This window comes from Musca domestica, unplaced genomic scaffold (genome assembly GCF_030504385.1).
Source record: "Musca domestica strain aabys unplaced genomic scaffold, Musca_domestica.polishedcontigs.V.1.1 47, whole genome shotgun sequence".
Classification (NCBI taxonomy): Eukaryota; Metazoa; Arthropoda; class Insecta; order Diptera; family Muscidae; genus Musca; species Musca domestica.
The window spans coordinates 383,164-439,810 of NW_026712338.1; the positions used below are offsets into that span (position 1 = coordinate 383,164).

Consider the following 56,647-nt stretch of genomic DNA (forward strand, 5'->3'; position numbering starts at 1 on the left):
ATTTATTGCCCTATCCAAATGAAATTTTGCATAAACCATTTGTTTGTCCCAAGGGCGAACCCTATTAAAATTGGAGATAATCGGTCCAAATTTAGATATAGCTACCATATATATATATATATATATATATATATATATATATATATATATATATATATATATATATATATATATATATATATATATTCGTCTGATTTGCCTTTTATTGTGCACCAAACGTGTAATATCAGTCCGGTTAGTATGGAATTGTGCACGTACGATCAGATTGGACCTGAAAATATGTATGCCAAATTTGATCGAAATCGGTTCAGATATAGCTATAGCTCTCATCCGATTTGTTATTTTTGTCCTCCGCAGCCGTAACATGCACTCTGTAACAACAATATTTAGGGAAATATATCAAATACAGCTCAGAAATACATTTGCTAAATTTTATCGAGATCGGTTCAATTTGGATATAGCTCCCATATATAACTTCGTCCGATTTACCTTTGATTATGCACCAAACGTCTAATCTTTGCCCAAATGGGATGGAATTTGGCACATACGACTGAATTGAGTCTAGAAGCTAGTATGCCAAATTTGGTGAAGATCAGTTCAGGTATAGCTATAGCTCCCATATATACAGTTCATCTGATTTGTCATATTTGTTACTACAGCCGTAATATGCACTCCGTAATAACGATATTCAGGGAAATATATCAAATACAGCACAGAAATATCTTTGCCAAATTTTATCGAGATCGGTTCAGATTTGGATATAGCTCCCATATATATCTTTATCTGATTTCAAATTAATTTTGCACCAAATAGGCAATACAATTCCGAATTTAAGAGATACAATTGCTTCGGCATATTTAGTCCTTTGAGTTTTAAATTATAATTATAATCATAGGGTGTATGATTGCATTCTCACATAAAAACTTTTAATTGTTATGTGGAGCTCAACTAAATTAGCAAAGTGGTGTAGGGTATCATAAAATCGGCCCCGCCCGACTTTAGGACTTTCTTTACTGGTTTTACTTGTTAAATTTCTTTTATACGTAAACAAACTTCTACAGAGTGTCATTTATATCCAGCTAAGGTTACGTGTAAACACCCAAGGTTAACTGAGTAGATCTATTGAGCCCAGTGGTTTAACCTTCAATGCTGTTCAAAGCTTTGAAATATTCCAAAATCCTACCCCATATAATTTTAAGTTGCATATACTGATGAAAACATTTTTTTTTTTTATTTTTATTTCAACTTTTCATTCAACAAATTTATGCCTCAGTGGTTTACGATTTTTCTCTCATTTATTTGTGACCTTGCCATAAAATCCAACACCCACAACCATCCGGCAAAACAATACGGATGAATTCCAACTGAAACATAAATATCTTTATGATGACAAGAAATACTTTACTTGGGCGATGAAGTGAGCCGTAAACGAAAGTGTGAGCGTTCTCCTTGCCATTCGGAAGGGGAATGAAGTATATTCAATATATTTAAACTAGATATCCGGAAAGTTGTAATTTTAAACGACAACTGGTGATGTTCAGTTAAAAGCAGGATTAGTTTTTATGCCGTAGGAAATTGAATTTTGTTAGTTACTTGGTTTTGTGGATTTAATATTTAAGCTGTTAGATATTCAAGAAATTAAAATTACTTTTTAAAACAAAAAAATAACTAATTCATGTTTTTCAACTTCTTAACATGAAGTAAATATATTATGTTAACTGGAAACCATAGGGTATAAGAATACAAGGTAACAAAAAGTGCCGTTGTGCAACAGTCTGAAACAACCATGTGGACATTTTTTAACTAAGTAAGACCAACGTAGCCCGAAAATCAAATATGAATGTAAACTATTTTTGACCCTCCACCATACTATTGCAACACCTCGAAATATTTGTCGGAGATCCCAAAGAGTAAATAAGTTCCTGAAGAGAATAAAATAATACGGTGATTTAACCATGTCCGTCAGTCTGTCTGTTGAAATCACGATAGAGTCCACATTATTTAATCTAGAGCTTTGAAATTTGGCACAAAATGGTTTATTTGATTGGTATTGATAATGGGATATATTGGCGCACTTTTAAGTATAGCCCTCATATAACGGTGTCTCCAGATTTTCGGTATTTTCAAAGTTTCTGCCACAATTTCCATTTGAGGTTCTTGATAGGTGACCTGAAAAATTATTCGCTGACGATTTTCCGATCTCGGTATTTTTAAGGTTAATGCCACAATTTCTAAAAAGATTATATATTTTTATACCCTACACCACAAGGTGGTCAGGGTATTATGTCTTTGTGCATTTGTTTGTAACAGGCAAAAGGAAACGAGATAGACCCATAGTTCCTTTTGATGATCTGCATTGAATCACATTCTGAGTCGATTTATGCATGTTCGTCCGTCCATCTGTCCGTCCGTCCGTCTGTCCATGTATTTTTGTAAACAAAGTACAGCTCGCATTTATTGTCCTATCCAGATGAAATTTTGCACAAATCATTTGTTTGGCCCAAGGACGAACCCTATTGAAATTGGAGATAATCGTTCAAAATTTAGATATAGCTCCCATACATATCTTCGTCCGATTTGCCTTTTATTGTGCACCAAACGTGTAATATCAGTCCGAATAGTATGGAATTTTGCAAGTACGATCAGATTGGACCTGAAAATAAGTATGCCAAATTTGATTGAAATCGGTTCAGATATGGTTATAGCTCCCATATATATTGTTCATCCGATTTGTTATTTTTGTCCTCCGCAGCCGTAATATGCGCTCTGTAACAACAATATTTAGGGAAATATATCAAATACAGCTCAGAAATACATTTGCTAAATTTTATCGAGATCGTTTCAGATTTGGATATAGCTCCCATATATAACTTCGTCCGATTTACCTTTTATTGTGCCCAAATGGGATGGAATTTGGCACTTACCACCGAATTGAGTCTAGAAGCTAGTATGTCAAATTTGGTGAAGATCGGTTCAGATCTAGCTATAGCTCCCATATATACTGTTCATCCGATTTGTCATATTTGTTACCCACAGCCGTAATATGCACTCCGTAACAACGATATTCAGGGAAATATATCAAATACAGCTCAGAAATATCTTTGTCAAATTTAATCGAGATCGGTTCCAATTTGGATATAGCACCCATATATTTTTTTATCCGATTTCAAATCAATTGTGCACCAAATGGGTAATATAAGTCCGAATTTAAAAGATACAAATGCTTCGGCATATTTAGTCCTTTGAAATTTAAATTATAATCATAGCGTGTATGAACTTTTAATTGTTATGCGGAGCTCTACTAAATTAGCAAAGTGGTGTAGGGTATCATAAAGTCGGCCCCGCCCGACTTTAAGACTTTCTTTACTGGTTTTTATTTTGATTAGAACGGATTGATATTCTAAGTTAACATTATTATTTCATTATTTAACCTTTAACTAACGAGGTGGTGGTAAATTTTATCCTCTCTTCACATTCTGTCGAAATTTTCTCTTCTATTGTCCTTTTTATCAGCCTTGCTCCCAATAACTGCGTCCATTAAAAACATGTTCTTTAATTTTGAGAATTTTTTTTTCCGAGGAATAAAATTAGTTATTTTTTGTCGTTTTATTTTTATACCCTCCACCATATTATATTAACTTTGTCATTTCATTTGCAACTCCTCGAAATATTTATAATAGAGGGTCTGTCTGTCTCTCTCTCTGTTGTAATCACGCTATCTTTCGAACGAATTGAGATATAAGGCTAAAAATTTGCATACATGCATACTTTACCAGTAGGCAGGTTAAGTTCGTAAATGGGTCCTGTCGGTCCACGTTTTCGTAAACCTCCCATATTCGGTATTTTGATGATTTCAGTGACATTATTTACCGGAATTATTTCAAATTTCGAATTGGAAAAAAATTTGTATGCAGATCCACGTCTTCATATAGACCCCCCCCCCCCCCTCCACTATGACGGTACCTCCCAATACTCGGTATTTCTACGATTTGTGCGACATTATTCACCGGAATTGTAACAAATTTCGTATTTAAAGCTCGTAATAGGTACTACAGCTTATCACAAAAAAAAAACGTATGTAGGTTCACGTTTTCGTATATCCCCGGAATTATTTCAAATTTCGTATTTGAAGTTCGTAAAGGGCACTACAGCATATCACAACAAATTTCGTATGCAGGTCCACGTCTTCGTATAGTCCCAATATAACAATTTTTATTTAAGTGGTAGTTTTCGGATTTTTTTTTTTTTTTTTTTTTTTGTTTTGTGGAGGGTATTAAAATTTCGGATTGGCCGAATTTACCTGCTTTTTTACTTGTTTTCTTTTTTAATTTTGTTGTCAATTCATATTTGTTGGAAATAAAATTGACACTACTATTACTTTTAACAAAACGACCGCCTCCATGGTTATCGATATCAATAAATGAGTAAAGTGACTAACTTCATTATTCGTCAACCCACAGACGAAATTTCTAAAGATATATTCTTGAAATTTTGGGAGAGGTTCACTCACGGCCCGTAGGTGTCAGATAAGGCTATGTTTTGAAAATTCCTATTAGATCGGGGCGAAAATTACCACAAGCTACTAAATATAGTATATTTTGTATTTAATGAACCAGTAAATTTGGAATGAGGCTCACTGATGAAGTGTATGATGGATGTACCAAAGGGTTTTTGGAAATTTGGAATGAGAATCAAGATTGAGGAGTAGAGTCGATGTAAGGAGGTAGTTGTGGAAGTATGTACTCATGTGTACGAAAAGTACCCAGGGTCGACATAAGGACCCAGTAAACCTTACGGAATAAAACAATTTATTTATTCTTGGGTCCAAAAATGAGCGTTTATTTATATAAGTATAAGTAAATGCTACTTCAAATGGAATGCGACGGGTTGATAGATCGGCGGATGTTTGCGATAATACAGGTGTTGGTTGCTAATGGCAGCAGTCCATAATAACGAGGTGTGTTGAGGATCGATGGTCGGAACGACGATAATGATGTGATTCGGAAATTCGGTTGATGATCAAGAAACGGATGATACGAGGACATTCAGGAATACGGATGATGATAGGAAACGACGATGCAATGATGTTTGGGAATTCGGTTGATGATCGGGAACTACAAAACGTGGTTATTAGTACTATTTTTGCGGGATACGATTACAAACTACTTCGTAATTGTACGAACAGGGAATGAAAGCCCCTGTGGGGTACAGTAAGCCGATGTCTCTGTGGGGAACGGAAACATCCGTGGGGTACAGGAAAACCGACGTCTCAGAGTGGGACGGAAAGCCTAAGCATCCGTGTAGTACTGGAAACCGAAAACACTGAGTGGGACGAAAAGTCGAAGTCCCCATGGGGTACAGGAATCCAAAGTGTCTATATCGAACGGAAACTCCGCCTCTGTTTGTATCTTGTGTTGAGAGATCTGATGGTGGATTTGCCTTTACGTACTATTATTGTTCGAAAAGTACAAAATGGTACTATTTCCGATCACTGTTTTAGATTTGGATGGAGAGATGAGGATTATTTTGGATTTGCGTAAGGTGAAGGAATAGAGCTGAAATTCTGAAATTAGATATGGAGGTCACTTTTGATGTCTAGGGCTTACATATGGCGACGTTTAAATAGTTTTGGACGGAAAATTTAGTGTGGGTCCACCGGTACATGTCAAAATGAAAGATTTAAAAAATGGTATAAAAACTAAACACATTCCTATAATTCCTTCAGAAAAAGGAAAAACTGGAATCTATATATATAAATGTAAGTTGTGTTAGTTACTACGCTTATAACTTAAGAACCGCTGGACTGATTTTAACGATTCGCACAAATTTGGAATTGTCTCCTCTCCGAAAAGGATAATATCCAAAAAAATTGCGTAAAAATGTGATATATTAACATTTTCATTTTGACTTTTTAAATGTACAATAGTAATGTTTTATTTTGCATGATTTTTTTCCATTTTGACTTCCTTTTTTCTAAGGTACATTTGTAGTGTTTTTTATATTTTATTTTTGAATTCGAATATTAATACCAATTTATTTAATTGACTTGATTTCTTGAGAACTGAAATTGATGGGGGTTACATGGAAGTGTAGTACCGAATTAGGTGGCGAAACGGAATAGATGATATCGAAATAATTTAACGCCGTCACACCAAAGTTAAAAGATAATTACTTTTTCAAAATCGCTAAAAAATCACGAAAAAAAAGATTTAATTGCAAAAATTGTCAAATCGGGAAAAAATCGAAAACAAATTTCAATGGAAGCGAATTTTAAAATAATAGCACATTCTATTGATAAACTTTGTAAGGATCTTTAAACATTTGCTGTAAAAAATCAGCGAACAAGTTGAAGATTTTTTCAATTTGTTATTATTCTTTTGTCAATTTTTTTCAATTTGTATTATCATATTGAATTCAGTGGATTTTTTGTGAACAAAATAAAGAACAATTTTTCACTACATACAATTTTTCACCAAAAAATGAAATAAGTGCGAAATACGATGTTAACTGACATCTACCTTTCAACTCCAGGGCCGACATCGTAGTTCAGCTGGAAGATGCGAACACATTTAAACAAATAAAAATTACCGAAAAATCCTAATGGGGGTCATTTCAAAGCGTGGTCCTACTTCTTTCATGTGACAATAATCCGTCCAATGAGAGCTCAAAATGCAAAATTCTTTGGGAGTACAATCAGTAAAATACCAAATTAAAAGGGTGCAAAATAGTAGAGCGAATGGGACTTTTAGTAAGAAAAGGATTTCTATCCTTCCCAAAATTCTTCCCAAACATTCAAGATACCTTAAATCACTTTTGCAGGTCACGATATCGCTCATAACTCACGGATAAGGGTGCAACCCGATTTCCTATTTATATAACCATCGTATGATTTAAGCTATTTTGGGGTCTTGGCCACTTTTTTCATTTGTTGACCCTTAATTGGCATTTTTGTTTCTAAGGGGGTAGAGAACCTCTTCGCATAAAATTTGAAATTTTCAGAGTAGGGCTTATATTGGTCTTGACCACATTCATCAATGGATTTGGCTAAAACATTTTATGCCACCCTGGGGTAGGGAACCATCTTACAGATAATTGCCACATAGGAATTTATTTAAGTAAAGTCCCCACATTGGAGTATCCCCAAGTCCACTTTCACATCTAATGTGTGGTCAGAAAAGAAAATTTTGTATATTATTGAATTTATATTCCATAGGTATTTATTTCTATTTAGTCGGATCAATATTTATATTAAAATTTGTTCACCTTTATGAGCTAGATTTGTGAAAGATTATGCTATATAAAATTTGCATTACAGACTAAAACTACGGGCCGGCAACGCGGACCGGGCCAGCTAGTAATATATATATGAATAACCTTGAAAGTCGGAAAAGACCGCATTTTGAGTACTAAAAAAGCTTAACACGAAATGTTGAAACTTTTCGCTGGCAATGATATAAATTAAGTTTTTTATTAACAAAAATTGTGGATATTTTTTATCGTACATATTGAGAGTATAAATATCCTTTGCTCAGGGACTCACAATGAAATTTGATCTAGAATAATTCTTACTTTGACACTTTTCCCAAAAAATTAAATATGAAGGGAGATTTTACCGAATATCGGGAGGTGCCGTTATGTGCGGGCTATACGAAGACGTGGATCTGCATAGACAATTTTCTGTCATAGGCTGTAGTATCCATTACGAACTTTAACTACCAAATTTGAAACAATTCCGGTGAATAATGCCGCTAAAATTATCAAATATCGAATATCGGTAGGTACCGTTATATGGGGGCTATATGAAGACCTGAACCTACATAGACAATTTTCTGTCATAGGCTGTAGCATCCATTACGAACATCAAATACAAAATTTGGAACAATTCCGGCGTCGCTAAATGTCGCTAAAATGATCAAAATACAGAATATAGAGAGGTACCGTTATATGGGGGCTATACGAAGACGTGGACCTGCACAGACAATTTTCTGTCTTTGGCTGTAACATTTATTACGAACTTTAAATATCAAATTCGAAACAATTCCAGTGAATAATGTTGCTTAAATCACCAAAATACCGAATATCGGGAGGTATCGTTACATGGAGGCTATATGAAGACGTGGACCTGCACAGACAATCTCCTGTCATAGGTAGCATCCATTACGAACATCAAATACCAAATTTGAAACAATTTTTCGGAAGCTAGAGTGATTTCCACAGACGGACGGACGGAGAATCGACATAGAATATTATGCTGATCAAGAATATATTTACTTTGTGGGGTCTAAAATGTGTATTTCGAGGTGTTACAAACGGAATGACAAACTTAATATACCCTCCATACTATGGTGGAGGGTATAAAAAAGCATACATACAGTACATACATTTTGAATGTATTTTTCATAAAAATTATTGTACCTAGACAAATGGTTTATTCTGAAATTAATGTTATGTAGAATATTATTTGTTTCGACAATTCCCATTTAAAACTAAATTTTATATTAATTTCAGCCGTCGACTCGTGAAAAGCCCGAGAAAAAATTTGTCAAAAAATTAAGAAATATTTCCGAGTGTTGGGGGAACATTTTACGAGTACGCAAATATTTTGCAACGAGATTTTTTCTTTGGTGACTTATAATGAAATTGATGAAAGCTATTTTTGTCTCTCTTCTTAGAGGCTTTGTTGGAGATTTTTGGATAAACTCACTTAATGTACGGCTTTAACTTTAAATTGAGTGGTAGAAGTATACAATTTCCTGGTTTAGACTCTTGATGTCTACATCTGTCTATTATGACAAATGATTTTCCAGAATATTTTGACTTGCTAGATCTCGTTTAAAAGGAGTATTTAACCACATTTAAAAAACGGTTCATATATTCCTTTTATTTTTATCTGCAATATTGCCGAAGACGCTATATATATTAAATGTAGTTAAACGTGCTCTTATATTTGAGTTACTTTACAATGTAAACATTCAAAACGGCGTTACACATGTCTTCTTCTTTAGCTCTACTTTCATAATCTGCTAGATTACCCCGTAATTAGTTTTTGTGTTGCACAGTGTCATTTAAACCAGTAATGTAACATATAAGGGAGACTGGGTTATGGAATGTTTGAATTTTTTTTCAAAATGTCATTTTGTTGCAGCTAGGACAAGTATGAAGATCTACAATATCGCACCTTTTTTTGCTATAATACTAGAGAAAACTATCGTCTAGCATTTTCCGACGAATTAGCATTAAATTCTTTTCGATGTGCCTATCCCTATCATTTTGTCTTGTATACACATTTTTTTGTTTGGAAACTCACAAAAAGGAACATGTCAAATCTCTTACAGCCTAAGGCATCGAACAAAGCATAATCAGGCTGTGGCATTGATCCAGCACAGAACAATCAAATATTTGTCTGGTTAACTTCTTCATTCAAAGGATGATATAATTATCCGAAATTTTTCAACTTATATCGATCAAAATGAAATGATGCGATTAGATGCAAATTTGCCATTTTTTTTTGAGAGTTTTCCAAGTTTTCCACTAAACATTTTCAATTTTTCCATTTGAAAAGCCATTTTAGATCAACCCTACGCTAAAATACATATCCGAAAGCAATTTTCGATTTTTCTAACTTTGCGACCTTTTTGGTGGCTTTTCTTAAAATTTTCTTCTCTAAAAACCATCTTACTGCATTTATAAACAACCGAAAGAAAATTTGAGTCAAATCGTCCCAGACCTTCTCAATTTATGGGTTTTGTACACAACTTTTTATACATGGGTAGAAGATATATTACAAAGACCTAAAATGGTAAAGACTAGACAAAATGCATTTTGAGCAAATGGTTTGTGGCTATACTTAATTGAATAACAGCTCATGACAGAGATATGTTAATTTGTATAAAAACCACAATTACAGAAATGAATGACATATAAAAGTTAAAAAAATTCAAAATGTGGATTCAAAATTCTATTTGATAGACCTTTCCAAAAATTTGAATATTTCCTTAGCGCTTTAAATCAGTTAACATTGGTAACTATGTTGTTATGATATCATAACAACAGAGGCATATTTGCAGGGTTGCCATATTTTGACTCTCTCTTGTCCTATCTTTTATTTTAATTTTAGTCTGTAAGGATTTTATAAATCTATGGACTTAAGAAAAACTAAAAAACGACAACCACAAACATTCGTGAATTCCGCTTTTGTTTTTAAACGGTTTTATTTAGCAAACCGCGTTTGTTTTATTCTTGGGTCAAATTTAGTATTTCAAATTTCACCCTCTTCCTGTCAACCGATTAATCTGAAATTTTGTATACACTTTGGATTATAAATCCAAGATGGCGGCCGCTACAAAATGGCGAATAATGTATGTTTTATTAATCCCATCAAATAAAAGGATTCAACAAGTAGAATTCAATTTACTATGCAATCTAAGATGGCCGCCGCTACCAAATGGCAGATAACAATTTTTTATCAATCCCACCAATATGGGTATCAAAAAAAGGGCTTGACAAGAAGAATACAATACAACCTCAATATTTGAGATGGGCGCGGCCACTAAATGACGTATAATAATATGATTTAAAATTGCATCTGTAGTTTAGGAGTCCGATTCATCGAGCCTGAATCCACAGCCCAAGTCAAGATTTTGTACCGTGAAAGGTTAAAACGCGCCGAGAACTGCATGGCATTAGGGTGGATAAAAGACTGAGACTCAGGCGCATCTTGTTGTACATAGCCTTGCCCCTTTATGGGCCTCTGGGGGGTCGAACGTTGCTCGTGGGAAAAATTGGTAAAAAAATATAAAAAAAAATACAAACACAAATAAAACAAAAACTGCAAAACGAAAACAAAAGCTTCAAAAAGCGAAGGAAAAGTATAGCAAGTATGTCACCACTATTCGGAAACTATTTGCAAATAATGAGGCAACAATGGTATCAGACAGAATTTTTGATTGTCGACGAGATTTGCATGGTGTCTTATCAAATATTATGCATGATTATCGATTGATCGCTTAAGACAAATTAAGAAATATGAATTTGTTGGAGAAGTTAACGTATTACTTTTCGTTGATCTTTTTCAACTGCCTCCTATAAAACGATCAGGAACACCTGTTTTCAAACAGCCAGAACATCTCCAACCAGCTACACATCTCTGGCGTTTATTCACGCTGTGTGACCAGACAATTTAATGGGAAGACTTCTTCAAAACACGACCGACGAGTTTGCAATAGACAAAACGTTAAGGGTATACCCCACAAATCAACAGGTTAAGACCACAACTCAGCTGTATTGAATTTGTACAGAAATAATGGTGCTCGCATTTAAAAAAAAACTCAGGATCAGCTAGTACACGACACACGAAAAGCAGACAATGTGGATATAGCTACTATAATACCAGCTGATATCAACAAAACTGGGAGTTTACCAGCAGGACTGGAAATATTTGTGGGGGGCAAAGGTCATGCTATGGTCCAACATTGACGTTTCAAAGGGATTAGTTAATCGTTTGGCCTCAATTTCGTCGAACTCAGATGTATGCAACAGATGTTCCTTCCGTCCGAATTGATTTCGCAAAATATGTAGTACATCTTTTACACCCGAAAGTCATACAGTTTCCAGCTAAGTACAATTACAGGACGGCTGAAAGAAGAATGTTGCTTTTATTACTATCATGTACTTCTATATTACATAAAATGCAGGGCAGCACTGTGGATCACGCAGTCATATACTTAGGTGCGAAACTGTTTAAAGAAGGTCAAGCCTACGTGGCTCTTAGTAGAGTAAGATCTGTTAAAATTATTCCAGTGACAGCTCATTATATTTTTTACAGGCGTACAAAAGCATTTTGGTGAGAATTTTCCAGAAAAAAAAATTATTCGTGATGGAATTCAAGCGTGATAGTGTGATTTCTTTATATTGGGCTGGAAACCACAAGTGGCTATCGCTAGAGCACTCCATCATTTGAATGTGAATAAATCTTTTGTGTCTCGTACCATCGCTCGTTACCGTGATACTGGAAGCGTAACCCGACGTCAAGGAAGTGGACGGAAGAAAATAGCAACACCAGCAGAAATGGTTCGAAAAGTAAAAAAGCGACTTGATCGAAACCCCCGAAAACTAGCTCGTGAGCTGAACATATCGCCATTCGGCAAATATTAAAGCAGTAAAGAAAGTCTTAAAGTCGTTAAACTCTTTGCTGATTTAGTAGAGCTTCGCTTAACAATTAAAAGTTTTTATGGGATAATTCAATCACACATGCTATAATTATAATTATAATTTAAAGTTCAAAGGACTAAATATGCCGAAGCATTTGTATCTTTTAAATTCGGACTTGTATTGCCCATTTGGTGCACAATTAATTTGAAATCGGATAAAGAAATATATATATATATATATATATATATATATATATATATATATAAAATTTGCCCAAATGGGATGGAATTTGGCACACATGACGGAATTGAGTCTAGAAGGTAGTATGGCAAATTTGGTGAAGATCGGTTCAGATATAGCTATAGCTCCCATATTTACATTCGATATATATATATATATATGTATATATATATATATATATATATATATATATATATATATATATATATCGAATGTAAATATGGGAGCTATAGCTATATCTGAACCGATCTGAACCGATATATATATATATATATATATATATATATATATATATATATATAATATATATATATATATATATATATATATATATATATATATATATATATATATATATATATATATATATATATCGAATATATATATATATCGAATGTAAATATGGGAGCTATAGCTATATCTGAACCGATCTTCACCAAATTTGCCATACTACCTTCTACACACAATTCCGTCATGTGTGCCAAATTCCATCCCATTTGGGCAAATATTTAACGTTTGGTGCACAATCAAAGGTAGATCGGACGAAGTTATATATGGGAGCTATATCCAAATCTGAACCGATCTCGATAAAATTTAGCAAAGGCATTACTGAATTGCAGTTAATATATTTCCCTGAATATTGTTGTTACAGAGTGCATATTACGGCTGCGGAGGACAAAAATAACAAATCGGATGAACAATATATATGGGAGCTATAGCTATATCTAAACCGATTTCGATCAAATTTTGCATACTTATTTTCAGGTCCAATCTGATCTTAAGTGCAAAATTCCATACTATTCGGGCTAATATTACACGTTTGGTGCAAAATAAAAGGCAAATTGGACGAAGATATATATGGGAGCTATAAGTAAATTTTGCCCGATTATCTCCAATTTCAATAGGGTTCGACCTTGGGCCAAAGAAATGATTTGTGCAAAATTTCATCTGGATAGGACAATAAATGCGAACTGTACTTTGTTTACAAAAATACATGGACAGATGGACGGACGGAAATGCATAAATCGACTCAGAATGTGATTCTATGCAGATCATCAAAAGGAACTATCATCTCATTTCTATCTATCTCATTTCCTTTTGCCTGTTACAAACAAATGCACAAAGACATAATACCCTGACCACCTTGTGGTGTAGGGTATAAAAATGAGCTCGGGGTAAAGCCATTGAAATTCCAAAAAGTGCGAGAACTTACACCGCAACAGAAAGAAAATAGACTCAAAAGAGCTTAAGAGTTGCTTCGCTTGGTCGAAAGTGGCGAACTGCCCGATTTCTCCAATGAGAAAACATTCGTTGTCCAGCAGTTTGTAAACAAACAAAATGACCGTGTTTCATGGCCAAAGAGGTCAGCTGAAAATGTGCACTTTTGGTTGGTCACCAGAACAAAAGCGCCGGCCATAACTGCCGATGGTCGCTCTCCGCTCGTAATAATCGACCGTGGCATCAGAATATGTATGCCGTATATTATCGCAAAAATATTCTGGAGAGTGTATTAAAGCCTTGGGCACGCAAACATTTTGGCCGCAGACCTTGGACATTCCATCGCACTCAGCACGTACCACCCAAGAATGGTTACAAAATGAGGTTCCTCGCTTCATTTTTATCGCACAATGGCCACGAAAATCTCCGGATATCAATATCAACAATAAATTCGAACAAATCTAAACTTATTCTAAAATTTGATGCTATATCTGACATATTTTGCTTTTATTCAATAAAATTTAAAAAAATATGAAAATTATGGCGTTTGATTTTGTTACAGTTTTTTATCTCCTGCAGTCCAACTGCAAATAAACTCACGGGCAAAAAAAACTTACAATAATGAAGCACTAAATGAATTAAACATAAAAATTAGAAAATAACAAGTTAAAAAGCAGTAAGTTCCGAACTTTTAATACCCTCCACCATTTGCAACGAATTTGGAAATTTTCAAAAAATAAAATCCTTAAAAAATTTTGTTAAAATTTTTAAAATACCGAATATAGCCGTTATATTGGGGTCTATACGACGTGGACATACATAGGCATTGTTTGTCATAAGCCATTATCATATTCAAATTCGAAACTTGAAATAAATGGTGAATAATGTAGCTAAAATCATCAAAATATCGTATATAAGGAGGTGCCGTTAAATTGGAGCTGTGCGAAGACCAGGACCAGCATAGACAATTTTCTGTCACAGGCTGTAGCATCCATTACGAACTTCAAATACCACATCTCCAACAATTTCGGTGGGTATTGTACCTAAAATCGTCAAAATACCGAATATAGGGAGGTACTGATATATGGGGCCTATACGAAGACCTCGACCCGCACAGACAATTTTCTGTCACAGACTGTAGTTCCCATAACGAACTTCAAATACCAATTTTGAAACAATTCCGGTGAATAATGTCTCTAAAATCATCAAATTACCGAATATAGGGAGGTACCGTTATATGGGGGCTATACGAAGACATGGACTTACACAGACAAATTTCTATCTTAGGGTGTAGTATCCATTTGGAACTTCAAATACCAAATTTTAAATTATTTCCGGGAAAAATGTCGCTAAAATCATCAAAATACCGAATATAGGGAGGTACCGTTATATGGGGGCTATATGAAAACGTGTACCTGCATGGCCCATTTACAAACTTAACCCATTAGTGGGCAGTGTCCCATATTTGCATATTTGCTTGATGCGTCAGTAGTGAATGCATGGCTGTTAATGAAGAAGTTACATCCCAATGATCCGGCATGTTCAACTCTTCTAAATTTTCACCGTTATATTGCAACATCATGTCTGGAATCGTATGGTACCCCAGCATCAAGAGGTTTGCGCAATAGCAATGTCACTGCAGATACAAGATATGATGGCAGAAACCACATTATTGAATATTCAAAAACAGATAAACGGTGTGGATTATGCGGCAAAAAGTCTAATTTTATTTGTCAGAAGTGTGACAAAGGTCTCCACCCTAAAAATTGCTTTAAGGAATATTATAAGCCAAGTGTACCCAATGCGCAGCGTCCCTTATAAGGGACGGCCCATAACTCCAAAACCATAAGCTCTTTTGAATAAATTGTTTTTAAAACAAATTAACTAGACCATTTTTATTTGTAATTGGTGTAAATCGCTTAAAGGTAGTGCCCAGGGAACTTCGTCCACTAATGGGTTAACCTGCCTACAGGAAAAATAAACATGTGTGTGTTTTAGTACATTTATCTTAAACATGGCAATGTATGTTTGACATATAACCGTTTAACTTAAAAAGTTTTTTACCTATTTTTATTTACGAGTATGGTTAGATTTTTCTGACGATTTTAGGTACTGATTATATTCGCGAAGTTGACAACATTTAACACCCACGGAAAAAACAAACAATCTGGCAACTCATAGCTCAACTGACAAAACATTCATAATTTAAAATGTTACCGCTCTTTCGACTATCGCATTGCATGTCACGGTTCCGATGCATATGTTTTCATTTTGTCACAAAGATTTTCGTGGCCATAGTTTGCTCAACTATGCTTTGCTGGCTTTCTTTTCCCTTCAGCATTGTTTTCGTCTATTTGGCCAAATGCAAAATCAAAAGAAACTCTAAAAACAATTCAAATGCTCGCATAATGCGCGCGCAGCATTTATAATTAAATGATTTTGTGAAAGAGTTTTTCGTGCACACACACACGTGCATGTACCCACACCGAGAAAAACCAGCAGAGAGGCAACGAAAACCTACTCTCAGTGGCGCTCATCAAAAATGTGGCGGTGTCAGACCCTTTCGAATGACAACAAAAGCACACAAATCAGACCAAACAAAACAACATTACAGGCACTCAGACAGCACCGTACCATACGCAAAGGGGGGTTTAAGGGGGCTCTTACAGACTTGCATAGAAAATGGAGAAGGAAAATTGTACAAAATTTCGCCAGAAACGTGCGATGATGACCCAATCAGCAACAATCGGCTGTACAACCAGAAACAAAGCCTAACGGCCACTGATAACATTACGATAAGACTTGGGCAAAAAGAAAAATGCAGCCATTTTTGTTACAAATATAAAGAGGCTACTAAAAATGAATAAGGAAAAGAATTAGATGAGAAATCTAGGTTTTAGAATTTTTGGTGGTAATTACATCAGATGTGTGATAACGGGATACAACTAATTTAAACCTTCTGATTCCAATATAAAATTTGTGTTCCTGTAGGTCAATTTTTATAGAAATGGAATAATAGTCCATTTCAAACATTGTTTAATTTTTGATAAATTATGAATTTCGTATAATGTAACTAGATCTCCAATTCAGACTTTCAAACTTTTCCGCGTTGTAACATGTGAAGTGAACTTTTATTCAAGGACCTTCGATATCGAATCGATATTTTCTAAAGAATTCCAGGACAAGAGGTTTATTTTTTAAAACTATATTGAAGGATTTCCTATCCAAGAATCAGGGATCTATTTTAATATTTTTATACCCTCCACCATAGTATGGAGGGTATATCAAGTTTGTTATTCCGTTTGTAACACCTCAAAATACATATTTTAGACCCCACAAAGTATATATCTTCTTGATCAGCATAAAGCGATGGTATTTGAAGTTCGTAATGGATACTACAGCATAAGACAGAAAATTGTTTGTGCAGGTCCACGCCTTCGTAGAGCCCCTATATAACGATACCTCTCGATATTCGGTATTTCAATGATTTCAGCGACATTTTTCACCTGCATTGTTTCAAATTTGGTATTTGAAGTTCGTAATGGATACTACAGCCTAAGACAGAAAACTGTCTGTGCAGGTCCACGTCTTTGTAGAACCCCCATATAACGGTACCTCCAGATATTCCGTATTTTGATGATTATAGCGAATTTATTCACCGGAATTGTTTCAAATTTGGTTTTTGAAGTTCGTAATGGATAGTACAGCCTAAGGCAGGAAATTGGCTATGCAGGTACACGAGCCTCCATTTAAATATTATAATGGCTTATGACAATTGTTACCTATGCAGGCCCATATTGTCGATAGACCCTAATATGACAGCTACATTTGGTATTTTTAAGATTTTAACAGAATTTTTTTACGAATTTAATTGTTTTTGAGAATTAAGTTTGCCATTCCGTTAGTAACTCATCGAAATAATAAATTTGGACCCAACAAAGTATATATATTCTTGATCAGCATAAAATTATATGTCGATTTAGCGATGTCTGTTCGTCTATCCGTCTGTGGAAATCACTCTAGCTACCGAACGAACTGAAGTATATTGATAAAATTTTACTCAAATGTATGTTATGTCTGCAGGACTTTTGAAAATGGGCCATTTAGGTCCACGTTTTGGTATAGCCCCCATATAACGGTACCTCCCTATATTCGGTATTTTGATGATTTTAGCGACATTTTTCACCGGCATTGTTTCAAATTTGGTATTTGAAGTTCGTAATGGATACTACAACACTATCTGTGCAGGTCCACGTCTTCGTATAGCCCAAACATAATGGTACCTCACGATATTCGATATTTTGATGATTTTAGCGACATTTTTCACCGGAATTGTTTCAAATTTGGTATTTGAAGTTCGTAATGGATACTACAGCCTAAGACAGAAAATTGTCTATGCAGGTCCGCGTCTTCGTGTAGTCCCCTTATAACGGTACCTCCCGATATTTGGTATTTTAATGACTTTAGCGACATTTTTCACCGGAATTGTTTCAAATTTGCTATTTGAAGTTCGTAATGGATAGTACAGCTTAAGGCAGGAAATTGTCTATAGGTACACGTCTTCGTAGAGCCCCCATACAACGGTATCTCCCGATATTCGATTCTTTTAAGTTTCGCATTTGAATATTGTAATGGCTTATGACAATTGTTACCTATGCAGGTCCATATTGTCGATAGACCCTAATATGACAGCTACATTCGGTATTTTTAAGATTTTAACAGAATTTTTTACGAATTTAATTGTTTTTGAGAAATAAGTTTTCATTCCGTTAGTAACTCATCGAAATAATAATTTTGGACCCAACAAAGTATATACATATATTCTTGATCAGCGTCCGTCGGTCCGTATCTCCATCTGTTGTAATCACACTAGAGTCAAAACGAATAAAGATAGAAAATTTTACACAGATCTGTCTTTTGTCTGCAGGCAGTTCAGGTTCGAAGATGGGCTATATCGGTCCACGATATCGTATAGCCCTGATATTCGGTATTTTGATGATTTTAGTCAAATTTTTCAATGGATTTGTCTGAAATTCTACACAAGGAGTTCCTTGTGGGTACTTTACCACCTGAAAAAGAATTGTCTATATAGGTCCACGATATCGTATAGCCCCCATATAACGGTCCATTTTAGCCACATTTTTCAATGGAATTGTCTGAAATACAACACAAAGAGTTCTTTATAAGTATTTTACCCCCTGAAAAATAATTTTCTTTATATGTCAAAAATATCATACATCCGCCATATAACGGTACGCCCGATATTCGGTATTTTGATGATTTTAGCCACGTTTTTCAATGGAATTGCCTGAAAATCCACACAAGAAGTTCCTTGTGAGTACTTTATTCCCTAGAATAGAATTCTGTATATAGGTCCACGATATCGTTTAGAAGTTCGGAACCGTTACTACAGCCTATGACAAAAATTACTTATACCGGATCGCAACTTTGTATGGTCCCCATATAACGGTTTTCATTAAACCGGTGTTTCTCGACGGAGTTTCTTCCAAATGGTGGAGGGTATAAAAATTCGGCCCGGCCGAACATAGCTGCTTTTTTACTTGTTTTCCCTTCAGGAGCGTAAACAAACAAATCGCTCGATCTACCAACGCATGAACATGCCAGGTTCATCTGTCCATGAGAAAAGCAGGAATATGTCAAATTTAGTCCACATATACACGAATAATTTTTCCTTGGGGTTTATAAATTGTCATAGCAAATGCCAAGATGGAGTTAAAGTTGAACGGCGTTCCGGGTTCTATAACAGGAAGGGAAAAATAGTTAGTTTTCAGATGGGGTGTGTATGTGTGTAACAGTAAACGGGGTTTGATATTGCAGTGTACTGTAGAAGAAGGGAGTAGGTGCGATCGTGTTCCGGAAAAATACACATACATGATATTGTGGACCTATATAGACATTTCACTTTCAGGGGGTAAAGTACTCACAAGAAACTCCTTGTGTGGATTTTCAGTCAATTCCATTGAAAAATTTGGCTAAAATCATCAAAATTCCGAATATCGAGGGGTCATATGTGGGTTCTACGATATCGTGGAGCGATATAGCCCATCTTCGAACTTGACCTGCCTGCAGACAAAAGACAGATCTGTGCAAAATTTTAGTTCGCTATCTTAGTTCGTTTTTACTGTAGCGTGATTACAACAGACGGACGGACGGACAGTGCTATATCGTCTTAGAATTTTACGCTGATCAAGAATATATATATACTTCCGAACGAATTAAGATGGAAGGCTAAAATTTTGCACATATGTTTATTTTGCCAGTTAGCAGGTTAAGTTCTTAAATGGGCTATGTAGGTCCAACTTTTCACGTAGCCACCATATAACGGTACCTCCCGATATTCGGTATTTTGATTATTTAAGCAACATTATTTACCGTTATTGTTTCAAATTTGGCATTTGAAGTTCGAAATGAATACTACAGCCTAAGACATAAAATTGTGTGTGCAGGTCCACGTTTTCGTATAGCCCCCACATAACGGTACCTCTCTATATTCGGTATTTTGATGATTTTAGCGACATTATTCACCGGAATTATTTCAAACTTGGTGTTTGAAGTTCGAAATGGATACTACAACATAAGACAGAAAACTATCTGTGAAGGTCCACGTTTTCGTATAGCCCCCATATAACGGAACCTCTCGATATTCGGTATTTTGATCATTTTAGCGACATTTAGCAACACCGGAATCGTTTCAAATTTGGCATTTGAAGTTCGAAATGAATACTACAGCCTAGGACATAAAATTGTGTGTGCAGGTCCACGTCTTCGTATAGCCCCCACATAACAGTACCTCTCTATATTCGGTATGTTGATGATTTTAGCGACATTATTCACCGGAATTGTTTCAAACTTTGTGTTTGAAGTTCGTAATGAATACTATAGCCTAAGGCAGAAAATTGTCTATGCAGTCCACGTCTTCGTAAGCCCCCATATAACGGTACCTCCCAATATTCGGTATTTTGATGATTTAAGCGTCATTATTCACCGTAGTTTCAAATTACGCATTTAGAGTTCGTAATGGGAACTACAGTCTGTGACAGAAAATTATCTATGCAGGTCCTGGTCTTCGTATAGCTCCGATATAACGGTACCTCCCTATGTACAGCAATTTGATGATTCTAGCTACATTATTCACGGTTTATTTCAAGTTTCCAATTTTGAATATTTGAATATGGTAATGGCTTTCGACAAACAATGTGGTATTTTTAAGATGTTATCAGAATTTTTGTCGAATGTTATCTTTTTCGAAAATTTCCAATAAAGTTCAGCCCGGCCGAACCTACTGCTTTTTTACTTGTTTAAATATTTATTGAATTTTATCAAAATTTTATGTCTCCTCTAAAAACTTATAAGTTCATCCTTTACTCTGATGTATGAACTTGCTTTGAAGAGCTAATTATTTTTTCCAACTCATTTCTTTTCAATTTCCCTACAACATTTCCCCCACGTCATTAGGTGGCAACGCTTACCACACTGAACAGTAGGACAGAAAATGCAAAGCCATTTGCCGATTTTCCCCCAACCAAATGAATGAACGACACAGAACTTTTTTCCCGAAGAGAGAACAGCCAAGTCAATGATGGCTGGCTGAGTGCCTGCCTGCCTGCAGAACACAACAACCAACCATTTTAGCCATAACGCATTAAATGGTGAGTGAGGAAAAACGTTTCGTCTTGTCTTGTCTGGCTCTGGTCTGGTATCGCACGTCTCGTCTGCTCAGACTAAAATAAAAAAAAATTAATTTAAGAAAAAATAAAAGAATATTCAATTTCTGTGTAAATAGCATTCGATTTTCGTTTGATTTTTCCCAGTGAAAAAGGTGGAAATTAGTGGTCATATAACAAATTTTCCCCCAAATAAGTTGATAAGAAATTGAATAAAATCAATGGAAATACAAAAGTGAAAAAATAATGAAAACCAATAAAAAACTCAAAATAATAAAAAATCCCAATGAAGTGAAAGTGCGATTAAAAAAAATATTGTAAAAAAACGCAACAAAATCTATAATAAATATTATGAAAATGTTTAAAGAGTCCCACACCAAAAAATTGTCTCGTTTCAATACTTATGTATTTGTGTACATATATGTTGTATATGTATGTAAATATGTATGTTAATCCATAGCTGTCTGTGCCTGTCCGTCCACCTCCTCCATAGCCGTGCACAGTAGTATAGACCACGAAAAAAAGTTATTTATATAATGTAGAGGAAACGAAAACATTGCCGAGCGAATTGCTGCCACTCGTCGTGCTCACGCTGCTCACACTCACTCACTCGCACGTCAAAAGCGCACCGAACTAACGGACGCAAACGGGAAAAATCACACAAAACGAAAACAAAAATAAATCGCACAGACGAAGAAGAACGAATTTTCTTTTTTCCTTCTTTCTGCCTGCCTGCCTGCCTGTCGTCTGTTTGTCTGTCTGTCTGCCTTGTCTTGTCTCTTATTGCTGCTGCTCGTCTCGTTCCGAATCAGAAAACAAAAAATTGTGTAACAAAAATTCTAAATAATTTTCAACAAATCGAAAAATATCCCTTTCAGACAAAAAAATATATAAAAAATCAATTCTACAAAAAAACGAAGTTTTCCAAAATCACAAACAAAATGCCGTTTTTTCCTGTCGGCCAAGTGAAGTGAACAAGTGTGGCAAAAGAAAAATGAAGTTGACAGTGATTTACAGTGTCTGTGAAAGAAAAATCAATAAATGCTGAAATACATGCATACATATATATAGATAATAAAGAAAATTTCTACATTAAAATTAAAACAAAAAAAATTGTGAAAAAATTAATAATTATTCAAATTTAATTATCCATATACAATGCTAATTTCATGCTGACTTTTTTACTTAGTTTTGAGATTTATGACATCTGCAAAATGCTTACTTCCTACTACTCCCAATATGTGATGCACCTTGTGGCATAGACCAAAAGATGGATGCACCGCCCATCACAACACTATAACGGTTTAAAAATATATATGTCTCAAGTCTGTAAAAATTTGTCAAATTTGTCAAATGTCTGTAAAAATTTGTATTTGGATTTCAAAGGATAATGCAGTTAAATACTTTTTTCATTTCTGAAGCAGAAGAACTTTAGATTAAATTACACAGCAAAAGAACACATTCGAAGAAGATTGAATGCAAACAAGTAAAAAAGCAGTAAGTTCGGTCGGGCCGAACTTTAAATACCCTCCATCATTTGGAACGAAGTAGAACATTTTCAAAAAAATAAAATCCATTAAATTTTTTTTAAATCTTTACAATGTCTTATATAGGAAGGTATGATATTGTGGACCTATTAAGACAAATCTATGTCTGGGTGTAAAGTACTCACAAGGAACTCGTTGTGTGGATTTTCAGATAATTCCATTGGAAAACGTGGCTAAAATCATCAAACTACTGAATATCGGGGGTACAGTTATATGGGGGATATACGATATTGCGGACCTATATAGACAATTCCCTTTCAGGGGGTTAAGTGCTCACAAAAAACTACTTGTGTGGATTTTCAGACAATACGATTTGAAAATGTGGCTAAAATCATCAAAATACCGAATATCGGGGGTACTGTTATATGGGTGCTATACGATATCATTAACCTATATAAAGAATTCTCAAGGAACTCCTTGTGTGGAGTTTCAGACAATTCCGTTGAAAAATTTGAGTAAAATCGTCAAAATACCGAATATCGGGGGTACAGTTATATGGGGGGATATACGATATCGTGGACCTATACAGATAATTCTGTGCTGAGGTATAAAGTACCCACATGGAACTCCTTGTGTTGATTTTCAGACAATTCCGATGAAAAATGTGGGTAAAATCATCAAAATACCGAATATCGGGGGGTACCATTATATGGGGGCTATACGATATGGACCTATATAGACAATTCTCTCTCAGACAATTCCATTGAAAAATGTGGCTAACATCTTCAAAATACCGAATATCGGAGGTTACCGTTATATGGGGGATATACGATATCGTGGACCGATATAGCCCATCTTCGAACTTGACCTGCCTGCAGACAAAAGAGAGATCTGTGCAAAATTTTAGCTTCCTATCTTAATTCGTTTAGACTGTAGCGTGATTACAACAGACGGACAGCGCTAAATCGTCTTAGAATTTTACGCTGATCAAGAATATATATACTTTGTTCGGTCTAAAATGATTATTTCGATGAGTGTATGGTGGAGGGTATAAAAAGGGCCGAACTTTGAATATCCTCCAACAATTGGATTAATTTGTCAACTTAAAAAAATAATAAAATCCCTTAAAAATTCTTAAAATCTTAAAAAATCTGTTAAAATCTTAAAAATATAGAATGTAGCCCTTATATTAGGGTCCATACGACAACGTGGACCAGCATAGGCAACTTTTGCCATAAGCTATTTCAATATTCAAATGCGAAACTGCAAAAAAATTCTGTTTATAATGTAGCTAAAATCATCAAAATACCGAATATCGGGAGGTACCGTTATATGAGGACTACACGAAGACGTGGACCTGCCCAGACAATTTTCTGTCATAGGCAGTAGTATCCACTACAAACTTCAAATACCAAACTTGAAACAATTCCGGTGAATAATGTCGCTAAAGTCACCAAGATACCGAAAATAGATAGGTACAGGGTTGCCCATATTCGACATACCCATGTGTTTTTTTTTTAAATCTAAGAAAAAATAAAAATTTGGCGGTTGGCAATGTTAATCATTTAATTTGTTCCTAGTAGATTTGTTTACACCAATTTTTGAATATGATATCTTTCAAATGGCCGCCTCTGGCGTTGATGACGTATTGTGCCCTTTTTGCTGTATTTTCCATCGTTTTTGCCAACATTTCGGCCGGAATAGCGGCTATTTCTTCACGAATGTTGTCCTTGAGCTCTTCTACGGTCCTTGGCTTGTTAACGTAAACCTTAGACTTCAAATATCCCCACAAAAAGAAGTCAGGCGGCATAAATTCGGGCGAACGCGGTGGCCAGTCCAAATCACCACTTTTCGACATCAAATGGCCCGCAAACAAATTCTTCGTGGAGCGCCGTCTCGTTGAAACTAGAACTGCCTCATACGAATAATTGGCATCACAAAATTGATCATGTCGCGATAACGCTCCTGATTGATGGTAACAGCATGGCCATTTTCATTTTGGAAGAAAAGCGGCCCAATGACCGTTTTCGCACTAACGCCGCACCAAACTGTGACTTTTTCGTCATGAAGAGGTACTTCTTGAATCCCCTGAGGATTTTTAGTGGCGTAAAAACGGCAATTTTGCTTATTTACGGTCCCATTCAATGTGAAATGGGCTTCATCGGACATGATAATTTTGTTCCAAAATTGCTCGTCATCTTCGGCCATTTCGATGACTCTTTGGGCCCATTCCAATCGACGAGGCTTGTCCGCAGGCAACATTCTTTGCGTCAATTGAATTTTGTACGGGAACAAATGAAAATCAATGCGAATAATCCGTTGTAAAGTGGACCGAGCCATGCCCAACTGCTGAGAACGGCGTTTTTGGGATGTTATTGGGGACCTCTCAACACTGGCTCGTACGGCAGCGATATCCTCGGCCGATCGCCTTGGTCGACTTTTATATGGCCTCTTCGGATTAGAAAGAGCCTTACCAGTCGAAAATTTTTCGTATAAACGCTTAATGGTGTTCTTAGAAGGCGCACTTCTCACATTTTTTAATGTTTTAAAAGCACGTTGAGTTTTCACAATTGACTTCTTCTGTTGAATGTAAATTTCAGCGCGCTCGCGTGGCGTGTATTGGTTCATGATAAAAACATGGCAGAAGAATACAGGTAGATGCATCAACGCTTGGGAGCATTGATATGTCAAAAAAAATTTAAATGTCCTTTAAAATATAAGTAGATTTTAATATGTTTTCTTATACGACGTCATTCGGAGGTTATTATAATTCGTGTTTTTCAACAATATTTGCAAATTTAAATAATTTTTCATTCAACATTTTCAATTCCAAAATTGGTTTGACAGTTCATTGTCCCAGCAGCTGTGTCGATGCGTCTACCTATATTCTTCTACCATGGGTAAAAATCTGCTTGGACTGACGCTTCAAACGCGGTATGTCATTAAGCGATGTGACATCTCTGTCAAAAGTTATGGCGTTGCCAGATGGGTCCGTCGAATATGGGCAACCCTGTACAAATGAGCACAGCTTGAAGTGCCTTTTGCACCTCCATTATGAAAAAAAGCAGAGCCTTCAGAACCTGCAATCAAAAAAAACTGCATTACTATTCTTTCCATCATAAGATGAAGGGTATATTAACTTGGTTTTTCCATTTGCAACATCCAAATTAAGTACGAGTATACAATTAATGAATGAAATTTAGCATAGATGATTCACGTACTCCATTTCCACATTTAGGTATAACACCCATATAACGGTACCTGTTGTTTTTATACCCTCCACCATAGTTTAAGTTTGTCATTCCGTTTATAACACCTTGAAATATACACTTTAGACCCCACAAAGTATATATATTCTTGATCAACATAAAATTCTATATCTATTTAGCGTCTATGGCGATATCCGTCCGTCTGTGGAAATCACTCTAGCTTCCGAACAAAATGAATTAGGTTGATAAAATTTTACTCAAATACATATTATGTCTGCAGGACCATGTAAGTCCACGTTTGGTATAGCCCACCATATAATGGTACCTCCCTATTTTCGGTATTTTGGTGAAATAAGCGACATTATTCACCGGAATTGTTTCAAATTTTGTATTTAAAATTCGTAATGAACACCTCAGTATGTGACGGAAACCTGCCTGCACAGGTCTTCGTATAGCCCCCATATAATGGTATCTCCCACCGCGGGAGATACCATTATATGGGGGCTATAATGGAAAAAAATTGTCTGTGCAGGTCCACGTTTTGGTATAGCCCCCATATAATGGTACCTCCCTATATGCGGTATTTTGATGATTTTAGATATATTTGAATACATGGTACAATGAAGAGAAGGTAGGTCAACTTTGAAAAAATTGCAAGTATAGAGGTCTACCTGTTTGGCTTGTAATGTCAGAATTACTATCAAAACAATAAAAAAGCAAACAACTTGTTGCATTGGTTTTGAATAAATAATTTAAAACCGCGAAAACTGAATGAATGGTCAAAATTTCTTTTCAATATCATGTTCTATATATCTCTTATGGTTTATTTCGCGACAAAAACTGTAGATTTTGTCGATGCATTCGTTGCAATAAGCATTTTGAAAACACCCGAATTTGAATATTTTCTGAACAATATTTTTATTATTGAAAAGAAGACACACACATAAGCAAATGAAGTTGACATATTAAGCCAGAAAAATAAAAAAAAATTAAATCATATGGTAGTTCTGCCCTACCTTGAATTCATTGTACCATGCTGTCTACTGACAAAATACACATGTGTTGAAAATTTTAGCCTTCTATCTGAATTCATTGGAAAGATTGTGTGATTACAACAGACAGACAGACCAAGGGAAATCGTTGTATATATATACTTTGATGGGTCTAACATGATTATTTCGAGGAGTTACAAGCGGAATAACAAAGTTAATATATCCTCCATAGTAAGGGAGAGGGTATAACAAACATGAAAGATATTTCGGACGTGGCTTTCAATATTTGCACCGCAAAGATTCGGAAATTATAAAATGTTGGCTGGCTGCAGTGTGCTTGCGATGTAGTTGAAACTTTACACATCGCCATAATTGTATCAGACTCAGTCAGGTACGGTCCACTCAATCAAGCAAGGATTCAACATTCTAGGTTACCAACTGCCTTTTGTGTGGAAGTAACATACATTACTGGACGAGCATTAAAGATATTACCCAGTTTTGCCATGATTATAAAACATGAAAGAAGTTTCGATCAGATTTTTGAAAGAAAATCCAGGCTTATCATTCATCTTTGGGGCTTTAAATTCATTTTAAAAATTTGGAAAAATATCAAATAGCAAATTGTATCCAATTTTAAATAATTCTGACAGGAAGCGGGCATAGCCTAAGTCCTCCTCCTTATTGTACCACAATTTTATGTTAGCTAAACTCCAAATTTGCCATGGTTATTTGATCTTCTCTAGTATTCGTCCATGTCAATATAAGATTCGGTGTAGCCCACAAAAAACGTATATCTCATGTAAAAAGAAGCGGATACCAAAAAAGTCAAAACTTGTCACATCGTAATATTTCTATTTCGACCAAAAAGCCAATATCGATACACTTTCACTCGTAAATACCCTTAGCCGGGATTCTATTACTTTGCTAATAGTTATTTTAGCGACAAAAATATTTTTAAAGAAGTAAAAAAGCAGTGAATACCCTCCGCCATTTGGAACGAATTAGAAAATTTTCAAAAAAATAAAATCCATTAATTTTTTTTTTAATCTTTACAATATCTAATATAGGAAGGTGTCGATATATGGGGGTATATATGATATTGTGGACCTATTAAGACAAATCTATGTCTGGGTGTAAAGTACTCTCAAGGAACTCCTTGTATGGATTTTCAGATAATTCCATTGGAAAAAGTGGCTAAAATCATCAAACTACTCAATATCGGGGGGTACCGTTATATGGGGGATATACGATATTGTGGACCTATATAGACAATTCCCTTTCAGGGGGTAAATTGCTCAAAAAGAACTCCTTGAAAATGCGGCTAAAATCATCAAAATACCGAATATCGGGGGTACCGTTATATGGGTGCTATACGATATCATTAACATATAAATAATTCTCTGTCGGGGGGTAAAGTGCTCACAAAAAAACCCTTGTGTACAATTTCTGTTAAAAAATGTGGGTAAAATCATCAAAATACCGAATATCGGGGGTATAGTTATATGGGTGATATACGACATCGTGTACCTATATAGATAATTCTCTGCTGAGATATAAAGTACCCACAAGGAACTCCTTGTGTGAATTTTCGGACAATTCCATTGAAAAATGTGGCTAACATCTTCAAAATACCGAATATCGGAGGGTACCGTTATATGGGGGCTATACCAAATCATGGACCCATACATGCAATGTTTCGTCACCGAAGGTGGAACCCATTATGACCAACAAATACCAATTTTCAGACAAATCCGTGAAAAAATGTGGCATAAATCATCAAAATACCGAATATCGGGAGGTACCTTTATATGAGGGCTATAGCAAAACGTGGACCTATACATGGAATGTTTTGCGACACGTACAGGGACCCGTTATGGCCTACAAATACCAATTTTCAGACAAATCCGTGAAAAAATGTGGCATAAGTCATCAAAATACCGAACATCGGGAGGTACCGTTATATGGGGACTATACCAGAACGTGGACCGATATATCTCATTTTCAAAACCAACTATCCTAAACACAATACAAATTGCTCTGCTAAATTTTGGCGCTCTACGTCAAATAATGTGGGCTGTATCGTGATTTCAACAGACAGACGGACAGACAGACAGACGGTCATAGTTAAATCGACTTAGAATTTTATGCTGATTATGAATATATATACTTTATGGGGTCTACGACGAATATTTAAGGATGTTACAAACGGAATGACAAAGTTAATATACCCTCCTTTCCAAGGTGGAGGGTATAACAATTGACAATTTACAAATTTTACTCTAGTCAAAACCACCACTTCCAAAAGGGTCTCGTGAAATAAGCAAATACAAAAACAATAAATTAAAAGAAACTATTAAACGTTAATAAATAAAAAACAAACCAATGCTGAGATAAATAAATGCAACTGTGTGTGTAAATAAATCGTTTTGAAATCAAAATTGTCATTTTCATTTCTTTTCTACTTTCATTTCTGCAACAGCTAATGAAAATAAAAGACAATAACAACAATTTATATTTTTTATTAACAACAATAGCTGAAAACCCAAAATAATAATAATAATAACAACAAAAAGAAAATAACAAAGCAAAATGTTCGATATTCGTTGAGTTCCTATAAAAAAAATGGCTGAAAAAACACAACAACAATAAAAACCAATATAATAACAAAAAATAATAACAACTGCAGCGGGCAAAAGATAACTACAACAACTACAACAATTGCAATAATCAAAACAAATATAAATCAACAAATACATCTTCACAATCTTCACTCACTCACACACACATACTACATACATGCTCGCATGTAAACAAATACTTATGCAAAAAGTTTCAAAGAAATATAGCAAAGAAGGAGAGCAAAGCAAACAACAACAACCACACCAAGCAGCTGCCGAAATAATAGCGACTAGGAGAACAGTAACAACAACAAAAAGAAAAGCCAACAGTCATAGACCACCACCAGACGAATGCCCATTAAAGCTGATGAGAGTGTTGTTGATGCCAATGATGTTGCCACCTAATTTCGAATCTTTCAACCCAGGAAAATTGCCATTTTGGTTGCCAGCTTAAGAGGATAACATCAGATGAAAAAACAATTTACAATCACTCGTTTACACATACAAACACACTGCTTGCGTGTGATTCTACCAACATCTTTTGACATCATCATTATCATCAAAACTTCAATGAATCCATGAAAACTAGCGAGCGATTTCTTCAACTTCCTGTCAACTTCTGTGTTCTTCCGTTTTTGCATTGACGTTGAAATTCTCTGGTTTTTTTGGTAAGTATCATGAACAGAAACTCAGGTAAATTTCAGGGATTTTGTCCACATTTTCAACCGAATTATCTCGAACTTGGTATTTGTAGTTTGTAATAGTCACAACCTTCTCTGATAGATCATTAGCAGCCCCATATAACTGTAACACCTGTTATTTTATACCCCACCATACATAGTATGGAGGGTATATTATGTTCGTCATTCCGTTCGTAACTCATCGAAATAATAACTTTAGAAATAACAAAGTATATACAGGCTGAGATAAAAAAGTAAAAAAGCAATAAGTTCGGCCGGGCCAAACTTTGAATACCCTCCACCATTTGGAACGAATTAGAAAATTTTCAAAAAAATAAAATCCATTAAATTTTATTTCAAATCTTTACAATATCTAATATAGGAAGGAGCCGTTATATGGGGGTATATATTATATTGTGAACCTATTAAGACAAATCTATGTCTGGGTGTAAAGAACTCACAAGGAACTCCTTGTGTGGATTTTCAGATAATTCCATTGGAAAAAGTGGCTAAAATCGCCAAACTACTGAATATCGGGGGGTATCGTTATATGGGTGATATACGATATTACGGACCTATATAGACAATTCCCTTTCAGGGGGTAAAGTGCTCACAAAGAACTCCTTGTGTGGATTTTCAGACAATACAATTTGAAAATGTGGCCAAAATCATCAAAATACCGAATATTAAGGCGTACCGTTATATGGGTGCTATACGATATCGTGGACCTATATAGATAATTCTCTGCCGAGGTATAAAGTACCCACAAGGGACCCCTTGTGTAGATTTTCAGACAATTCCGTTGAAAAATGTGGGTAAAGTTATCAAAATAACGAATATCGGGGGTAACGTTATATTGGGGATATACGATATCGTGGACCGATATAGATAATTCTCTTCCGAGGCATAAAGTACCCATAAGGAACTCCGTGTATGGATTTTCAGACAATTCCTTTGAAAAATGTGGCTAACATCATCAAAACACCGAATATCGGGGGGTTCAGTTATATGGGGGATATACGATATCGTGGACCTATATAGACAATTCTTTTTCAGAGGGTAGAATACTCACAAGGGACTCCTTTTGTGGAATTTCAGACACTTCCATTGAAAAATGTGGCTAAAATCGTCAAAATACTGAATATCGGGGGGTACCGTTATATGGGGGCTATACGATATCGTGGACATACGATATATAGACAATTCTCTCTCAGGGGGTAAAGTATTCACAAGGAACTACTTGTGTGAATTTTCAGACACTTCCATTAAAAAATGTGGCTAACATCTTCAAAATACCAAATATCGGAGGGTACCGTTATATGGGGGCTATAGGATATCGTGGACCGATCTTCGAACTTGACCTGCCTGCAGACAAAAGAGAGATCTGTGCAAAATTTTAGCTTTCTATCTTAATTCGTGTAGACTGTAGCGTGATTACAACAGACGGACAGACGGACGGACAGGGCTAAATCGTCTTAGAATTTTACGCTTATCAAGAATATATATACTTTGTTGGGTCTGACATGATTTGTCGAATTGTTCGAATTTGTCAAATTTGGCACGAATTATGGCCTTCAAACGGCCAATGAAACCGTCACACGCTGCCCGAATGTTTCTCTGCGGTATTTTGACCCATTCCGGGCGAAGCGCTTGGGTGGCTCGTGCTGAGTGCAATGGTGCTGAGTTCTGTTGGATTGTTCAAGGTCTGCGGCCAAAATGTTTGCGTGCCCAAGGCTTTAATACACCCTCCAGAATATTTTCGCTACAATATTCGGCATTTTTTCTGATGCCAGGGTCGATTAATTCGAGCGGAGAGAGACCATCGGTTGTTATGGCCGCCCACATCATCACCATGGCCGGCGCTTGAGTTTGGTGGCCAACCGAAGGTGCACATTTTCATCTGACCTCTTCGGCAAGTAAACACGATCATTTTGTTTGTTTACAAACTGCTGGACAACGAATGTTTTCTCATCGGAGGAAACCAAAAAAATCTCTTTAGATCTTTTAAGTCTATTTTATTTCTGTTGCGGTGTAAGTTCTTGAACTTTTCAGAATATCAATGGCTTTACCCCGAACTCATTTTTCAATATTTGCCGAATGGAATATTGCGATAAGTTCAGCTCACGAGCCATTTTGGCCACTGCGACCTGGTTTCGATCACGTCACTTCTTTACTTTTGAATCATTTCTGCTGATGATGTTGTTTTCTTCCGTCCACTTCCTTGAAGTCCACTTTCTTCACATTTAAATGCTGGAGTGCTCTAACGATAGCCACTTGTCGTTTTCCAGCCAAATACAGGGTTGCCCATATTCGACGGACCCGATGACTCTTTGGGCCCATTCCAATCGACGAGGCTTGTCCGCATGCAACATTCTTTGCGTCAATTGAAATTTGTACGGGAACAAATGCAAATCAATGCGAATAATCCGTTGTAAAGTGGACCGAGCCATGCCCAACTGCTGAGAACGGCGTTTTTTGGAATGTTCTTGGGGACCTCTCAACACTGGCTCGTACGGCAGCGATATTCTCAGCCGATCGCCTTGATCGACTTTTATATGGCCTCTTCGGATTAGAAAGAGCCTTACCAGTCGAAAATTTTTCGTACAAACGCTTAATGGTGTTCTTAGACATTTTTTAATGTTTTAAAAGCACGTTGAGTTTTCACAATTGACTTCTTCTGTAAATTTCAACTATTTCAGAGCGCTCGCGTGGCGTGTATTGGTTCATGGTAAAAATCTGCTGGACTGACGCTTCAAACGCGGTATGCCATTAAGCGATGTGACATCTCTGTCAAAAGTTATGGCGTTGCCAGATTGGTCCGTCGAATATGGGCAACTGTATAAAGAAATCACACTATTACGCTTGAATTCACGAATAACCTTTTTTTTTGGAAAATTCTCACCAAAATGCTTTTGTACGCTTGTAAACAATATAATGAGCTGTCACTGGAATAATTTTAACAGCTTTTGGACGAGTGGCTTGACGTCTTCTAGGACCCATAGTTGAATGTTATGACAAGTAATTTTGTAGAATATTTTAATATGCTACGATCCCGTTTAAATTGAGGCACCTTTCTTGACTCGCATGAGGGTTAAAACATTCCACCTAAAATGCTCGGATTCCAAGAGTGAATTTGCCCCCTCTATTTCGTAGCGGTCCACTCTTTCACATACGTCCGCCACAACATTTTGAAATGTAATAACTCTCACATTTCTTCAAACTTCGGGTATTGCAATACTTCAACTCACTTGTTAGTCTTCACGACAATTTGTAACGGAAACCATCCGTGCTAAATGTTCTGAATGTTATGGGTTATTAAAGGCGGTCTTTTGTTTTCCACTCATGGTGAAATTGTATTCTGATATTTCGATACTATCAAATTACAACGAACGGTGAGCTAATATTACAAACAAAACTTACTCGATCTAAATTTATCATATTTACTTATTCCTCTACCAATTTCCTTCAATTCATTAATTAACGATTAACTTTGGTTTCTTTGCAGAAAAAAAAAATCAGTGTCTTCAAAACTTACGAAAAATTGTTCCAGCCAGCACTGCACACACTCATTGAAACAATGAAAAATAAAGCTCAACATGAAATAAATCTTAACGTCTTCCAAGGATAATTAAAATAAAACAACAACTAAAAAATTAAACAAGGATAAGAGAAAATCACCACTACAAAAGACAACAAACAACCATCACCATCAACTAGAGCAACAACATCCATCTACTATAACAAAAACAACGAGCCACATTCAAAGAGCCTGTTTTGACAAGGCATGTTTATACCTGATTCACTGCGTAGCTGTATGATCGAGACGGACGTTAATTCCTACCTCCAAACCTCATCCTCAGGACAGGTGCTGAACTTATACGTGGTATCAGTTTTTTAAGCAAATACGAAAGAAACTTTCTATCTCCCTCAAATGAACTAATTTGCCCCGCCATGCCATGCCACAAGCTAACCAATCTCAGATCAAAAAAAAAAAAAATCACAAAACCACCGACTAACAACATCCAAAAGCTAAAAGCCAATCATTTTCCTTGCATTTTAACAACGTCAGAACGCAAACAAAAAAGAAAAACATAAAACGTCGAAATTCCGCATATTTTTTGGACCAAAAGGGTACAGAACCGAGAAAGAAACAAGGATCTGATCAGCATTTCCATTTAGCCAAATTGGGTTTTTTCAATCGAAACTAAACAGAAACAAAATCCCACAAAGGCTATCCACCGCCCATCACAGGCTCAAAGCTAACAGACAAACAAATTGATTTCCATTTCTCCATTGGGGTTTCCCTTCTATCTATCTCCCTCACGGTGTGTGTGTGTGTGTATGTGTCTCCCTGCACGCTGTCTGTTTTCTGCTGTACGAAGTGAACGTACACAAAGAACAAAAAGAGCCAAACCAAATCAAAAAAACCCCAAACGAATATTCGGAAACCCAACTTGTATCCGTTAACTAAGTAATTACCAAAATTCAACAACAACTACTACTACAACCACCACTACTACTACTACTAACAAATACAACAAACCTACTTACTAACAAATCTCTCTGTGTGTTGTTTTTTTAATGTTATTATTCCTTGATGTTGTTGTTGTTGTACATTTTTCCTTCTCTTCTTCTACTTCTTCTTTTTCCCCCCTCATCAATTTCGGTTTGTTGTGTATGGATGTTTTGTATTTGGTTCTTGTGTGTGCCCTCTAACAACAATAACAAAAACTAAACCTTTTTTGGTGTATTTGTTTCCGTTTTTTCTCATATTTTTGTTATTTTCGTTTCCTCTCTCTCTTCTCTTACACTCTTAAAATTTCTCTTGCACCTATACACCTAAATATTCACACGAATTCATAACAACTACGAACCATTTCACACTCAAACTCATTTATGTTGTGTTATGTTTGTTTGTATGTGTGTGTGTGTCATGGTTTGTTTGTTCATTCATACTAAATGTCCTTAATAAACCCCGTTTTTTCTTTGTTTTTTTTTTTTTTTGTTTGTGTTCATATTTTGATGTGTGTAAATAGTCAATAAGTGTCTGTCTGTCTGTCCGCCTCTGTGTGTCTAGCCATGGACTATCTATGAATGTTGGTGTTAGTGTGACCCCCTTTTTGGCTGTTTGGTCTGATGCCTATCCATCTATCCATCCATCCATCATAAAATAACGTTGGTTTGTTTTGATTTTATTTTTGTTATTATGGGTTCCTTTTTCCTTTCGAGCATTATTTTCGATGTGTTTTTTCCGTTCCGTTATGTTTTTTGGATGTCTAGATGTGTTACTTTGTTTTATCAAAATTTAGAAACGCACAAAAATACTTTTAAATCGATATTTATCAACTGTTCTGGAAAGGCTGGAATTCCTCCTTAAAAATTAGACTAGTCGAGCTGAAAGAAAATAGAAATTTTTCTACGAATCCAAACGTTCCTCAAAAAATATTCTTGAAGTCTTAAAGACGGGCGGGGCCGACTTTATGATACCCTACACCACTTTGCTAATTTAGTAGAGTTGCGCATAACAATTAAAAGTTTTTATGGGAGAATTCAATCATACACGCTATGATTATAATTATAATTTAAAGTTCAAAGGACTAAATATGCCGAAGCATTTGTATCTTTTAAAATTCGGACTTTTATTGCCCATTTGGTGCAAAATTAATTTGAAATCAGATAAAGATATATATGGGAGCTATATCCAAATCTGAACCGATCTTGATAGAATTTGGCAAAGATATTTCTGAGCTGTATTTGAAATATTTCCCTGAATATCGTCGTTACGGAGTGCATATTACGGCTGTAGGTAACAAATATGACAAATCGGATGAACAGTATATATGGGAGCTATATCTATAATCTTCATAAAATTTGGCATACTAGCTTCTAGACTCAATTAGGTCGTATGTGCCAAATTCTATCTCATTTGGGCAAATATTAGACGTCTGGTATACAATAAAAGGTAAATCGGACAAAGTTATTTATGGGAGCAATATCCAAATCTGAACCGATCTCGATAAAATTTAGCAAAGGTATTTCTGAGCTGCATTTGATAAATTTTCCCAAATATTGTTGTTACGGAGTGCATATTACGGCTGCGGAGGATAAAATTAACAAATCGGATGAACAATATATATGGGAGCTATAGCTATATCTGAACCGATTTCGATCAAATTTGGCATACTTATTTTCAGGCCTAATTTGGTTGCATGTGCAAAATTCCATGCTATTCGGGCTGATATTACACGTTTGGTGGACAATAAAAGGCAAATCGGACGAAGATATATATGGGAGCTATATCTAATTTTTGACCGATTATCTCCAATTTCAATAGGGTTCATCCTTGGGCCAAACAAATGTTGTTTGGAAAATTTCATCTCATTCGGATAATAAATGCGACCTGCATTTTGTTCACAAGAATACATGGACAGACGGACGGACGGACGGACGGACAGACAGACTGACATGCATAAATCAACTCAGAAAGTGATTCTATGGAGATCCTCAAAGTAACTATTGGTCTATCTCGCTTCCTTCTCCATGTTTCACTTTGAACTTCATATACCAGTACGACCTTTTGCATAATGCAGTTAAATTTATCAAAAGCCATAATGTGAGTGAGGCCGTTATATGGGACCATACCAAAACGGGAACCTCAATAGACAAATTTATACTTCAAGGGCTTTAATCTATCAAATCTTCTAAAATATTAAATTTGAAACAATTATATGGGTAAATGTGACTAGGATTATCAAAATAATGAATATCGGTGGGTATCGTTATATGTGCGCTATAGGAAAACGTGGAACTAAATATTCAATGTTCTGCCACCATTATGAACTAAAAATACCAATTTTTATCAAATTATCGAATATCGGCAGGTACCGTTATATGGGGCCTATACCCAAAACGTGGACCTACACATACAATGTTTCGCCACACGAGCTAGAACCCATTATGACCTACAAATACCAAATTTTAGACAAATCCATGAAAAAATGTGGCAAAAATCTTCAAAATACCGAGTATCGGGACGTTCCGTTTTATGAGGGCTATACCAGAATGTGGACTTTTGCCACCGGACCTAGAAATACGTAAAAAAATGTGGCAAAATCATCAAAATACCGAATATTGGGAGGTACCGTAATATGGGGGCTATATAAAAACGTGGGCCTATAGATACAATGTTTCGTCACCGGAGGTAGAACCCATCTTGGCCAACAAATTTCATTTTTTAGACAAATCCGTGAAAAAATGTGTGCAAAAATCATCAAAATGCCGAATATCGGTACCCTCGTATGTGGGCTATACCAAAACGTGGACCAATACGTACAATGTTTCGGCATACGAGCTGGAACCCATTATGACCTACAAATACCAATTTTTAGATAAATCCGTGAAAAAATGTGGCAAAAATCAACAAAATACCGAATATCGAGTGGCACCATTATATGGGGACTATACCAAAACGTGGACCGATATATCTCATTTTCAATACCAACCACCCTAGACACAATACAAATTGTTCTGCTAAATTTTTACGCTCTACGTCAACTACAGACAGACTAACATCGTTAAATCGACTTAGAATTTTATGCCGACTATGAATACAGGGTGAGATAAAAAAATTGCAACAAATTCAAACGCCAAAAATTTTACTTTTTTAATTTTATTGAATGAATGCAAAAAATGTCGGAAATAGCATCAAATTTTAGAATTGGTCACCTTTGGCCTTCAAACGGCCAATGAAACCGTCACACGCTGCCCGAATGTTGAGCTGCGGTATTTTAGCTCAATCTCGGCGGCCCATTAGTGCCAACCTTGCTTTCCAAAATACTCCAGACATAATAGTCCAACGGATTGGTATCCGGATATTTTGGTGACCATTGTGCGCTGGAAATGAAGCGAGGAACCTCATGTTGTAACCATTCTTGGGTGGCGCGTGCTGAGTGCGATGGTGCTGAGTCCTGTTGGAATGTCTAAGGTCTACGGCCAAAATGTTTGATACACCCTCCAGAATATTTTCGCGATAATATTCGGATTTATTCTGATGCCACGGTCGATTAATACGAGTGGAGAGCGACCATCTGATGTTATGGCTGCCCACACTATCACCATGGCCGGCGCTTATGTTCTGGTGGCCAACCGAAGGTGCACATTTTCGGCTGACCTGTTTGGCAAGTAAACACGATCATTTTGTTTGTTTACAAACTGCTGGACAACGAATGTTTTCTCATCGGAGAAAATCAAATTCGGCAGTTCACCACTTTCGAAAAACGAAGCAACTCTTTAGCTCTTTTGAGTCTATTTTCTTTCTGTTGTGGTGTAAGCTCTTGCACTTTTCAGAATATCAATGGCTTTACCCGGAGCTTATTTTTCAATATTTGCTGAATGGAATATGTTCAGCTCACGAGCCACTGCGGCGCGGGTTTCGATCAAGTCGTTTCTTTACTTTTCGAACCATTTCTGCTGATGTTGCTGGTTTTTTTTTTCGTCCACTTCCTTGACGTCGGGCTACGCTACCAGTAGCCCAGTATGACATCTCTGTCAAAAGTTATGGCGTTGCCAGATGGGTCCGTCGAATATGGGCAATACTGTATATAGTTTATGGGGTCTACGATGAATATTTAGGGATGTTACAAACGGAATGACAAAGTTAATAAGCCCTCCTTTCCAAGGTGGAGGATATAAAAATCCAGAAAAAATGTAAATTATTTGCTTTTTTCCTTTTCCGAAATAAGGATACAAATATTTTTTGATATTAACGAAAATATCAATTTCTTTGAATTTGATGTAGAATATTATTGTCTTTGACGTCATCATTTTAAAATGGCGGTTTTATAGGAGAATTTTACATAAACTCATATGAAGTATGAATTTAGCCCCAAAAGTGCCAATATTGTATTCTGGGATCTAAAGTGTAATTTTAAGGCAAATCATTTTGTGGAATATTTTGAATTATTGTGATATATTTCGAAATTTTACCCCAAAAATTCTCGTGTTTTTATTATTAACATCTGTACATAAATACAAGGATTTCAATGAATTTTGAGAACTTATTATATAATAATTAATTCTTACTAAATAACTTAAATATTTGCCTGGATTTATTAAGCAGCTTGTAGAAATTTCACTTCTAAATAAATTTTGCAGAGGTACAATGACCGAATGTTAGAATGTTTACAGCCGTGCAAAAACCCTGCCTTTTGCAGGCCATTGTATTTAATTGCCTCCATTCCTTCATCGCCATCATCAACGACTTATGGTCTTCTATTACTAACACGTTTTCATTCTCGATGCGTACTCACCATATTTACACGCTTTGCATACCAATTAGGAAGCGTTTCAGGGCACAGAGGCATGAACGACACATGTTGACTACCAACAGCGCATTTTGGTAGGTCAGTTTTCTCTCTCTCTCTCTCTCTCTCTCTCTCTCTTGTATGCCTCCTTCTCTTCACTGCCTTTTTCAATTCGCACTAAAAGACTTAAAATGCACAAAAAAAAACAATGTTTCTATTGTGGCAAACATTTGGTTAGTTTGGAATTTTATGGTGTTGTTGTTGTTCTTCTTCTTTTTTCTAGTTTTAGTTTTGTTTTCTTTTAAGCGGCGTATTTTCCATCATGATTTCACCAAAGTAGGTGAACAAATGCATACTAATTTCACAAATTGCACAAAAAAAGTGCAAGACAATTTTAAAATTGAAAAAAAATATCAAAACGAATTGAATCGAAACAAATAAAAAACACAACATTTCATACCTCGCATTTTGCATAGAAAATAGCCAACAGTGGAGGATTGCATTTTGGAAAGTTCGTTAGACATGACTAATGTCATTGATAGACGCAGCCGTCAATGATTGATCAATGTCTATTCAAATGTTAAAAAAGGAGAAGAATAAGCAAAACGCGTTGTACTAGTTTAGTACTGCGATCCCCTGTATGACAGAGTATTGTCTAGTTCAAAATATTCCGGATACTAACAAAAAACACAACTGGGTAGGGTATTAGTACTGCGGTCCACTACAAAGTCGAAAATGTTTCCGCAAAGGCGCTCTTTACATTTTTCATTGGAACAATTTTAGTCAATATTTTATGGAATTGCCTGAATTGCTTTTCCCTAGTCGAAAATTTTCTATAGCGGTCCACGTATTAGCTCATCTCGATATTCAACATTTTGTTGACTATGGTCAAATTTCTCAATTCGTTTGTTCGTAATAATAGCTTATTTGCATATATGGATATGGATATTAAATGGATATCTTAGAAAAAATATTTAGAAAATATAAAAACAAGTAAAAAAGCATAAGTTCGGCCGGGCCAATCTTTCAATACCCTCCACCATTTGGAACGACCTTGGCAAAAAAATAAAATCCGTAAAAAATTCTGTTAAAATCTTAACAAGTAAAAAAACATTAAGTTCGGCCGGGCCAAACTTTTAATACCCTCCACCTTATGGTGAAGGAAACATTAGAAGAAATGTGGCAAAAACCACTAAAATGCTGAATATCGGGAGGTACCGTTATATGGGGGCTATACCAAATCATGGACCCATACATGCAATGTTTCGCTACCGGAGTTGGAACCCATTATGGCCAACAAATACCAATTTTTAGACAAATCCGTGAAAAAATGTGGAAAAAAATCATCAAATTACCGAATATCGGGAGGTACCTTTATATGGGGGCTATACCAAAAAGTAGACCTATACATGCAATGTTTTGCCACACGTACAGGGACCCGTTATGACCTACAAATACCAATTTTCAGACAAATCCGTGAGTAGAGAGTAGATCAACTGTAACCCATCTATTAGAACTTATATGTCATGTACACAAAGGCTTTTCAATGAAATGCCAAACTGATATCATATTTATTTCAGTAAGGCATTTGACAAAGTAGATCATACATTATTATTATATAAACTGGACAAAATAGGTTTCTCAACATTATTTTTGTCATGGATATCATCATATTTGCAAGGACGTACTCAGAGAGTTTCTTTTAATAATATTCTTTCAAAACGCATAACTATGCACTCGGGTGTCCCTCAGGGTAGCCATTTAGGCCCACTCCTTTTTGTACGGTATCTAAATGACCTTCCAACGATTATTCATTATTCTAAAATCCTGATGTTTGCTGATGATGTAAAACTTTTTTGTAATATGAACTCTCACCTTAGGTCCCTAAATTTGCAACATGATGTATATTCTCTCGTAAATTGGGGCAGTGCTAATAGCAGGGGTGCTCAAAAAGAAATATCTCTTTTCAGTCAAATTTCTCTTTGCTTATTTAAATCAAGAGCAAAACAGTGTTAAGTCATTATTTATACAAATATTTTGTATCCATTTGTTTTATAAATAATTTTGGCAAACATTCGTGTTTAAAAACAATTAAATAGAACCGTAAAATATAAAGAAAAACAGAATTTTAATTTTCTCTTAAATTATCTCTTTTTTCTCTTCATGTTCTAGAACACGGTTTTGAGCACCCCTGCTAATAGTATGACACCAAATCTAAAGAAATGTAAAACATTGACTTTGTTTAGAGCAAAACCTTTTTATAATGATTACCCCATTGGCTCTCACAAATTGGACAATGTAGATTCATTCGTTGATCTTGGCGTAATTTTAGACAACAAATTGCGTTTTAACTTACATATTGATTCATGTGAAAATAATGTCAAGTCATTGCTAGGATTTATAAACCCGTATGTGACTAAGCGTTTTTTTACTAGCCTGGTTCGGCCCACTTTAGAGTACGGTTGTGTATTGTGGAGTCCTTTTTATAAAACATATTCTTCTAAATTGGAATTAGTACAAACACAATTCCTTTAATTCGCACTCAGAGTATTAGGATGGAATGTAAACAAAATACTTCCACCATATGAAGATCGCCTAAAACTTATTGATCTTCCGTCACTGAAAAATAGGCGATTAATGTTACGAGCTTTATTCATAATAAAAATTTGGCGTGGTGAAATCGGTTCTCAGTTTTTAACCTGTGAATTAAGTTTTAATATCCCTTCTCGTAATACCCGAAATTACCTACCACTAAAACTATCTTTGGCTAAGTCGAATTATGAATCACATAATCCTATGATGTCTTTATGTGATATCCATAACAAGTTATATAATAAGATATCATTGACCGAACCCTTGCATGTTATGAAATGTACTACTTTACATCTTTAGAAATAAATCAAGTAGTTGCCAGACACTCTATTCTATTATTATTTATAAGTTGTATGTGTGGTTTTTATTTTATAATTTGTTCAACCGGCTGATATCTAACTGTAGCTGGTTTCCCTAGCCTATTAAACCTCCATAGTTCGGACTATGGGGCGTACGCGCTCCCTACGTAATTATGAGGTGGCCCCCTCGATCGGCAGCGGCGGGTGTGAGTGGCGTTGGGATCGATCGAAAAAAAAATTAGCTAAAATCAGCAAAACTCCGAATATAGGGAGGTACCATTATATTGCGACTATACGAAGACGTGGACCTACACAGACAATTTTCTATCATAGGCTGTAGTATCTATTAAGAACTTCAAACACCACATTTGAAACGATTCCGTTCAATAATGCCGCTAAAATCATCAAAATATCGAATATCGGGGGGAGGTACCGTTATATGACAATTTTCAATTTTCTCTCATAGGCTGTAGTACTCATTTCGAACTTCAAATACCAATTTTGAAACAATTCCAGTGAATAATGTCGCTAAAATCGTCAAAGTACCGAATATCGGGCGGTACTGTTATATGGAGGCTATATGAAGACATGTGAACTTGTCCAGACAATTTTCTGTCATAGCCTGTACCATCCATTTCAAACTTCAAATACAAAATTTGAAACAATTCCGGTGAATAATATCGCTAAAATCTTCTAAGTACCGAATATCGGAAGGTACCGTTATATGGGGCTATGCGGACATAATATACATTTGAGTAAAATATTATCAACATACTTCATTTCGTTCGGAAGCTTGAGCAATTTCCACAGACGGTCATAAATCGACATAGAATTTTATGCTGATCAAGAATATATATACTTTGTGAGGTCTAAAATGTATATTTCGTGGTGTTACAAACGGAATGACAAACTTAATATACCCTCCATACTATGGTGGAGGGTATAAAAAGAAGAAGCAGAGAATGTTGGCTGTCATTGGTTATGCTTCTTCTTAATGGTAGAAAGTTAAAGCTGGTAGACAAAGTGTTGACAATGTTTTAGTAGACAAAAGGCGACACATAACCCCAGCCTGATTTTGCCGCCTATGTGACCAAGATTTTTTAGGGTGAAATAATTGCACAAAAGATTTAAAAAAAGTTCACGATATTTTGGGCAAGAAAGACTGTGAATAACATCAAAGGCTCGTTTTTGAAAAAAAAAAAACATTTTTTCAATTTTTTGGCGTATGTTTGGTGTTATACTTTTCACCACAAGTATTTCAAATTCGTAATTTGGAGCTAACAATGGGTACTAATTCCTTCCTGATATTTGAAATTTTTAACAAGTTTTTACGGGGTAAACGGATTGACACACAGTTATATGGCTATTTAAAATTTTATTTCTCTGTTACAGGATAATGCAGGCAAATCATTAAAAGAATCATGAATTTCATTAATTTTGTCATAAATACCAAACTGTATTTGTAAAGATTTGTTCAGGGTCGTTTTAAATTGAAAACCCAGTTGTAATTAAAAATCAGTTTTACTTTTTTTCAAATTAATGGCAAATTATTTCGGAAAGTACTTTAAAAAATTATTTCCATCTTTGGTTAAGGAAACAAAATTCTTCACCTAACATTTATATACCAACACACAACTCAAACATATCTAATGTCGAACCTACCAACAACTGCAACACAACTGTTTGTTAATTGATGTATTAGCTAATTATTTTTTGGTTCCGTATAATATTTATCTGTGTAAATGTTTGTGTTTTTATTTTATTCCTTGTAAACGTTTTTATTCGGTGTCTATTTCTTTATTCGTTATGTGTCTAACTAAAAAACTACGTTACTTTAAATGTTGTAAACTTGGCCTGTGGTCTGAAATGTTCCAACCAAAAAAAAAAAAAGAAAATGAAAACTCGATGTGTGTGATTTTTTTCTCAATCTCCCACTTGCTCAACATTATGCTCTCTCTCTCTCTCAATTCGATTTTGCGAATCAAAGATGTTCCTTTAAAATCTCGATGTTGACAATAAAATAAAAATTACTGCAACCCCTTTACCAAACGATTGGATTATGAAATGCATTTGATTACTAACTTTCATACATATGTTTCTTTATACATATATATATACCTATATCTGTTTACATTTATCTGTGTGTCTATATATCTTTCTACGTACATGTTTCAAATACTACTTGTCTATTTATTATCGTACCCTTTCTGCCATATCGTATTGTATTCTAGTGATTTTCCTCATTATTTCTTTAATTGGTGTTTTTTTGTAATTTCTCTTTGGCTAACCAATGGGTTTTAATGAAAATATTTGTTGTTTTTGTTTTTTTCTCTTGATCGATCCCAGGATGAGTTTCATCCGTTCATTGAAGCCCTGTTGCCGTATGTCAAATCATTTTCGTATTCATGGTTCAATTTGCAAGCAGCGAAGCGAAAATACTACAAAAAGCATGAGAAACGTATGTCCCTGGAGGAGGAGAGACACTGCAAGGATGAGTTACAGGTGAGTGGAATGCATGGCACTAATTAATTTAAGTGAATAGTTTCTATCTATTTTTTATTTTATTTTCAATTCTGAGAGACTGAGTAATCCTCGGCGGCTTCTATATATATATATATAAAAACTGAGGAATTTTTCCTATGAAACAAATCAATTCTCAACAACATAGGGAAAACTTCATCCCCAATCATTTTAATAAGCTCCGCCAAAGTATGGAGGGTATATTAAGTTTGTCATTGCGTTTGTCACACCTCGAAATATACATTTTAGACCCCACAAAATACACATATTCTTGATCAGCATAAAATTCCGTCCGTCTATCCGTCTATGGAAATAACTCTAGCTTCCGAACGAAATGAAGTGGGTTGATAAAATTTTATCCAAATGTGTATTAGGTCCACGTCTTCGTATAGCCCCCATATAATAAAACCTCCTTTTTTCCAGTATTTTGGTGATTAGAACGACATTATTCACCGGAAATGTTTCAAATTTGGTATTTGAAGTTCGTAATGGGTACTACAGCCTAAGACAGAAAACGAGCCATGTATATCCACGTCTTCGTATAGCCCCCATATAGCGGTACCTACCATTATTCGATATTTGTACCTACCGTTATTCGATATTTTTATGATTTTAGCGACATTATTTACCGGAATTCTTTCAAATTTAGTATTTGAAGTTCGTAATGGGTACTACAGCCTATGAGAGATAATTGTGAGTGCAGGTCCACATTTTATAACCCCAATGATACCTCCCTATATTGGGCATTTTGTAGATTTTAGCTACATTATAAACAGAATTTTGTTTTCAAGTTTTTTGAAAATTGCCAAATTCGTTACCAAATGGTGGAGAGTATTCAAAGTTCGGCCCGAACTTACAGCTTTTTTCTATAGGAAAAACTTCCTCCTCGTTGAATTTTTTCTTTAGGAAAACCCTTATAGTCAATGATTTTTTTATCGAATAAATTTTTTTTTATAGAATAGAATAAAGATAAAAATATTTTCATTTTTCATTTTAAAATTCAAAATTTCATTTAATTAATTAATTTTTCCCCTCTTCGCCTTGATTGCAGAACGAAAAAGCCGAAGTCAAACAGAAATGGGCTTCCCGTTTGCTGGGCAAACTACGCAAAGACATAACCCAAGAATGTCGCGAAGATTTCGTGCAATCCATAACGGGCAAACGCAAATCGATATGTGTCCTGTCCAATCCCGATCAGAAGGGCAAAATGCGACGCATTGACTGTTTGCGTCAGGCGGACAAGGTATGGCGTTTGGATCTGGTTATGGTCATTCTGTTCAAGGCCATACCGTTGGAGAGTACCGACGGCGAACGCTTGGAAAAGAGTCCCGAATGTATACACCCGGCATTGTGCGTGAATCCGTATCACATTAACGTCTCGGTGAGGGAATTGGATTTGTATTTGGCCAATTTCATCAATACCCATGATCCGCTGAGCAGTCCATCGCCCACATCGCCGCCACCGGGTACCCCCTCAACGCCATCGTTGATGCTGTACAGCAATGATGCCAACAGCACCAATAACAATAATACCAACAGCAATAACAACAACAACAACAGCAATGCCCCTGACAATAAGAAACGCCTTGAAGATGAGCGCAAGAACAAAGGTATGTATCGGCAGGATGAAGAGGATCATGTGAAGTTTTCTTGTATCAAGGACACTAACAATTCAGATGTAGACAACACACCATTTGCAGGCTACAGCCACAATCCCTACAATGGTGTTGTGTGCAATGATATAATTTTGGCCACGGGTGTATTCTCTTCCAAGGAACTTTGGAAGCTCTCAAAAGGTAATTGCTTGTTCTTCCTTCTTTGTTTGGGAAATGCTAGTCTAATTTGCTATTCACACTGACGTCCAGAGAGATTGATTTAAATTAAGAGCGTGAAAATTCTTTCGTTGTAGCTTCCATTTTGGAAGAAACCACCAACGATCTCATCCAGGCTAGTTCAATTAAATTGGAGCATCCGGCGGCCGCCTATGAGTGCAACACATATCAGATGTCGGCCTCAGCTGCCCCCCTGGGATCGGTAGTGGGTGGGGTGAACAGTGCTGGCATGGTGACCTCGGCCGATGGTCGTTCGTCGGTCAGTGCTTCCATGGTACTGCCCTCGGGTTATAGCAGTAAGTGGTGTCAGGGTAAAGTTCAGTGGACACTTTCCATATTCATATATTTTGTTCCGCCCTGCTTTAGTTGACTTTGTGGATCCACGCAGCAGCATGCATCTTTCGAATTCTTCCCTCCTAAGGGCCTCCTCGGCAGCCACCTGTAAGAGTGATCCGAACGGTTCGCCCCAAGACGGAAGCAGTTTCTCTGTGATATTAAGGCAAAATGAAGACAATGGCAGTAATGGTGGGGCGGGAACTTCCTCAGCCACCAATGCCGAAGATCCAGCTTTACAAAGATACACCCCAACAAGCAATCGGGTTTTGTTGAGCATGGGCCAGATGCGACCGGGAGAAGGTAGGAAATGGCTCTTCGATGACTTTGTATTGTAATAATAAACCTCTTTTCATCTCTCAGTTCTCATGCAGCACAATGTCAGCTCATCCTTGGTGCCAAATTCGGTTAGCCCGGCTCTGTACTATCCCCAGCAAAATAGTCCCGGCTCAAATCCCAATGAATCGGCCGAAGAAGCTCATCATGCTGCCCAGCAACAGCAGCAGCAACAACAACAACACCACCATCATCATCATCAACAGCAGCAGCAACACCATCAGCACCACCACCAGCATCAACTGCATCAGGCCTCAGCGACGCCCAAATATGCCACAGAATTGGTACAGCACGGCCAGGATATGTCGGAATTTGTGGCCTATGTGTGCCAGGACACTGGGGGTATACATCCAGCCAATGCTGGAGATCCATCCGATCTACATGTGCATCACCATCAAACGTCTTCCCATTTTCAATTGCAGCACGCTGCTGCCGCCGCTGCCGTGGGTCGTGGTCCCAAAATATCGGCCGTATCGGCTGCCGCAGCTGCAGCTCACTACCAGCAGTACAGCACCATGTTGCCGCCACCACCTCTGCCGCCCATGGCCCGACCGGTAGCCATCATACGTTCTACGGGGGACTTGACAATGGTGGCATCGCCACCAACTTCAACCGCCATATCACCACCACCGCTGACGAGTGTATCCTCGGCTGGTGATTCGCCGCGTCATCATTCGCACAGTCATCAGAGTTTGCAGCATCATCCACATCACCACCATCATCATCATCACCATGGTCATGGTCAGCAGCAGCAGCAACAGCAACATCATCAACAGCAGCAGCAACAACACACAACCATTGATCACACCTCGAGCAGTGGTCTCACTTCAATGTCTTCTAAACTTACCAACACAACCGCCTCCACGAGTTCCGCCCAAGACACAACGGCTTCCAACACCACCATAACTGTGGGTAGCGCCACCACCAATAATTCTTCCGATCTGGTGGTTGCCTCGACAGCATCCGCCTCGCCGCCTCCAGCACCCACACAATCACCGCACCCCCATCACATCATTGATGTGGCACGATGTAAAACCTCGCCCACATCGTCGGCATCAGCTGTGGCGGTGTCAACGCCCACATCAGCTCTGACACGCATCTCGGCCCAGCCATATCCGAACACCAATGGTCGTGAATACTTTAATCATTTCCATACGCAAACAACGCCGGTAAGTGGAGTATCGCGAATGACTTTTATTTGTCTGGGTAAATTTGGGCAGACACTGTCGCATGGTTGGGTGCGATGGGACCCTGGGTCCGGTCCCCCTAACGAAGTGGTTAATTTTCTGATATTTGTTGTACAGTTTACAATGAAAAGTTATTTTTTTTTTGCACTCCCAAAAAGGTACCAAAGAGTATTTTTGTGAATGTGGGAGTGGAGAGAATAGGATGAGGCAGAATTTAACCTTTTGCTAAATGTATTACATTTTGTCTTTATTCAAATTCGTACAATGAGGGTACGGAACATACCATAGCGGAGATTTTGTTTAACATAATATGCATCTATCGGACACTGTCTAAAGAGGGTCTATATTGGGGGAATGGCAACCCATACATATGCAATGGCTCCTGCACACACACTCCACAAATTTGAGAGTACGCCTGCACTCCCCATGGTCATCGTGTGTAAATCATTGCCAAACTTAATGCAAATGTATTGAGTACTACAGTCTATGACAAAAAACCAGTAAAGAAAGTCTTAAAGTCGGGCGGGGCCGACTTTATGATACCCTACACCACTTTGCTAATTTAGTAGAGCTCATACACATACACAATCATATACGCGATGATTATAATTATAATTTAAAGTTCAAAGGACTAAATATGCCGAAGCATTTGTATTTTTTAAATTCGGACTTGTATTGCCCATTTGGTGCACACTTAATTAGAAATCGGATAAAAATATATATGGGAGCTATATCCAAATCGGAACCGTTCTCGATAAAATTTGGCAAAGATATTTCTGAGCTGTATTTTATATATTTCCCTGAATATCGTTGTTACGGAGTGCATATTACGGCTGTGGGTAACAAATATGACGAATCGGATAAACAGTATATATGGAAGCTATAGCTATATCTGAACCGATCTTCACCAAATTTGACATACTAACTTCTAGACTCAATTCCGTCGTATGTGCCAAATTCCATCCCAATGGGGCAAATATTAGACGTTTGGTGCACAATCAAAGGTAAATCGGACGAAGTTATATATGGGAGCTATATCCAAATCTGAACCGATCTTGATAAAATTTAGCAAATGTATTTCTGAGATGTTTTTGATATATTGTTGTTACAGGGTGCATATTACGGCTGCGGAGGAAAAAATAGCAAATCGGATGAACAATATATATGGGAGCTATAGCTATATCTGAACCGATTTCGATCAAATTTGGCATACTTATTTTCAGGTCCAATCTGATCGTACTTGCAAAATTCCATACTATTCGAATTGATATTACACGTTTGGTGCACAATAAAAGGCAAATCGGACGAAGATATATATGGGAGCTATATCTAAATTTTGACCGATTATCTCCAATTTCAGAAGGGTTCGTCCTTGGGCCAAACAAATGACTTGTGCAAAATTTCATGTGGATGGGGCAATAAATGCGAACTGTACTTTGTTTACAAAAATACATGGACAGACGGACAGACGGATGGACGGACAGACGGACGGTCGGACATGCATAAATCTACTCAGAATGTGATTCTATGCAGATCATCAAAAGGAACTATGGATCTATCTCGTTTCCTTTTGCCTGTTACAAACAAATGTACAAAGACATAATACCCTGACCACCTTGTGGTGTAGGGTATAATTATTTATGCAGGAGTCTTCGTATAGCCACCAGGACATATTTTACCGAAAAATCAAGATAAAAGTTCGCAATGGGTACTACAGCCTTTGAAAATTGTACAATTTTGTCCCGGCCGAACTTAGCTTAGCTTTTTAACTCGTTGCTCTCTACGTTTTCTCATGAGCGGCTCGCACCTGAGCCCTCGTATATATTCCGTCTAACCTCAATACTAGTAATTACTAGAATTTCGAAATGTTGCAAAGATATTGGGATAAGATTGAAAATTGTTCATGCAGGTACATGTCTTCGCAAAGTTCGTAATGTATAATACAACCTATAGCAAAAAATTGCGTATGGAGGTCCACGGTTTTCATTTAAACCGTATTTTGAGTTTTTATACCCTCCACCAAAGTATATATATTCTGGATCAACGTAAAATTCTAAGACTATCTCGCGATGTCCGTCTGTCTGTCTGTTGTAATCACGCTATCTTTCGAACGAATTGAGATAGAAGGCTAAAACTTTGCATCCATGCTTAGTTTATCAGTAGGCATATTAAGTTCGTAAATGGGCCATGTTGGTCCACGTTTTCGTATAGCCCCATATAACGGTACCTCCCGATATTCGGAATTTTCATGATTTTAGCGACAGTATTTACCGTAATTATTTCAAATTTCTTATTCAAAGTTCGTAATAGGTATTACAACCTATGACAAACCTTTTTTATATGCAGATCCACATCTTTGTTGAGCCCCCATAAACGGTATCTCCCGATATTCGGTATTTTGATGATTTCAGGGTGCTACAGCCTAACACAAAAAAATTGTATGTAATTTCACGTTTTCGTATATCCCCTATATAGCGGGTTCCATTGAAGTGGAAGTTTTCTGATTTTTTTTTTTTTTTTTTTTTTGTAAATTGTTCAATTTCCTTTCAAATTGTGGAGACTTAGCTTCATTATACCCTACACCACAAGGTGGTCAGGGAATTATGTCTTTGTGCATTTGTTTGTAACAGGCAAAGGAAGCGAGATAGACCCATAGTTCCTTTTGATGATCTGCATAAAATCACATTCTGAGTCGATTTATGCATGTCCGTCCGTCTGTCCACGTATTTTCGTAAAGAAAGTACAGTTCGCATTTATTGCCCTATCCAGATGAAATTTTGCACAAATCATTTGTTTGGCCCAAGGACGAATCCTATTGAAATTGGAGATAATCGGTAAAAATTTAGATATAGCTCCCATACATTTCTTCGTCCGATTTGCCTTTTATTGTGCACCAAACGTGTAATATCAGCCCGAATAGTATGGAATTTTGCACAAACAACCAAATTAGGCCTGAAAATAAGTATGCCAAATTTGATCGAAATCGGTTCAGATATAGATATAGCTCCCATATATATTGTTCATCCGATTTGTTATTCTTGTCCTTCGCAGCCGTAATATGTACTCTGCATCAACAATATTTGGGCAAATATATCAAATGCAGCTCAAATCGGTTCAGATTCGGATATAGCTCCCATATATAACTTCGTCCGACTTACCTTTTATTGAGCACCAAACGTCTAATATTTGTCAAAATGGGATGGAATTAGGCACATACGACCGAATTGAGTGTAGAAGGTAGTATGCCAAATTTGGTGAATATCGGTTCAGATATAGCTATAGCTCTCATATATATTGTTCATCCGATTTCTAGTAATATGCACTCCGTAACAACGATATTCAGGGAAATATATGAAATACAGCTCAGAAATACCTTTGCTAAATTTTATCGAGATCGGTTCAGATTTAGATGTAGCTCCAATATATATCTTTATCTGATTTCAAATTAATTTTGCACCAAATGGCCCTTACAAGCCCGAATTTAAAATATACAAATGCTTCGGCATATTTAGTCCTTTGAACTGTAAATAATAATTATAATCATAGCGTGTAGGATTGAATTCTCCCATAAAAACTTTTAATTGTTACGTGGAGCTCTACTAAATTAGCAAAGTGGTGTAGGGTATCAAAAAGTCGGCCCCGCCCGACTTTAGGACGTTCTTTACTGGTTATACGTGGCTTCATAAAAAGTCATAATGTAATAAAATCAAGATGAACGATTTTTGGTACTTAAGTGTACCAAATACTGTTCCATCGGTAGAGAGTAAACGAACAGTGCTAATTCTTTTAATTGCAGTTTGTATTTATGTCAAGCAAAAAGGGGTTTTCGGGTTTATGAATACTATAAGAGTACTAGAGTTGTTTTTGAAGTTATAACGAATTTAGGGTATGAAAGGTATTAGTTCATCAGAATAAAGTAAAAAATAAGTAATTTTTGAATGTCGACTTTATGAGTGCTGAAAAGGATGCTGAGAAGACCCTAAATTATTTTTTCCTCTCCTTAATATATTTTTCTTCTTCTTCTTCTTCTTCGGATTTTGTTACAGCTCTTGGGTTATACAACCATGTCTGGAGTTATCAGTCCAACCAATCTTAGCCTGTACTCATCAACAACAGGCGTTTCATCACATCGCACAACACCGAGATCACGTTGGAATACATCGTTCCTGTCTATGGAGGATGATTTCAATATGATGTCCCACACACTGACAAGCACAAATCCGGAGGCAACACCGGTTATTCTAATGGAAGACTGTGAGTAATGCTCCCTTCATTCTCTGATTTTTTTTCTCAAATTTCTCCCGTTTTGTTTTTTTTAAACAACAGCTGGTCGTTATAGCGATGAATATGTAACGAGTCGCGACTACGTTACATGATTATAAATGCAACAAACGTTTTATATGCCCTACTAGAACTGCAATCAACAGACAAAAACAACAACAACAACAACAAAACAATAATACTAACAACAAAAGAGAAACTGTAAGAAAAATAAAATACTAAATTATATTATAATAATTATAAGTTAAATTAGACTATTTATTATTACTATTACTATTATGATAAATTATTTAGTTTTTATAAAAGGAAAATATTTTTTTAGAAACCAGTTAAACGATAACTGTTCGTTAAAGATGAAAAAGAAATATAAATGAAAAAGAAAAACATGTTCAAATGTTTAAAAACATAATAAATATAAAACTTAAAAAAGAAGGAAGAGCATAACAACACAAAAGCCCAGGTAAAAAGTAAACTAGACAAAGGAGAAAGTAGGGAAAGTTCAAAAAAAAATAAGTGAATTAAAAATTCAAAAATTTAAATTTGCAATTGGGAATTCTTAGAGAATCCTCTTCGCAGAAGTTGTGAGGCTCTAGCATTTGTTGTTATCAGCAATGTCCGATGTCCAAAGTGAAATTTCATGATAACTAATGGTGGGATAAACAGTGCTACTTGAAAAAAGCTCTTTTAAATGATGAGTGAGAATTCTGGCAATAATTATTATTATCATATTCAAATGAATGACATTTATAATATTTTTTTTTTTTTGGAATAGATCACAGAAAATTAAATTTTGCTAATTAAACTTAGAAAAAAATATATCACAAAATGCTTTTTGGGGTTCCTCTAAATCAGTCCTGGTCATTTGTTATGAATCATCCAAAGAGATAAATTCGAAATTTGTTTACATTTGCCATAAAAATTTCTACAGCAATTCTGTATTTTCTTGAAAACATTTTCATAAGGGAGCAGAAAAAATATTAAGGATAAGGATATGTTTTAATATTAAAATTAATAATTTCCAATTTGTTTTTAAAATTTCGGGCGTTTCACTTCAAATTTTAAGTCAATAATTTATAATTTTCATACGCGCACTGTGGTACTTGAAAAAAAGACAATTTTAAATTACAAAAAATTCTGAGTAATATATTTACTTGATCATTAAAAATTTTGAATTTTCTAGTTATATATTAAATTAAACAACTACAAACACATTGCCAACAATTTTCTTGGGAGTTCATGCAAATCAGTCCTGGTCAGACTGTTTTGTTATGAATTATTCAAAGAGTTTAATTGACAATTAAATAATTTTTCTATTTTTCTTTTTATTTTCAAAATTCAATCATCAAAAATGTAATGGGAAATTATTGATAATACAGGGTGAGATAAAAGACTGCACAAAGTCAAACGACATAATTTTGACATTTTTTTTTTAATTTTATTGAATGAAAGCAAAAAATGTTGGAAATAGCATCAAATTTTAGAATAAGCTTAGATTTGTTCGAATTGGCCACCCTTTGGCTCGAATTATGGCCTTCAAACGGCCAATGAAACCGTCACACGCTGGTCGAATGTTGCTCTGCGGTATTTTGGACCATTCCCGGCTACACACACAATAGTCCAACGGATTGGTATCCGGAGATTTTGGTGGCCATTGTGCGCTGGAAATGAAGCGAGGAACCTCATTTTCTAACCATTCTTGGATGGAATGTGCTGAGTCCTGTTGGAATGTCCATGGTCTACGGCCAAAATGTTTATTACACCCTCCAGAATATTTTCGAGATAATATTCGGCCGACCGTGACGATTAATACGAGCGACCATCGGCTGTTATGGCGGCTCACTTCATCACCATGGCCGGCGCTTGAGTTCTGGTGAACATTTTCAGCTGACCACTTTTGGCCAAGCGTAGCAACTCGTTAGCTCTTTTGAGAATATTTTCTTTACCTTGCGATGTAATTTCAATGGCTTTACCTCGATCTCATTTTTCAATATTTGCCGAATGGAATATTGCGATATGTTCAGCTCACGAGCCATTTTTCTGCCACTGCTCGGGTTTCGATCAAGTCAAACCATTTCTGCTGATGTTGCTGTTTCCTTCCGTCCACTTCACGGTAACGTCATAATAATGATGAGCTGTCACTAATAATAATTTGACTAAGAAATGACAGCAGTCTGAAATTGGTTGCAGTTTTTTCATCTCACTCTGTATATGTTTTTATGTAAAAAGGAATGCCGAAAATAAAAGATTATTTATTATATTTGTAAAATCTGCAACACGTCATAAAAATATTTTTTAGATATGAAAATAGATTTTATTTAAAAAAATTACAAGGTCGAGTTCGTCAGAAAGGGGTTGCCATATCAAATTTATCAAATGAGTTCACCTTTATTGTTCTGTCATGAGGATACCTTTCAAGGGACATTTGTTTTATATTCTTAATATTTCTCAGTTTTCTGTTTAAATACCTTTGATTTCACTCCATTACAAGTATGTTAATTACAGTCAATAGACTAACTTTTCTCTTGCCGTCGAAACTTAAGTGCTACGAAAATTTTCCAAAGAGCTATTGGACAAACTCCTGCTTTAGTCAAAAATTGATAATAGTCATACGCACTGTGGTACTTGGAAGCAGAACAATTTTTAATGATAATAAATTATTCGTAATAATTTTTTTAAGTTAAATATTTCAATGAAGGTAATTTATTACACTCTATAAATTGAACATAAAAACTATAAATTTTGTAAATTAAACACACAGATAATTGTTCAAGCTAGAGGTGGCGTTAGAAAAATATGTTAGATGTCAACAAAATTTCCTTTGGTGTTCATCCAAATCAGTCCTGGTCAGATTGGTTTGTTATGAATATTAGAATGAAGTTGAATGACGCTTAAAATACCATTTCAATATTAATTTGTAACTTTAATCATTATTTTCTCTATATTGCTAATAAAAAAAACTTTCAAAGAATAATAGATCATTAAATTCTGGAGTTTTAAAATATTAAAAATCTGTTGTACTTCTTAACTTTTTTAAAATTTTCGTTGAAATTCCGTCATGTTCCACTTAAAAAGGTGCACAAACATACAACCACTTGTTTTATCTTACATTTGTCATCTAACCTGAGTCTCTACGACAATTTTTCAAAGAGATATTAAATAAAACCCCGTTTTACCCACTAATTAATATTATTCATACGCAATGTGGTACAAGAAATATGTTTTCAAAATACAACACATTTTTCCTTAATAATTTGAAAAAAAAAATACCTTATGTTTTATTTTTAAACATTTTAACCATTAGTCTCATCTTTCATTTGCCAACAAATCTAAGTCTCTACAACAATTTTCCAGAGGGCTATTGGTCATTTTAGCCAATAATTAATATTAGTTATACGCCACGTGGTTCAAGGGGTTTATTATTATAATACAACACAGGTTGTCAAATAATTTAAAATAAAATAATTTATACATTAAGTAACTACAGTTTTTATGTTGGATAGCTTATATCACTTCTCATTGAATTTCTGACATATAAAGTTTATACAAATAAGTCCTGGTCAGACTTTTTTGTAATGAATAATATATGAAATTTTAATGAAAGTTGAGATGCTTTGTGACTTTAATATTTATTTTTTCCATATTATAATAAAAAAAAAACAATTATCAACAACAGTAGGTACTACAAT

At 35.9% G+C, this 56,647-nt stretch overlaps 1 protein-coding gene across 1 annotated transcript; it reads left to right on the plus strand.

Annotated features, from left to right (window-relative positions):
• Positions 1-21,293: 21,293 nt before the first annotated feature.
• LOC101892220 (LIM domain-containing protein A) lies at positions 21,294-53,611 on the plus strand. The gene is made up of 11 exons (XM_059127733.1): positions 21,294-21,448; positions 29,516-30,267; positions 33,785-34,162; positions 44,819-44,974; positions 46,044-46,602; positions 46,675-46,788; positions 46,902-47,120; positions 47,191-47,460; positions 47,521-48,662; positions 52,727-52,934; positions 53,007-53,611. The coding sequence occupies exons 3-11, from the start codon at positions 34,064-34,066 to the stop codon at positions 53,054-53,056; spliced, it is 2,817 nt and encodes a 938-aa protein (XP_058983716.1). The 5' UTR covers positions 21,294-21,448; positions 29,516-30,267; positions 33,785-34,063; the 3' UTR covers positions 53,057-53,611.
• Positions 53,612-56,647: the final 3,036 nt, after the last annotated feature.

Coding starts and splice junctions, on each gene's coding strand:
- LOC101892220 (XM_059127733.1), top strand. CDS start 34,064: ATGTTTATACCTGATTCACTGCGTAGCTGTATGATCGAGACGGACGTT. Junction 34,163..44,818: donor AGGTGCTGAACTTATACGTG/GTATCAGTTTTT, acceptor GATCGATCCCAG/GATGAGTTTCATCCGTTCAT. Junction 52,935..53,006: donor GGTTATTCTAATGGAAGACT/GTGAGTAATGCT, acceptor TTTAAACAACAG/CTGGTCGTTATAGCGATGAA.